Source organism: Dermacentor albipictus, chromosome 8 (genome assembly GCF_038994185.2).
Source record: "Dermacentor albipictus isolate Rhodes 1998 colony chromosome 8, USDA_Dalb.pri_finalv2, whole genome shotgun sequence".
In the NCBI taxonomy this organism is placed as follows: Eukaryota; Metazoa; Arthropoda; class Arachnida; order Ixodida; family Ixodidae; genus Dermacentor; species Dermacentor albipictus.
Window position 1 is genome coordinate 118,192,032 of NC_091828.1, and position 72,089 is coordinate 118,264,120.

The window sequence follows — 72,089 nt, forward strand, 5'->3', positions numbered from 1 at the left end:
ATTCCTGAGCTTGCGCAGACGAGTTTTGTGTCTTCTTCCTTTTTTCGCATTAGTGCTCCCTTCAGTTGATAGTTGGCGTTCGGGTTGTCCGCTTCTCTACTCTTGTGTCCTTTCTGCACGCCTCGCGTGTTTTTCTGCATTCATTTTTTATATTGCTGTTTGTCAGATATGTAAAGTTCCCACCAAGATTCTGGGGTAAGTGAATAACAAAGAGTAGATGGGGGGAGTAAAACGTCTTCGAATAGGAATCGAATACGAATTCTTAGTATCGGACATTAAATGGAATTCTTTATAGTCAATGAAGGAGCATTAAACTTCAGTAAAAAACTTAATTCTGTATAATTAGGTTCCACTTCGGGAATTGAATTGAGTGAAAAATCGGCTAACTATTAGGAAGAAAGGCACAATATAAACACCAATCCAGTGGTAGGGAATAAATAAGTCAACTACCTCCACAGTCACGCAGCATCAGAGCCTGACATCAAACGAAATTTTGAAAAATGAATGGCTGCTGTAACAATTGCTCTGGGAATACCTCTCTAGAAACGCTAACTAAAGTGTTACAAAGTAACGCCAGAAGTTGTAGAAGAAAAAAGAAAACTGCTGAAGATCTATTCTGGGGCAGGTACATGTGAAATCGCCCGTTGCCAGGAAATCACCACAGGTTGTGGCGTTAAGGATAAAACTGGTACACTAATATACTGCCGAAAACGCTAAATGGCACAGAAGCAAAAATTACGGGCTTAAATGCAGGCTTCCACCGCAAAAGGTAAACAAATCTTGTACTGCCCATTTTGTTTTCACATAGCTTCCAAAACTGGTGTCGTGTCACCTCTAATATTTGCGACACATTGTTGAACAGCCGCAGATCGGTATCAACAGCTTGCCTTAGTTTGCTGTAACATGTATGATTAGTTTTATGAATTTGAAAAAAAAACGAATAGTTCCAGTATTGTATTCGCTTCAAATTCTAAACTTCGAATATCCAACAACCCATAGTAACATTGTATTATTTAGATAGCGGTTATGTGGACACTTCAGAGGCAATTTTGTTTGTCGGCGTCGCCGTCATGTTCCTTATAAACTCATGGGTGATAGCACCGTCGACGCGCGCCGAATACTGTATGTGCGTGTGACGACGTGAGTGGAGCCGCGATCGCCGCTCTACCTGGTGCGTGCGAGGGAGGTAAACGGAGAGCAAACACGCCGTCTTCGGTCGCGCGAAAGGCCGTGGAGGGATCGGAGGGCGGGAGGGAGGAAGGGAAGGGACGGTTTTGTGTTTGGGACGCAACTGTGTATTTCAATAGCGGGCACAAGGGCAACTGACGATCGTGGGTCGGTTTCGCTTGCGATACGGAAGAAAGCCACGAGGCTGTTTAGGAGAGGAAAAGTCCGGCTTCTGCTCCGCCAGCAAATGGGTACTTTGCGCGGCCACACAAATGCGCGCCTCGTATTTTGAGAGCGATGTGCAGATGCTCATACCATTTTGGCGTACTATGTTCTCGCTACTGAATTTGCGTTGAAGCGATAGACAGCCCGAAGGTAGCTTGGCTCGCTACTGCTGCCGCGCGTGCTCCTGCCAGCGCCATCACAAGCAGTGTCCGTGATCATCAAGTGTGGTTTGCTCACGTTCGTCTATTGTCGCGAAGAGAGTTTAGCGTGGGCCCCCCTTTTCTTTCTTTCCACGAATGTTTTGGGCTCCTCGATGCGGGGCAAGTGTTTGTGCAGAAATGACAGCGGCGGCGCATGGGGCACGTACTCCCGCTTGGCCGACGCCGCCCAACCTGAAAGTCACTGCGTGCACGTGTCGCGCCCTCTTACCACGCTCGGCTGTATCGGGCGTCAAAAATTGATTAGTTATGGGCGAATTTATACTGTATACGGAGTGTTATTGCGACCATTTCTGGCCTCCTAAACATTGGCCCTTATTGGATCCTGTGGGCCTGCCTGATTGGTAGAAATAGGCCATTGGTGGAGAAGCGTGTGCCTCCCGCCGGTCCTTTGAATGCTGCAGAAACTCATTTATGTAATGGACTGAGTAATTTTCAAGAGAGGAAGGAGACAGCAGCACATGGTGCCATTTCACCAAGGGAGACCAGGCTGGTCAGGAAGGCCTTCCACAACGGGTATGACATTGTTTTGTATGTAAATATGTGTAGAGTGAACTGAATGTAAATACCAAGGTAATAAATCTTATTACTCAAATGATACCTCTCATCGTCTTCGTACATCGGGATCTGGACATGCCCCTGTCGGAGCTCATCCCGCCTCGTTGTTGTCTCCCTGGTGATCTGATGCATCAAAGCTCTAACAGCTGCGTCATTTCGCTACACTATGCTCGCTTGCGCCATATTTGTTCATTCCCTTAGCAAGCGAATGCTTCCAAGTTTATATGGCTGCTTATTGTTGTATTCATATAGGAGGTTGAGGCAAAGTGCTGCACGAGGGTGACCAATGCTGCTCTGGTGTGGGAGTGCGTTGCCGGTTCTGTCCACCGGGATCAGACCTCACTCCAGGCCTGTTTATGCAATTTTATCAACACGAGAATTTTTTTTCCTTTCTTTAATCTGGTGGAAAAATGTGTGGCACCGGGATTCAAACCACGGTCCTCTTGCACGCGAGGCAGATGCTCTACCTCTACGCCACCGCGGTGCCCTATCGAACGAGCTATGGAAATAAGAACGATGGGTGTAACGTTAAGGGATCACAAAAGAACAGATTGGGTGAGGGAACAAACGCGAGTTAATGACATCTTAGTTGAAATCAAGAAAAAGAAATGGGCATGGGTAGGACATGTAATCAGGAGGGCACATTACTGATGGTTATGAAGGGTTACGGCCTGGATCCCAAGGGAAGCGAAACGCAGCAGGGGGCGGCAGATAGTTAGGTGGACGGATGAGATAAAGAAGTTTGCAGTGGCAATGTTGCCACAATTAGTCGATCACCGGGATAGTTGGAGAAGTATGGGAGAGGCCTTTGCACTGCAGTGGGCGTAACCAGGCTGCTGATGATGATGGTGACGATGACGGCTGCATAGAGTCCCATCATTACCTTGTGTAGGTGTATACTAATTTGATATCTTACTGAATGCTTGGGCTTTCGGGCGAAACCGGTACTTTTTGTAAATATAACAGAAGTTCTCAACGACAATTCCAGAAAACCTTACTTTCCATCAAAATTTATAGTCGCTGGGATCGAGTGGTATTGATGACAATATTCGCAAATTTTATGCGCTCTTGTCTCTGGCATTATTGGCAGGTCAGCGGCCTCTAGGTCCTGTAATAGAAACAGAATCAGTTATTAGCCACTATTTCAGGACCGATCGTTTCTTACGAACACGCTGCTAATACTAAAATGTGCGCCTAATATTTCGGCGTTAGAAAATACAAAACTGTTTAACAGAATATGCCGTGCGGAATCTACCTTGGTCCTCGATAATTTTTCGGGCAGTGTCTTCGTTTCTATCTTCTTAGCGAAGTGTTGAACGCTAAGGTGCGGTAGTTCATATTTGCGCAAAACAAAATTAAATAATAATGACTTTGTTCTTGAAAACATAGCCAACATATGGACAAAAATAGACATTCAGAGACACAAACATTGTAGGCGAAATGATAGGCGCCAAATTTAGCCTTTATTAACAATGACTTTGCTTAGTAAGGTCAAAATTCGGTATACTGCAGTGAAGAAGCTGTCAGAAAACTTAAACCAACAAGTGTGCCTTCATAATGAAGTTCCAGGCACGCGAGTATTTGATTATTACTTTCGCCAAGAGTTATTGACCATGACGTGTAATACAATCATTTGCTTACTATCCGATTACGTTTTTTTAGAGGTAGGAATGTATCGACTTATAGCCCTTATCTCGGCCCGTCGTGAGGCACGCTGAATTTGTGAACAAAATTACACCAGTCCCTCATACAATATATTATTGCGTTCATTACGAAGATTTCCAGAAGCGGAGAGAAACTCCATTAGGTTGTTTCAAGCGGAAATAGATTTTTTTGATAATTGGTTGCCACGCTAAGCTGATGTGCATTCTTGTTTGCTGCGATCTGCGCATGTTCTTTTTGCCTATATATGCCCACTGGCTGCTATGAATAAAACAGTTGAAAGTTACCGCCCGTGCTGTTTATGTGTTTTCTTCCTCTGTTCCCGTCTTTTTTGCGGTCAATATGATTTGCAGAAACTTCTAGCTTTATTAAAACATATTTAAAAATTTTATGCAAATATAAGCCTTCTTTGATTGGTATAAGTTCAAAAGATGAAGGTAAAGTGCTTCATATAACATCAGAAGATAACAGGAAGGCGTATGGTGTGTAGGCTACGCAGAGAAATGATGCCTTCTCATTAGAGCGTCCTGATAAAGAGTAATAAGCAAACTACATTCGATACTGTTTGTATATATCATTTTAAGTGTGGTGTACCTGATAAAAAAATTTGACTATACAATATGACAGCACTAAAGGGCGTTTATCAGCTTGTTCAGTTATTATTCAGTGTTAGAAAACAGGCATTATTAATCATTTTTGGGCTTGTGAACCTTATCATTTCATATGATTTTTGCTGAAGTAGGAAAGACTCCGGATATGACGGTAATAAATAGCTGAAACAGTTTTAAATCATTAAAAGAGGTGGAATGTAAAAGCATCTGTTCACATAGATTTAATTGGATGTCAAACAACCCTAGGTGGTCGAAATTGTTCGAGCCCCTCACTGCAGCGTGCCACTTAATCAGATTGTGGTTTTGGTACGTAAAACCTCATAAATATTTTTTACATTGAAAGAGCAACTGACTACGTTATGTGTCTGCGTGTGCAAGTTCTTGGTGTTATGCAAAAGCGTGACATACTTTTGTTCAGTTCTCTCTCCGTTTAAGCGTATTTAGAGACGAGAACAGTACTACACACTGAGGTGAACTGAATTATACGTATAATCTTACATCTCGATAACTGCAGTAGTAAAACAATTAGGCATTAATAAATAAAACGCCAATGCGTTATGCACCAATGGGAAAATATGTGTAATTTTCTTATGAAACGGTAAATAAAGAAAGCTTTCACCTACCTCCTGGCCTTCGGTGTGGTCTTCCTGGACCGCCTCCTCTACCGGGTCCTCTGTGTGGTCCTCCTGTAGGAGATAAATTAGTGCTAGCGTGGGGCTTATTCAAAGAAGGTAAAGATTCATTTTCTACCTGATTTTAGGCGATTCATCAAAGGCGTACAACGTTTCTGCGCTGTACTTTGAGAACCATATGGAGTACCTACTTCAATAATTCTAAAGGACGGTGGCATGAGGTTGGAGATAGTACTAGAGATTGCTGTACTTATCTACACAGCTGCGCGGAAGTGACAGACTACCTGCGTTGGCAGCAGAGCCAACTTTTCTTGACGCCTGCGGCATTGTACCATTTACTAAGCGTTCCGAGCGCAGATTCCTAGTAGGCACAAATAGGCCTAATAGGCACTAATAGGCCCAAAATCGCCCCGTCGATTTATTTTCTTCAAGGAAGCGTTTCTGCCGGCGTGTCGGGTGGCAAGAAGCCACGTTTACCTGCCGATTTTACACAAAACCGCACCGCCACCGAAGGTTCAGGACCATATTTTTCAAAAACAACCATGGCCGTGAAAATGGTACCGATGGCTAGCGCTGCTCTCTGACTTTTCCAACGTGCAGCACAGGGCATAATTATCTGCTGCGTGCTTAATTATCTGTGCGTAGTGCACATCAGTATGTGCGCTCGCTCAGAAGTCATAACTAAAGTGCCATATATTAGAAACACGTTTCTGCAGCTTGCAACCTCAAAAACACCTCACTGGTTACCCCCATGCATGTTATTTTATATTTTTCTAGCCATACAACGCGGTGAACTCACCACAGTGACGGTAAACAAACGCGGACACTAGGCTTCACAAAGCATCAGCTCCCGAATCACTTGCGTCTCACTTACAGCAGGGCTACAACACCGACCATCAAATTTCCCACCGAAAAGGAAACCGGAAATGATGTCCTTAGGATGCCTTTTTTACCGCCAGCACACTGAGGATCGTCTTCTGACAAGAAATTTGTTCTTGAAAACTTTAGAAATGCTTACTTACCCATTGCTCCACAGACCGGTTCCGGCATCGTGGAAAAAAGTAAGGCCAATATGGTCAACACCCCTAAAATGTTTAGGCTCCAAATGCCCGCCATGATTATTCGCTTAGTAGTGTGAAAGTTCTTCCAGAAGTGGGCGCTTAAATATAATTTTGACGATGCTTTACGTGACGTCACACTTTTTGTTTTTGTTCGGGTACAACGTGCGGTGGGGAGGCTATGCTTTATTGCAGTATTTTGTTATGCAGTATATATCTTTTTGTTTGCGAATTCAACCTTCATTTCTTTGGCGGAGTCTTCAGAAACAAGTGTCAACACGGCGTGCGTAGAGAGGGAAGGAACAAAGATCTCAGGCACAAACGCTACAGTGTACCTGTAGTTCTCGATTGTATGTCGATGCGATGCCACTAAAACGAATATCATTATTCTGTTTGCCTAGGGAGAAAACCCCTGCTTCAAAAGTATTTTTTCCTTAGATGCTTCACGGTCACACCGAGCTAAAAAAACATGCCAGAGAACAATGCGTTGTCGCTTTTTTTCATTTCGCGAAGGTTAAATGTCGTACATCAGGATCGCCTGTTAGAGGAAAGTAGGTGCAATGAAAAAGATCCAAAGAGCACTCGCATGAAAACAACAATATTTCATTTAGTATACACTGTTTAGTAGTCATTCAAGTAATGTCGCAGTTACGATTCCTGATTTATACCTCAAGATATTTCGACGGCGATTGTAGTGTACAAAATCATTTGAATGCATCATGAATATGTTGTCTTTTCACCCTAACCTTTGTGAAGCATACATTCGACCTTGAATATATACAATATGCGAAGGCTTGCAAATCAAGAGGGGCCAAATTCATTTTTTCAGTAATGACCTTCAAGGAACCTTCCTGTTTCGCTATATAACGTTTATTACATACAAAACTGCTAAAGAAGCTGGAAGCAATGGACCATGCGCAATCGCTCGCCCCATCACTTCGAAGGATAATACAAAAGCATGTTTCCGAGGAGCTGCATGCCACCCGCCAGCATCAGCCGGATTCCACGCGTTTGATGTACACTGAATTCGCAGCGGAACCACGAAATTCGCTGATCATGGATCCCGGCCGAGCACTAAGCACCTCCAAGGATTATGTGTTCTAAAATAAATGGTTCAACGTCACATCTCATGCAAGATGGGAACTCTCAGCAACCCTCAAATGCCGGTAACACAAAGTTATCATGCCCACCACCACCGCAAGTGGCAGCCCGTGTGCCTGTTAGCCCGTGCAATGCTACGAGGAAACAATACGTGTAGTGCACTCCTGACCACTGCACGCTCTACTGTCACTGTGGAAAAACCAGCCATGTCTACCTCCAATGCCCATACTGCCACTTGTGACAACGATGGTTTGCTGTGAACGCGCCACGCCCCCAGCAAGGCGAACGGCCAAGCGATATCACCGACTTCCTCGTCGCCTCTCATTGGAGCCGTCGAAGACCGAAGACCGTTTGCCGTCACCAGGCTGCGACCTTCCGCCACACACAGGTAGTACCTGTGGAAGGTCCCTTAGCTATTACCGGAAAATTAAAAGCAGCAACCGAGGACATTTTGCTTGCTTTACGAGTAAATTTCGTATATCCTCGGCAGGCAATGATGCTTCGATATCTACGTCGATGACTTAGCAATGACACACCGCCATCCCGACGAAGCCTACAATCCAAGAATGCGCCGACAAAAGAAGACGCCGCCATGTAAATAAGTGAAACAACGCGAAGCAGCCATCATCCGACGCCACGGCCCAACTACAAAGCGAGGCCAAGAACCACCGACGTTGAGTTTCGTAGGGATGGCCAAAAGTCACCGTCCTAATAGACACAGGAGTCGACCACTTTGTCATCCGTAGACAGCCCGCCGCAAATTTAAATAAAGGAGACACTACTTGGGAAGGACCTCAAATCCGGGTGACTTGAGGACAGCTGATAACGCCGATGGTAATGTGCAAGGCTAGAATTAAGGCTTATGACCGCACCTGCCCTGCGAACTTCGTTATCCTCAAACAGTGCTCGCTAGACTAATTGTGCGCGTGCACTTCCTCAGCCAACATGTCGCGATCATCGATCTGAAGTGCAAGTCGATAACGATATCTGAAGACCAAGCTAGTCTACAGGAGAGTTGCCTGACTCATCATGTCTTGAGTATGACCGAAGATGAAGTCTGCGTCCCGGCTCATTCCAGTATCATTATTTGCGCCGGCTCCGCTACATGACCAGACATAGGAGCGCCATCATGGGCGAAGAACAAGAGCTGCTGGACTCTAACATTGCATTGCAAGAAGAATTGTGCAATTGCGCGGAGGTAACGCACAGGTACTGCTCCAAATTGGAGTCATGAATTTAAGTGACTGAAAAACGACATGAAGATTGTATACATAGAAGAAACTACAGCAGTGGGCGATACGTTGGTGCTCTCGGATTCTACTGTACCTACAACTATGGTTGATGCTGCGGAACCAGCCATCGAAAATAATCTGATTATTCCAAAACATGAAAAAAACACAGCTCAAATGTCTCCTAGAGCAACAGAGGGACTCCTTCTCGTCGTCCTGAATGATTCGACAAACAACAGTTTCCAAGCATCACATAATAACCGGAGAATGGGCTGGAATATGCCGCCAGTGCCGTTACCATGTTTTTAATCGACGACGTGAACATATATGACAACGAACCAAAAACTCTGCGCGATGACATCATCCACCCGTCTAAAACCCGGTTGGCATCACCTGCAATCTTGGTAAATAAAAGCGATAGAACTCTGCACTACACCGTGGATTACCGCCGCTTGAAGAACACTAAGGACATATAGCCCCTCCCACGAATATACAACACCATGGACTAGAGCGATTCTCACAACCGATCGAGCGTCCTTACTGCCCACTTCAGCTAATCGGGATGGATTTGTTGAGGCCCTTTACGGTGACAATATCAGAAAACAAGTAGATTGTCGTGGTTACTGAAAACGCATTCGCTATGCACATCAAAGTCCTGCACAAAGTTGTTGCGGCGAATAGAAAAAATTATTTGTTAGAACATCCTGCGGCGACATGGTGTGCTAGCAGCCATCGTTACTGAGAGACGAACGCCTTAGCTAGGATTACTCAGGCCATTCTGTAACACAGCCAGACTTGTCACCATGGGAGGACCACCCAGCACCCTCAGACGAATAGTCCAACAGAACCAGTGAGCAAGACGCTTGCCGACATGTTAGCGATGTACGTTGGTGTCGAACATACGACATGTGATGCCGTTCATGCGTATGTAACGCTCGCTTACGACACGGCCGTGCAAGAAACCACACACATGATAGCGTTCAGGCTGGTTCCCGGAGCTATCGCGAGAACGCCCGACGCCATGCTACCACAAGTCACCGCAATGCACTGAAGAAGACCGACATTTCGCCCACCTGGTAATCAAATACCAGCTAAGGAACGACATCTAGCACTACAATATCTGACGACACTACGTGCATTACGACACCGACGACCCAGTTTTTGTTACGACTGTGACGTCGACACCAATACGCCGATGAGGACTTAGTGAGGATGTTTTTGCAACGCTACTTCGGATCTTGCAATATAGCCCGACGTTTTGGCGCATGGCACAATGACGTTTTGCCAGACTGCTCTTCGGAATCACAGCGGCACCGTGTGCCACCTGAAGTTGTCCGCGTGGAACTTCTTATGCCTATATGCGCCCAGTGACGAACTTCTAGACTTCGCTTTTTTGGTGCTTTGTTGTTGGAGTTTCTTTACTACACATGCTTTTATTTTTCGGTCTCGTGCTTGCAGCATCGGGACGATGCCATTTATGAGGGAGGCACTGAGGCCTGCACTTTTTACCTTTCTCTGGTTACCGCTTCTCACGGGCTAAAGAATGGTAAAAGTTATGGCTCGGCGCAACACACGCCGGCGTGTATCTCACGTTTCTCGAATGTTATCGGTGGTTGTATCCGTCGTATGGTACCTCCATAACTTGTGTAATGTGAGTTCATGCATGACGTAAAGTGTGTACTGCTTTTTGGATGGCACGCAGGCACCAACGATTACACTCGAAACTTCGTCCACTCATGCATAAAAGCTGACGCGCTTGACCCTCTGAGCAGATTTGTACGATCGCTGACAGTGATCTGCGCTATGCTTTTGCTTCATATATCACTTGCTTTTGTACTAGTTGACCCCAAAAAAGTTGCGTGGTTCACAGTACTGCTACTGCGGCATTGAAAGTCACTACAACATGAAAATTGTCATTCGAAAATCTCGATGCTATAAGGCAATACACACCACATACAAACTGCGGGAGACAACACCGCGAGAAATTTCATCAAACCACGAGGTTCTCTAAAATACGCACAAGGTTGAACTGCAGCTAGGCTCCATGTATACAGTGATAGCTATAATAAAGCTGAAATATCCAGGTGCTGTTTTCCTTACATTCAAAAGCACTAGGCGCAGTCGACAAAAATCAACCAGCAACGTGGCCTCGATTCATAACTTCCTACCTGGAAGACCATGTGCCTTGAAACAACAGTACAGAAACACTGACGTTAAAAAATATACTCTCTTTAGCCCATTTTCTAATCATCGGACCTTCTTCTAAGAACGTGTTATCAATTTCAACCTAACCAAAATTAATAGGTAGCAAAGACTGAGAGTAGATTCCACAAACTGAAATCAGTTCATTTTAACAGAGTGTGCTACTGGCTCCTTATACGCAATATTTCATCTAGCAAAGATATTTTTATCACGTCCATTGTGAATCAAAACTGATGTCAAAACATTGTTACAATACTTATGAGGAAGAAAAGGCACAATGCTCTCGAAAAAAGAAAGTATTACAGATTTTTCAAATCCTGTATGTGGCACAGTATATATATTTCCAACATTTTGTTTGTTGCTCGCGCAAAATTTGCGAACACATCCCCACGAAAATACTTGTTTCTTTAAAGGCGTGACGCACTGTTTCATTGGGGATGAAACTTTGTGCGAAATGCCGCACGCTCATTGCACGATGGCGCAGGAAATATTAGGCGTTGGATACCGTCAAACAGCGCATAAATTTGTTCTGCGTTCCTACTGATACAACCTGTCCAGAGAAACGGTTCTTTCTTTCTAGGTGCAGCATAGAGTATCGATGCCAAGAAAACACGAAGAAAAATACATAACGCAAAAGCCGTGTAATTTCGCTGCAAATTCGAAAGCTACTATCATGTTTTAGAGTATATCGCGCGTTCCTATTTTACAAACAGCTCCACAAACAATCTCTCGCTTAACACAACATTTATATGCGCAGCGTAACTATGCGAGCACAACACAACTTCACAGAAAGTGCAACGCGCTCCTTACATAATCTTCGCCGCAAAGCCTGAAACCTCCCCATCGCCACTGTTCGGTCGGATGTGCCGAAGCGGAGGTCTTAAAGATATGGTAACACAAGTTTAGCGCTGTCAGAGTTTTGAAGTTTCAAAGCTCATTAAGAAGAGTCGTGTTTCAAATTTACACTCTGAGATAAAAAAATTAATTCCGATTCTAGTGCAACCACTGTTTCTAGTGCAGCTGCAACATTGTGTATCGCTACACTAATTTCGACTACAGAGGGCGTTAAATTTCTGTCATCCTTTCCCAAGCTGCATTGAAGCTAGAGCTCAATCATAAACACAAAAATGCATTCCAGACCTTGTGGAAGCAAAATGAATCTCGACTGAAGTGGGATTCCTGAACAGGCCTTGTCGTTGAATGAATACACATAACCTAAAAGAGGAATGCAAGTCCAGCAGCGAAGCACACCATAAAATGCAGTGAAAATAAGCACAGGTGCCTCCATGGAAACGAAATTGACACCCCTAAACGCCTGAAACTCACAGGATATCAAACGTACAAAGCAAAGTATTTCTCACCTTGATTCGCATACATTACTTGAAACCAGAGTGATACGTGGCTGTGCTTGACGCGTATATAAGAAAACATACCGAAGAAGAGGAGCTCTATATCATCTTTAGACCCTAGCGTTGTCATAACCAGTGCTTTAAAATATAAAATCTTGCCTCTCACCAGAACTCGTGGTTGGAAGAGTGTGCAGAAATGTCTAACATCAGGCATGTCACCAATATTCTAACTCTGCGACGAAAATGCAGTAGTAGTAGTGAAGGAGACTCTTCGCGCAGTGGTAGCACTGAAGGAGACTCACTTTTACCGTGACATGAGTTCGTGTTCTTTGAGTTGCATCAAAGGACACGTCAAGGTTCTGGCATTTTGCTACTTAAAATGATAGAACCCAATCGCTATGAAGAATGCATATCGGCCACATCATCTTCTCTCGCCGTTCGAGCGATAATAGTCCAGCATTTCTGGCCGCGATATTGCGAAGACTGATCGTGCAAGATGAAGTATTGTATGGCCTGTGTCGCATCAACATTAAACAACCTCGCTTTCCTGGCATCTCGCCCGGCCTTCTTTGTGACCTCGTGCTCGAAGTGTTCGGCATCCTCTCGACAACATACATCGCATATTCGTACGACGCAAGTGAGGCCATCGTAGCCGAACATTTCATAGTGTCTGAACGTAAAAGCCTGCTGCAGCCGATGTGACGGGAGAAACTCGGTTACTGACTTCTCTGTCATGTGCAAGCATTGCTAGGAGATCGAGCAGTAACATTTAACTGGCTGCTCCCGCGGCAGATTTTCCTACAGCGACTACGATATCAGGCAGAATATCACGACCGACGCAATAAACCTCCCCTAAGAGCCCTAATTGTAAAGATACAGAGAAAATTAGCATAGCCCCTGCGCAAGGATTACACACAAAATTGGGAAGCATTCACCCTCATGCTAATATTCTGTGTTTCATCTATACTGGTGATTTATCGTGAACTGCTTAGTTTCAGTTTTCCAGCCTTATCACTGGAGGATGAAGTCATGCCAGTGCATGGACACATTAAACTTGACCTGGCATACTGACGCACTTGCCTGGGATCTATTTTTTTGGACACAATACTGAGACGCAACATGCCATGCCAATATTCAGATCTCCAGTCATCATTTATCAACTAGGAAGTTAAACTTGCTACATTTAATTCTCTATATCGGATATACCTCGTTTCTTTGTAAGTGGCTTCTTAATAATTTGCACTTCCTGCTTTCTACCCCTATTCATTCTCTTTTTTTTTTACCTGCGATATGTTGGTGGCGGTCGTTTCCCTTAGTTCCTTAAGGTTGTTTAACACATTCATGGACTCAAGAAGAAGCCGTGTACCTTGCAGAAAAAGAATGACAAGGAGCACTAATGTCCATGAGTGGTCGTTTTGGCACTCAAACTCATCTCTATTACGTCACCGACAGCAACAGTAAAGTGTTTTTTTCTTTTGATATGGGTGCCGATGTGAGTGTTAAGTCTGAAATTCCGTCAACCGCACCACTCCCCCCTCTGTCCTCGCAAAGCCGTAAGAGCTACCAGCATGCTGCTGAAGCAACGCAGATCACTGCTTGTCAGCCCTAGCATGCGCCAATTCTTTAGTTGTATTTTTGTCTTACCAACATCGGCGCAGCTGCAGTCGGCGTAGAGTTGCTTTTTCATTTCTTTTCCGGGTGATCAGATATACGTATCAGTATCCGTTCATTTATCTGCACTTCAAATAAAAACTGCAGTGAAGAACTTTGCTCATGATGTCTTTGGCCTAATCTGTCAGCTTCACATCCGTGTCTCGCGATCTTTCGCGTAAGAGCGGCAACAAGTTCCGAAATGTTTTTGCCCTCTGGTGGTTTTAATGGTTCTTCTAGGTCGTCGAAACGCCTTGTATTCCTAGCCGCTCTCATAGTCGCATGCGTACCTTCGATTCCGTGCCTACGCGGTTACAACCAATTATAAATAATTCTATATTGTGCTACCTATCACAATCAGTAAAACCTTTCTATCGGAGATAAATCAAGGGAGCTTTTACGCATGTAAGATCCTCTGCGCTGAAATTCTCGGCCATAAGCTGGCCCCACAGCCTGCAATGTTATCTGACTGAGCGAAATTCGATGCTCCGCTGCCGTGGTCAGAAGTTCAAATCCTTGATTTTTTTTAAATCTAAAGGTGGTAAGCTCGGCTTCACCTCCTCCAACACACTACACATCTGAGCATGGAGTGATGCCTGACACTGGCTAAAATGTCGAGAGCCATTAGAGCTATACTAATACAATTAGGAAGACCCAATAAGCTTCAGCAAAAGATTGGCCTCACTCTTTCGGTATTTTAGAATTCCTTCCAAAATGAATCATCCGATCAACCAACAGCCCTCAGTGCTTAGTTGCTGTAGAGCTCCTGACGAAGGTGGTGGTCAGGCCTGTAGCATAGTACAGGGTGCTAAGAATCCATGGACACGGACAGGCCGCCAATGGAAACTGACGCTGGCAACAGTTAACACTGGAACTTTCCCGAGTAAAGCTAGCTGAGAGTAGTTCTTTGAGGAATTATAAGGGCTTGTTTGGGATATCATTTGCCGTAGTTGAGAAAAAAACTGGTGAGCCTTATACAGTGCTGACTGATGGCAACGTCCTCTGGTATAGAGGACTTCCAAATAAGAAGCAGTACAAAGTATGATTCCTAATTTATAAGGACATAGCGGGCAACATTGAAAAATTCTAAAGCAATTATGACAGGGTAACAGTATTAGGAATAAATGCTTATAAGAGGTATATATTAAAGGCCGTGGAAGCCTAGGCTCCAACCTCCAGTGCTGATGATGTTGAAAGTGATTATTTTGCATGAAGGCGTTGAATTAGCGATTAGAAAAGTGCAAAGTCAGTATACAGTAATAATGCGCGACTTCAATGCAAAAGTGGGGAAAAGGCATGCCTGAGCAGAAGAAATTATCAACTATTGCGGTGATTGTAGAAACGCTAGACGAGAGATGTTGGTAGAATTCGCATAAAGGAATAAGCTGCTAGAGGTGGAGGGTTGAAACCCAGGTGTCACCAGAAACTCACAGGTTTCTTCTATTAGTGAATGTGTCTCCCGGTCCGCTCCTTGCCTAGATTCTCGTGTTTGAACAAGGAAATGGGGACTATAGGAATAAAAGGGCTGTCTGCAGGCCCCCCTTTCCCAACCTCACATGGTATAATTAAACAGCATGCGCTGCGGCCATGAGATTCAGACTACTACTGATGGTAGATACCTGCCAGTGAAATTATCTCAAGCACCCTCCTGCCTAAGAGTTTGGCGATTATGTGACCTCAACTCTTGGAAAAGCTTGTTTCGCACCAACCCGTGGGTGCCCCAGCCTAATAGGAGCACTAGGATAGCACGTGAGAAATGGCCACCATAGGCGTGGCCCAAACGTCTTCTGTGCACCGCGCCATGAGAAACGACCGAGCGCTTTTCATTATCGTCGACAACTCGCACCTCTCATATGCCCGATGCGGGGCAGTTCCCACTTGTCCTATTGAGCGCTGGTTGGCTGGGCTCGCATTTGCCGCTCTGCTTCAAGCAGTACGCCTGCGCGTCCTTTGCTCAGCAGCCGTGGTATAGTACAGTGTAGCTGTCTCACCACATGATCTCATCGGGGGCAAAAACTTTTGCTTCAGGCAGGTTAGGAAGGAGTATTTGTTGCATTTCGACATTCAATAACTAACAGAATTATCTTTTTCCAGATGACGATTTGCCTTGCTAGGCACACTGTCTGTACGACCTCTATGCGCTTCGTTATTATAGATCACGTTCCCTTAGTAGGCATAATACATCGGCGTAATATATATTAGGCATAATTCACAATAGGCTTGCCATCGTCATCCCACCTCGACCTTCTCACAGAACCGGCCCTACCTCATCCTCATTCATTTTCCGAGATTGATCCTCACCTACCTATTTGAGATTGAAGGAATATATGAAAGTCAGGAAACACCCATTTGTGCTCGTCCTTCTGAGAGTTTTCTTGTCATCTTAAACCCCAGATTTCTTTTGAAAACAGATTAAGCTCTTGGTGTCCAAGAAATACGCTTCTTTCTTTTTCATAGTAGCGTTACCAAAAGATGTCAGCGTGAAGGTTGACATAAATAGACACTTGTGTGAAGTTAAGAAAGTCTCATGTAGGGTTCACCAAAGTAGTATGTTGTGTTCAATGCGTAAAGATTTTCATGCCTATACGATGGGGAAGCCCGTTGCGGCGGCCATTTTGCCGAGGCATACAGAACAATCGCTCAACCAAAATAATGATGGACATTGTGGAAACAGTGTCGCTTTTTTGTAAGTAGCCTAAATTTACGGCCGGGGATCATACACCTTTGTGATACGTTCCCGAGAAGAAACGCCGGGCTCCTAGAATTTTTCATGATATATAATACAGCCGACAGCTAATTTCCTGTAGCGGGTTTATTGGCAATGTCCTCTTTTTTTTTCTCAGCATATGGCGATTTGGCTAGTACTGCATCCAGCACATAACAGATTTAAGACATTGACCACTGACAGCAGAAATCCACAAGAGGTGCCCCATGCAGCTTTCAGGTCACACGTTTTCACAGTGCAGGAATAGATTTCACATGAAGTTAAGTATTTATGTAAGACACGCTTTACATGACGCCAAGTCAACTGTTTTGTTCGTTGTTATGAAATAAAACGTGTTTCTCACTCGAAGCATGTGATACCTAATGTATTTTCAGTTTATTGTGAAGTTCGTATCAAGAATTCCATGAAATAGATTTGTTACAGCTTGAACATGAAAATGCCCCCAAAACAAGAACTTCTATGCCCTTCAACGAACCTTCTGTCTTCCTACGCGATTGTTCTTCCCGCAATATTTTAGCCTGCACGAAAATTCAGAAAAACACTTTTCTAGAACAACCGTTCCTTGCTCTGTAGTCGCATCTACAGTCTACAAAACAGTAATAACAATACTTTGATATTGCTGCAATATTTTGAAAATATTTGACAGGACAATTGTTCCGTCGGCGCGCATATTTATTCAAACGTTTTTAAAATATCACCTTTGCGCTACACGGTTCTTTGAAATCACACAGTGCCTCTGCAATAACAAGAAAATTTTTCCAGAAGCCCGATGTAGTTGCTGAACTGCTTTTGCTGTAAACCCTAAGTGTTTTGCTATGTCTATATCTCCGCATAACATATATTTTTATGCTATTATGCTATATATTACTTCATATACCTATCTCGGCATACCGAATTACGATACCTCTCTTTCGCAACGCTTCGTTTTGAAGATACACGATGATCGCGGTGAACAATTGTGGCACTGAGCTATTTTCCTCACCTTTTTAATGGAAGCGTTATGAACTCGTTGACATCGACATTCTAGGCTTGAGCGAAATAACTCTATGAACTCGTAGGGAGGGGGCCACATATGTCCATTACAATCATGGTTGCCCGGTGTGTAACTCGGCCTGTTCGGACTTTGAAAAAAAAAACTTTTATATCTTGGTTTTAGAGTTATGAGTCGTTATATTGAACTTTGAATAACTAACGTGGCTGTATTTAGCTTATTTTTGTTTTAGCCTATTTTTTAGTATTGTTCTACCAGGATTTTTCATAAAAACAAGCAAATCGATGCAAGGGCGTTTGAACTTGCTATGTTCTGTAATGTCCTCTAATAGAATGTAGTTGTCCCACATATTTTTTGTTCTCTTGTAAATTAGGTAAAGCATTTGTTACTAACACCTGTTCTTTGGCGCTACAGCTTAATGCCTAAGTGTCTGAAAATTTGAAAGGAAGATATTTGATTTCACGATTACTTTGCTGCAAACACCACATGCTTTATTACTTGTAGTCAGCCTGCTTTATTTAGGTTGCGGGCAAAATGACAAAATATTCTCTTCTAAGCTCATTGCTTTTTGAAGGCATAGAAATATTCTGCAATGACTGCTGGACATGTCCAATTATCGCGATGCTATTTTTGATGCAAAGGTTAAGGGTTTTATTATATAAACATAGCTATGAATATTGCAACGTGCTATTCGCAGAAGATGACGTCTAGCCACTGGTTCAGTGGGACGTACTCGTAAGCGGCCATTTCCTGATAAGACAAAGACGACTTACTTTGCATGATGTTGCCTGGCTTCCATGCTTGCCGTTCCTTGCTGCCCTTGTAAACACATCCTGTAAATACATCGCCTACTGTCCTTCCACGCAACATTTATTTGGTGGAGGTGGTGGATACTCCTTCAGAGTGCGGCGCTTCGCAGAGAACCAACATCGAATCTACATCGATGCATTCAAGCGGAGACACGTCACCACCATCTGCGCTTGCGACCACTATCCAGTTTAGCGTCCTCTGACGGCCCTGTGATCACAGGACCTTTTTCAGGGCAAACAGCATTGACGTGGATGATTATATAAGCCTGTGCGAATGTACCAGCAAATAAAATGGCTAGGATCCAACTGAAATGCTGGCAAACGTCAATTTTTTTTCTTCGGTGGAGCACCTCAAGTCCGGTTTTTGACCCATGAGGACAATCTCACAAGCTGCGCGAAGTTCAAGCAGCAGCTTTTCGGCAACCCGTTTGGTCGACAACTTACCACCAGGAATCTACTGGCGGTACGTAACGAGACTTCAATGGAGCCTTACTTGCCGTACACACAGGGAGTGCTGAGCTGGTGTCTACAAGCTGACCGGAAGATGTCCGAGGCCCACAAGATCGCCTACATTCAGAAGGGCATCGTGGCCGTCGCGTTCCCTTTGTTGTTCATCAACGTGAACACCATTGACAGCGTGATTAAAGAGGGCCGTCGTCGAAAGCAAGCGTAATGCGGGCCCATATCGCCTTTGTTCGAGCGTCTGCCGAATATCGCAGCAGCATAGTCTTACAACGCAACTCCTTGTCAACCATCCACATAAGACGACAGGACGACAGGACGACAGGACGATCTTGTGGGCCTCGGACATCTTCCGGTCAGCTTGTAGACACCAGCTCAGCACTCCCTGTGTGTACGGCAAGTAAGGCTCCATTGAAGTCTCGTTACGTACCGCCAGTAGATTCCTGGTGGTAAGTTGTCGACCAAACGGGTTGCCGAAAAGCTGCTGCTTGAACTTCGCGCAGCTTGTGAGATTGTCCTCGTGGGTCAAAAACCGGACTTGAGGTGCTCCACCGAAGAAAAAAAATTGACGTTTGCCAGCATTTCAGTTGGATCCTAGCCATTTTATTTGCTGGTACATTCGCACAGGCTTATATAATCATCCACGTCAATGCTGTTTGCGCTGAAAAAGGTCCTGTGATCACAGGGCCGTCAGAGGACGCTAAACTGGATAGTGGTCGCAAGCGCAGATGGTGGTGACGTGTCTCCGCTTGAATGCATCGATGTAGATTCGATGTTGGTTCTCTGCGAAGCGCCGCACTCTGAAGGAGTATCCACCACCTCCACCAAATAAATGTTGCGTGGAAGGACAGTAGGCGATGTAAACATGGCGCCCCTTTTACAGGGGGCCCTGCGGAAGATGCGGTTTTCTCAGAGTTCGTTAAACTTATCAGAAGGCTTTCCATTTTGACCCACCTCGCCCCGTCAAAGGAAACAGAATACCGCTCTGACGCGTGTGGTAGCGGAATAGGCGCTCTCTCTGGTCAATATCAACATACAGCAATCGGGGTCTTTGCTTGTGCATTCAGCCTGCTGTCCGTATCGGAACAAAATTACTCAATTGCAAAACGTGAGTCCTCTCTCTTGCATCGGTGGTAGCAAAATTTTCGCGCGCCCCACTTCAGTTGAATTCATCGAAGTGCCGTTTTGGCCGTGGCTAAAATTACTATCCTGGACCATATGTCTAACGTTGTTGTTTTACAACCATACCATGAGAAAATTTGAGTCACGAAAGACTTCTCTGTGCCCAAGTGCGCCAAGGATTGTCATAGCTTTGTTCTACGATTTCGCCTACATTCAGAAGGGCATCGTGGCCGTCGCGTTCCCTTTGTTGTTCATCAACGTGAACACCATTGACAGCGTGATTAAAGAGGGCCGTCGTCGAAAGCAAGCGTAATGCGGGCCCATATCGCCTTTGTTCGAGCGTCTGCCGAATATCGCAGCAGCATAGTCCTACAACGCAACTCCTTGTCAACCATCCACATAAGACGACAGGACGCGCATAGCCTACCGAGAACTTGGCGGTGCATACCGGGCTTCTTATATACCCAGAGTATCCGGTACCTCGACGCCGGCTGTTTCATTGACCCAGGCCATTGTTCGCCAGGAATTTGCGAACCTCATCCTTCTCTACCATCTGCTCCATAAACACTCGTGACTCCGGCTTAGTCTGCGTAAAAAAGGTTTGCCGCGAGCCGTACACCCTTGATTATTTAAGAAACCCGTCGTGATGGAGAACAAGCGATGATAAACCTACCTGTTTCCGCTGCAACCTAGCTAGACACATCGCTCTCTATTGCCGCAGCCAGTGGACCTCTCAGTCCCTTAGCCTATTACCCACGTGTCCTGGTCTCTTTGGTACCGAATCTTCTGCAGCAATTGTCCCTAAGGAACACACCCGCTACGCCCCGTCGCCTATGCCATGTCGCCATCCAGCTCGTTCGTCGAATCGAAGCCACTGTCCTTCGCAGTCTTTTAGCCGTCCACGTTTCCTCGAGAGCTAGACTGCAAAGGTTCTAGAGGTTAGGCTGCGCGGCCCACCTTGACCCTAAACCCTCTGTTCCCTTTACATGCCCACCGGAACACTCTTCAAGCCCACGTCGAAGGCATCGCTGTCACAGTTTTTTAAAACTAGAACGCATCTATCGCGCATGAGTGCCAGTTTTCTCGTCGTAAGAAGAAAATCCTTACAGCTCCCACGACCCAAGTTGGACGTTTCGCTGATGATGCAACGGTTACCGTTGTTGGGATGTTCACAGCTCTCGTTACCGCTGGTGGCCACCGCGTGGTAGTTATTTTTAGCGTCCTTGCGCATTGATCTCAGGACCGCGTACTTGGACTTGATCTTTTTTCTGAAAATTCCGCTCTGATTAATTGCCCGGCCAGTGCACTCCGCGCAGAACTTCCCCGCCTCTTAGAATGCAGTGAGCAACCTGCTTCTTCTCACATACATTGTTGCGACTTTTTCCTGTTGCAATTGATAACCGTGGCGTATTTCTAATTGTCACGGGCGCCAGCTGTTCCAGATCGCGAATTACACATGACGCCTCTTACTGACGTCTTGATCATCCACAGTGTCTCTTCGCACTACGCGGTTTCGGACATTACAGCTAGCAGAATCAGCATTCCACTTGTGAGTTTGGCTTAATCATGAAAGTATTTGCCCAGGGGCTTTCAGTAGCCTACCTTTGCCTTCTCTAAGGGCACATTCACACCGGCGACTTGAAGAGGTCGCGCGACCGTTTGCGACTCGCAATCAAAAAGCGACCGAAGGCGACTGATGTTCGCACCGGCAAGCCCGGCTGAGCGCGACCCGCAGTCGCAATCCCGGAGATTATCGTTCTCAGCGAGAACTCTCGGAATCTACTCGGAATTTGAATGCGGCGCCGGAGGAGGCCGGATGTAGACACACGAAAGATCACTTCTGGTGCACCGCTGATTGGTTTATCAGTTTTGCGACCACGGTCGCGCGACTGAAAAATCGCGCAGAGAGCGACTCGCCCAAAATGGTCACTTTTCGAGAAAGGCGACCGTTTGCAACCATTTGCGACTGGTCGCAAAGCGACCAATTTGGTCGCGCGACCTCCTCAAGTCGTCGGTGTGAATGTGCCCTAAGGCTTCTAGCCACAAGCTTTTCCAGTGCATTATACATGTGCTCTGAAGGGCACTCCGATGCCGATAACTTGTGGCAGCCTACGAATTTGCAGCGTGATCGCCAACGACCTTACGTCTAAACATCATCACGTGCTTAGTTGTATTATCGAGTCGTAAAGAAACACTTTCGGCTTTTCTTGCGCATCGCATACACACAGGCGATTTCAGCCCTGTGTACCGATGCTCCTATGGAATGTCTGCGTCTTAGCCAAGCATCATTCACCATGAAGTTAATAAGAGGCATGGAAAAGAACTATCGAGCTATCCTCCAGTCTCTGTGCCTCTTCTGTTTCTATAGTAGCTGAAAAGCATTGATGGTGGTGCTTTTGTATGGACTATTGCCACCTGAACAACATTACAAAAAAAGACGCTTGCCTACTACAGCGAACTGGTGATGCGCTTGATTGTCTATATGGTGCCTCTCACTTCTCTAATATCGACCTTCGATCTGTATATTGTGAGATCGTGGTGAACCCCATAAACCCTGAGAAAACGGCTATTGTAGCCCCTGGTGTGCTTCACTAGTTTAAGGTCACGCCTTTCAATTTCTCTAATGCCCCAGTGACTCTCGAGCGAGTCGTGGACTTTCTGCTTCATGAGTTCAAAACGTGTTGATGAGCTTGTGTAATTTACACGACCTAAGAGTGCGTTCCTTCGTTTGATATGCAACTACAACGTCCCTCAGCATTTGTTAACGTATTTTCGCGCGCCCCACTTCAGTTGAATTCATCGAAGTGCCGTTTTGGCCGTGGCTAAAATTACTATCCTGGACCATATGTCTAACGTTGTTGTTTTACAACCATACCATGAGAAAATTTGAGTCGCGAAAGACTTCTCTGTGCCCAAGTGCGCCAAGGATTGTCATAGCTTTGTTCTCCGATTTTCACCACCTTGGAAAGAATTTGGGCTGTGATTGCGAAGCCGCTGACAGATATTAAACAATAAACATGGCGCCCCTTTTACAGGGGGCCCTGCGGAAGATGCGGTTTTCTCAGAGTTCGTTAAACTTATCAGAAGGCTTTCCATTTTGACCCACCTCGCCCCGTCAAAGGAAACAGAATACCGCTCTGACGCGTGTGGTAGCGGAATAGGCGCTCTCTGGTCAATATCAACATGCAGCAATCGGGGTCTTTGCTTGTGCATTCAGCCTGCTGTCCGTATCGGAACAAAATTACTCAATTGCAAAACGTGAGTCCTCTCTCTTGCATGGGTGGTAGCAAAATTTAACGCTTATTTATTCAGTAGATCACAACAGCCGCCCTCGATGCTCGTGACCCAACTTTTCGGACATACAACAACACGGCACTGTCTTTTGCTCATAGCATCAGCGTTTGAGGCTGTCAGAGAGTGACATGCTCGTTTACTTCCAAAGAACGTATAAAAAAAGAAATTGGAAAGATACAGAGCAAACTAGCATGGCCCCAGCGCAAAGATGACAAGCGAAATTGCGAACCCTTCGCTCTGATGCTAATATTTTGTCTGCCATCTATACTGGTAATATATGACGAACTGCTTAGTTTCAGTTTCCCAGCCTTATCACTGGAGGGTGAAGTAATGTCTGTGCATGGACATGTTACACTTGACCTGTCAACCTGACACACCTGCCTCAGATCTGTTTGTTTCGAAAAACACCTGAAGCTAAAGGAATTATTTTCTCTCTTTCTCTTCTGTCTCTTTTCTTCTTTCTCGTCTCATAATCAACTGGACGTGATACTGACATGCAACATGCTGTGCCAATTCAGAACTTCAGTCATGAGATATTAACTAAGAAGTTGCACTTGATACATCTAATTCTCTATATCGGCTATACCTCGTTTTTTGTAATTGGCGATGAGTAAATTGCACTTTCGGTTTTCTACCGCTATTCATCTTATTTTTTAATTGGCTTGAGCCTGCGATATCTTGGTGCTGTGGATTTCCCTCACTTTTATTAAAGTGTTTTTTCAGTGTGAGGATTGTCATAATCATCCTCATTTATTTTCCCTTAAGGGCCCCGTTGGCGCTATACATAAGGGGGGGGGGGGGGTTACAGTAGGTAAAAATAGAAACAAATGTATGGTTAGAATTCATACAAAACTTTATTTCATACAAAACTCAGCCTGCGGATTCGTATGAAAACAGAAAAAAAGAAGGCAAGGAAAAAGTGTAAGAGGCACACTGAATACAATGCAAAAGCAAATCAGCAGAGCAATCACAATATGAAACGGCAATCGCAAAACAACGTAGACACAGCAAAGTCAGTATAAGGTGTAGTTTCAGGTGATCTGTGCGCAGAAGTTTGAAGATAATGGGGTTTCGTTCATTGGCAACTCTATCTACTATATTGTTCCATTCTGCGATGGCGCTAGGCAAAACCGATTTAATAAAGGAAAATGTGAAGCCATGCTAGCGCTGGTTGCTGCAAGAATTAAAAAGGCGACGACACGTACGGGCTCGTGGCATTCGAAGCTTTTCATATAGTTAAGGGAACTTATATTGTGTGGAAAGGGCACAGCTTTGGAAATGTTGAAACGGAACAGCAATGGTTCGAGTCCTAGGGATCATTTATTCGCAAGGACACTTTCTCCGCGGCTGTGCCTGAAAGGGATGAATATAGCGGCACAATTTCATATTCATTCTAATATATTTAACTAAGCTTGGTGCAGGCTCCAAATAGTTGAGGCGGATTCAAGTTTACTTCAAATAAAAGTTTAATGAGCTGGTTGTGGATCAGGGGCATATCGCAAGGGTACGTCTGACGTAACCAAGGGAGTTAGTAGTGTCATTAGCCAATTTAGTTATATGGTCGCACCAGGTAAACTTGCTGTCAACAGTGATACCGAGATAACAATATGACTCAACTTTGGATAGGGCTGTCGATTAAAAAAAAACATGAGTGATCCTTGCTAGAGTCTTTACGGGATACCTGCATAATTTTACATGTGAAGATTTATGTTTCAATAAAGAATTGGAACACCAGGTTTCTAATAATTGTAAGCCTTTTTGGAGCATTGCGTAGTCGGTTGAGTCTGTAATCCGACCATAGGTTACACAGTCATTTGCAAAAAGTCAGACAGAGGATGAGATGCCGGTAGGAATGTTGATTATGAAGATGAGAAAGAGAAGGGGACCGAGGACGGGGCCCTGTGGTGCTTCGGAGATGACGCTAGCAGTGTTTAAGCAATGATTTCCGGCAGCAATGTACTGGAATACATTAGTGGGAAAGCAATGTATCCATGCCATACCCAGAGGGTCGAGAGCGAGAGGTATGAAAGTTTGGCCAAAAGCCAAAAAAGGGAACGCAGTCAAATGCTTCGGCAAAGCCTAGGCATATGAAGTCAGTTTAAAGTGATGAGTCTAAGTGCAGCTGTAGTTCATTAATAAATTCAAAAATCTGCGTATCGCATGACCAACCATGCCGGAAACTGTGCTGACTGTGAAAAAAGAATTAATGATCAGCGAGTTGATATGCTATTTGCGAATATAATGTATGTTGTAGGAGTTTACAGGGAATACTTGTTAGAGAAGTGGGGCGATAGTTGGAAAGATTGAAGTGGCTGCCTGAATTATATAGCGGTACCACTATACTAACCTTCCCGTCATTTGGAAGTGAACTATCAGTAATGAACTGGGTAAAGTTAATTTGTAATATAAGACTGGAAGTCTCATCTGCATCTTTTAGTCTCTTTGCAGGGATTGTTATCTGGCCCGGGGGCTCTAGAAATTTTTAGCTTTTCGATCAGTTTTAGAATGCCTTGAGAATCACTTGTAATGGGAAACACGAGGGGAAAACTGTAGCTGGGCAAATCAAAGTCCTTCAGTGCAGGCTCACGAGTGAGAGACGAAGAAAAATACGAGTTGATTACGTCTGACCACTGATCAAGTGGAGCGTCGAAACCATCAGGGTAAGTCAAAGGAAAGTTGTTGGAGCTATTGTTTGGTCTCTGAATATTTCAAAATTTTTATGGGGTTAGCACGTATGATGTTAGGCATGTCGTGGTGAAAGAACATCTTTTTTTATTGTCTCAAAGTGCTAGTGTATTCGCGCAGGAATTTAAAGAACTTGTCCCACTTTGAACAACATTTATAGCGTTTCGCATAATGCAAAAGATTTTTTTTCCTTCCCGATAGCCTCCTAAGTATGTTAGAAAGCTAGGGTTTGCCTAGACCACCACGAATGCGAACAAGAGGCACATGTCGTTCAAGAAGCGATAATAATTTATTTCTAAATTGCAACCAGTTTTAATCTACTGTAGAAAAAGAGCAGTCTCACGAAAGCAATTTAAAGAAGTGTATAGTTCAGTATTAATTTTGATAATATCTACTTTGTTGTAGTCCTTACTGTACTTGGTCGAGGGCTGTCGGATACGAACTGCGATGCAGAGATTAAAAAGCAGCTATTTGTGGTCGCTTATACCGGCAACGGATGATAACAATATTATAATTGCGGGGTTATAAACAAGGACATGGTCTAGAATGTTCTCCTCACTGGTTTCCATAACCTTCTGAGTAAAGTTGGATGTGCGGATCGTGTCAAGAAAATTTTTAGATTGCGGGTTATGTGCCTCAAATTTTCCCAGGTAATGTGCAGCAAATTAAAATCGACAAAGAGCATAAAATTTTCAGAGGGCAAGGGTGAGTAAGGATTCACTAGTACAGCATTCAGTGCAGGGTTGAAAGAAACAGCACCGTCAGGAGCGCGATAACAAGCACTAATCAGACTCGTACTGACGGAAGTGATATATTTACACACAAAATTTCCTGTTGACAGTTCAATTTAGTGACACATGAAGGAACACCTTCTTTCACAAAAATCAAAATGCCGCCTTCTCTGCCCGCCGACCTGTCAAGACTGTGAACAGCGTAGGTTAGGTTATCATGTAGTAGCTCGTGGTCAGCAATATTCGGATCCAGCCAATATTCTGTAAGTGCAGCGAGGTCAGTATTATTACCTTTCAAAACAGATTCTATGGCGTCAATGTTAGACAGATAACTACGTACCTTTGCCACCAAGGCTGACAAATCTTTGTAAACAGGAACAGTAACCGAGGCGAGGCATATCTGGGAGGAAAAAAGGATGCGCATGCCTGCAAAAACGCAGTAGCGGCTATGCTATCAGTTGAACTACACAATAAGATTCAGAACTGTACGTGAATTGCTTGCCATTGAGCAGCAACCTATCAAAGCGAAGTTTAAATGTTCTGCCGCTCTGTTGTCCTTGAAGATAAAGTTTCCTTCGCGCCAGCCGAGTTGTGGCTGAGTACTCCTCGCCAATCTAAAAAAAAAGGTTTCCTTGAATTTAGAAGTCACTGCGAGAATTCATGATTCATCTTTAAATGTTGCATATATTATAAAAATAGGCTTAGCTTTGTCTTGCTGGTAGCGACCATGTCTGTGTGCATGCTCCTAATCGTTTGTACTAAGGGATAAACCGAGTTTCTCGGAGCATAATGATACTACTTTTGTGTGGGACTCAAGCCAATCTCGCATTTTGTGTCTTAAATTCCACAAAAGAAGTGTTTGAACGAAACAGGAGATTTTTTGTGTCTTCGCATTTTTCGGTAAAACTTTAAATTCAGCGTAACTTTTTGCAAGGCTTCCGTTCCCGTTCTCACTCCCGGCTTTAAAACTATTTTATTTGACTGAGTCGACTGGACAATCTTCTCCAGGGCGTCAATGAGAGTCGGAAGGCTGGTCACGAGGGTCTCGATGATATTCTGTGATGCTCGGAGAAAAGTTCGGAGAGAACAGAGTTTTGTGATGTTTCTATGCAAGATATGGCCTTTGCAATATTTTCGATGGACGGAGGTGAATTGATATTTGGTCCTGGGTTTTATTGTACATCTCCCGACAGCAATAGGGCCGGAATAATTGTTTTAGCATTGATAAATAGAGATAACATACCACACAACTATCCACAATAAGTTCCAACACGCAATGGCGCACGACACCACAAGTCAACAGCGATTTCCAGAGCGGCCACCAGTCGCGTTCGGAGATTTTTGCGACCACTGTCGTTACGTTGGCGTGCCCCATCTCGCCCCACTCCAGCGGCGCAATATACAGTCGATGCGGCTGTCCTTCGCACATAGTGTCTGGATGTTGCAAGACGGGAAACCGGAATGCGGCAAGGAACGCTTTTTTGAGGGAGCTTGTGAAGAATCGTTAAGGAGTATGGGTAGCATCTGGGTGGGGGCGCTTTGGTAATCAGCCAGAAACGTGTGGTGGCCGTAAAATCTCAGGCGAAGCGACAACACGAACTAAAGGCTGAAAACATGCTTTAAGCGGGTTTTCTCGACCACAGTCGTTGTGGTGGCGGGGCTCAAAAACATGTCGTGTACCTCGCCGAAAAAGAAAGACAAGGAGCACTAATGTCGCTGTGTGGTCCTCTTGGCACTCAAGGTAATCTCTTTTATGTCACTTACAGCTACAGCGCAGTGATGTCACTGTCGATAAAAGTGCCAATGTGAGTGTTCTGCCTGAAATTCTGTCAACCGCACCATTTCCCTCCTCTGTCCTCGCAAAGCTGTAAGAGCTACCAGCATGCTGCTGTACCGACACAGATCACTCCTTGTGGGCCTCCGCATGCGCTGATTGTGGAGGTGAATTTCTTTACTAGTCAACGTCGGAACCAAACTGGAAATATCTCTTTGACTTTAATGTTGGCCTTCGAAAAAGCTTACATGACACTTATTCATGATGCGTGGCCGTGTGCATCAATTTTTGTATGAGTTGAAAATTTAGGTTGAAATACCACGAAGAATAAACACCGATTTCGCTCGCGGCGGCCATTTTGTCGAAGCATACAGAACAATCGCTCGTTCAAAATAATGGTGCGCATTGTAGAAACAGTGTCCTTTTATTGTAGGCAGCCTAAAAGTTACAGTCGGCAATCGTGCACCTTTGTGATATGTTGCCGAGAAAAAAACGCCGGGCTCCCAGAATTGTTTACGTGATACAGCCGACACCTAATTTCAGATTTATTAATAGGAGGTTTATTGGCGATGTCCTCTCCTTTTTCTCTCAGAACACGGTGGTTTGGCTAGTGGTGCATTCAGCACACAGCGAAGCACACTGGCACCTAAAATTCGCTAGCTGGTCCCATGCAGCTTTCAGGTCACATGTTTCACAGCCCAGCAATAGCGTCTGCGTGAGGTTAAACATTTATTTAATACACGCTTTACAAAAAACCAAGCCACCTGTTTTCTTCGTTGTTACGACATAAAACATGTTTCTCATTTGCACATTTTGTTAAATGATGTATTTTCATTTTATTGTGAAGTACGTTTCAAAACTTTCATGAAATAGATTTGTTATTCCAGTTAACACATGAAAGTACAACTGTAGCAAGAACTTCTATGCTTGTCAGGAAACCTACTGACATCTGACGCCATTGTTCTACCCGCGTTATGTTATTCGGCTGGAAAATTAAGAAAAACACTTTTCCAGAACAACTGTTCCTGCCTCTGCAGCTGTGTCTACCCTCTTCAAAACAGCAACAACAATGCCTCGACATTGCTGGAATATTTTCTGAAAGCGCTGTGAGCATTTTCACATGACAATTGCCGCGACTGCATAGATATTTCATGTAGGCTTTTAAAAATATCTCCTTTGCACTTCACGGTTCCTGGAAATCACACAGTGCCTCTGCAATAACAAGAAAGCTTTTTCACAAGTGCGACGCAGTTGCTGAACTCTTTTTGGTGCAAACCCTAAAAGTTTTGCCGTGTCCATATTTCCACATATTATGCTGTTTTTTTACAATATTACACTACAGATCACTATATATTTATCTCCGCATACAAATCATGTTACCTCTCTTACGCAACGTTTCGTTCTGAATTTGCATGATGATCATGGTGCATGTATAAGGTGCAGACTTATTTTCCCCACATTTTCGGTGGAAGCGCTATGAATTCGTTAACATCGAAATTCTTTGCTTGACCAAAAAATTCTATGAAATCTTAGAGAGGTGGCGATATTTTTTCGTTACAATCGTGGTTATCCGTTGGGTCACTCTGCCTATTCAGACTTTGAAAAAGAACATTTTAAATCTTGCTTTTGGAGTTATGAATCCTCATATTGAACATTTTTACTTTATTTTTACCTTATTTTAGGAAGCAGTATTGTTCTCCCATGATTATCCATAAAAACAATAAAATCGAGGCAAGGATGTTTTAACTTGTTGTGTACTGTAATGGCCTCTAACAGAATGAACTTAAATAATTTATTTATTGATTTATTTATTTATTTACTTGTTTGTTTACTTATTCAGTTACCTTACAGGCTCCCGAAGGTGTATTGCGTGAGGGCAGGCTACAGGGAATTAGCAAAAAGAAAGGAGTACAAATTAATTATACATTGTTAGAAAGTAGACATTAAATAACAAATACCTAACAATATAAATAACGCGATCAATGAAGCGAAATGACTGTCAAGCAGGAAAAAATGGGTACCAAGGAATCATACAAATGGTAACTGCTGAAGATGAGAGAACAAGTCGCTAACAGTATTACCGCAATACAATACGAACAAACACACAAAACAAAAAAGCGATACCACTTCGCAAAAAGTATTTACTTAGGTGCGCAGTAAGGTTTAGTTGTGAAACATTATGAAACATTGAAGGATACAGGGTAAAGAATGTTAACTATGTCGTTTGGTAGTTTATTTCAATGCTGAATGGCACGTGGAAACGCGGAAGAATTGAAGCAATGGTAGGGCCAAAGATACGCTGGAAACTGAGATGATTATGCAGACGCCGAGGTGTAGGAGATGGACGAGTGAGCGGTGAGGTAGACAGGCACGCGCCATGGACTATTTTGTAAAACAAACAAAGCAATGCTATGGTTCTCCGTGAATCAAAAGATGAGAGGGGTAAAGATGATTTAATGCTAGTCACGCTAGTGTCACGGTGATCATCTCTGACAATGAAGCAGGCGGCGCGTATTTGGTCTGACTCGATAGTGGCGATTAGGTAAGCTTGATGAGGTGACCTAATAGGGGCCACGACTTCCAGTTGTGGCCTTACGAATGTCTGATAGGCAATGGCCTGGTGAGGACAGGAGCATCCTGCAGGTTGCGTTTAAAATAACCGAGCGTACGTGAGGATTTATCAGTTATGTTTTCGAAGTTCGCAGACTATGACAGGTTAGGTGTAAGGAGCAGACTGAGGCACTTCTAAAGGCTGGTGTGCGTGACGGGGTTCCTATCCTGTGAGTGATCGAAAGTGGAAAATGTATTTTATCGGGTGAATGTTATTAGTTTGCATTATCAGTGTTTAGGGCCATTTGCCAAGAAGAGCACCAGTAAGTAATACGGCCAAGATCTCGTTGAAGAGCGACTTGATCGTAACGTGAGGAGATTTGACAATAGATCACACTGTCATCTGCGAATAAGTGAATGGATGCCGTTATTTTAAATGGCAGGTCTTTAAGATTGATCAGAAAAAGAAAAAAAAATTACCGACGATTACGTTACTTCCTAATGCGAAATTTGAGCGCAGCAAATAAGCTGTTTCACCTTTTCGATAGATTGAGGCAAAGAAATCGAGCAACACATGTATGCGCTATCACAGAATTTTTTTTTATTTTTCACACGTATTCCTTTAACAAAGACTCCACTAACAGTTCTTGACAGTCATGAAGGAAGCTTTTTGGTCGGAGAAATAGACTGATATATGTTCGACTTGGTACACCAATGCTTGATTCTCAAAGACGAGATCTATACAAGCGCCTCGCGAGGTTGTCACAGCCGTGGGACGCGTTACGAGCGAGAGGAACGGGATGTTCTCCCGCATAAGTGTTAGGAAATTGCTGTTTGTCTTTATGTCAACATTAAAGTCCCCCACTACTAACATCGGTGTGGATCGATGGACGGTTAATGCGAGTTGCAGGAAGTGCACGACGTCTTTCGTGAGTGCGGTAGCGGACTCACGAAAGCGGTATCAGTCGGTCGCTGCTAGCGCTGGGGGGATGAAAGGGGGGCGGAGCTGGTTACGAGGCCGACGACAACGCCGACGACGACGCGAAACCCAGGAACGGACGCCAAAGAGCCATTTGTGTAGCCAGCCCTCCTCCACAGTCTCTCCTCCTCCCTTCCATCATCCTCCCTCGCCCGGAGAGCCGACAGCGCGCATGCGCGGCGGCGGCGGTGCAGATTCGTCGGCGAGCTGGTTACGAGGCCGACGACAACGCCGACAACGCCGACGCGAAACCCAGGAACGGACGCCAAAGAGCTGCGCTCTAAAAGTAATGGTCCGAGTATGCTTCTTAGTGGCACACCAGATCTTTCATCGCCGATACTGGAAATAAAGTTATCGACGACGTTGAATTACTTGCAGAATGACATGAAATTTCTTATCGAAGATACTTTTAGGGAATCGACGTTTAAGCATGAAAGCTTAGCTGGCGACGGCAATGAGAAAGGCGATCGAAACCCTTAGCAAAGTCTATGAAAATGGAACGTGTCTGTGGGCCGTATCCATGTTTAGGAGAGTACCTGTAGTCAATTCAAATAGTTTCGTCTCCCATGACAGTCCTTTTCTAAGACCATGCTCATGTTGAAAGGAGACCTTGTTAGTTTCGAAGTAATTTGCTACGCTTGAAAAGATTACGTTTTCTAGTAGCTTACCATGAACGCTTGTCAGTGATATTGGGCGAAAATTGTTAGCAGCGCTGTCATTGCCAGACTTCAAAAAAGGTATAACTGTACCGACCTTCCAGTCATACGGAACTTTCCCTGATGAGAGGGACTGTTGAAACAAGTGAGAAAGGCGAAAGGCACCAATTCTTCTTCACTGTCCGCTCAGGAAAAGTTGCTAAGAATGACGACCTGAAGCTTTGCAAACCATTCGCAAATGCGCCGACGTTTGCTCTTTGTAATCAAATACTTGTGTAATTTTCAGCTGACGTCAACATGAAGGAGTACGAACTGTGAATTGTAAGAATCGGAGGTCACTGAACGCGTCCGCCAAAGGGATGGCGTTAACCCTTTCGGGCGCGGAGGATAGAACAAGATCCAAAATGTTATTGATACGAGTTGGTTGGTCAGTTAATTGCTCAAGTGAAAAATCAAGTGTTAGTTGAAGGAACTCACAAGATGCACGTGATTGTTCTAGCTAGTTTTTCCAATCAATGTCTCGAATTTAAAGTCACCAAGAAGAAAAATGTCATCTTTGGTATATTTGGATTGAATAGAGGTAATCTTATCTTTCAATCCGGAAATGATTTTGCAGGAGTTATCAGATGGTCTGTAGCATAAACGATCAATTGCATTCGATGGGGGAAATGATAGGCAGAACCAGAAGAATTTCGAGGCTTGAAGGCATCAGCACAAGAAATGACGTGATATGTTTTTCATGGCGAGCAATACCCCGCCACCTCTTCTGTCGTCCCTACCTCTGCGATAGGTAAGGTAAACATTAGAATCCGGTATAAGTTCGCGATCCGTAATTTCAGAACGGAGCAAAGTTTTCGTAAGTGCGAATATGTCTCATTCACAGTCATCTAAGTATGACAAAATTTCATCGCGTTTAGAAAGAATGCTATGAACTTTTATTTTGAAGTGATGATATGGACAGGTGCGAGGGCACGATGGGGTCATGCGGTGAATTTGATTTTTCTTAGATGCACATGTTTCCTGTCTAGGTCTCTGCTATCGCGGTGATAGAACAACAGAGGCGGATGCTGAATTGTATGTGTACACATTGGTATCGATTCTTAGTTCATCGAGGGCTAGTTTGAATTGCGCGTTTTCGGTTTTTCCGAAGTCAATGAGTCAATGAGTTTGCCTCGTGCGACACGGGTTTGCATAGAATAATCCTCACGAACAGCCAAATTAGTGCTCTCAAACTTGTAGCCTTTATCTATTAAGCGGTCTTTATCCTTAAAATGTGGGAACTTGATAATGACCGGTATATACTTCTCACCACTGTATTGGCCGAGGCGATACGCGTGGTTTAGTTGAGCAGGGTCATCATCATTCATCATCATCATTTATTATTCCCTTAAGGGCCCCCATGTGGGGCATTACATAAGGGGGAGGCAAAACAATAATACAAACATTGAATGAATAGTCATGTACAAAGCTAAAAAAGGCAACAACTGAAAAGACACTAAAAAGAACAGGTTTTTGCATAATTAGTTGCAAATATGGGTGGTTAGTAACTCTCGAAATTTCGAAGGGTTTCGCTCTACAACTATGGATTCCGGGAGCGAGTTCCATTGTTCTGTTGCAGAGGGAAGAAAGCATTTATTAAAAGCGTTTGTAGAACCATGATGGCGTTTGATACATAAAGAATTGAATAGACGATGTGATGAGCGAATGGGTGGAAATAAAAGTGAGGAACGAAGGTCAGGAAAGTTATAGTACAGTTTATGGAATAGGCAGAGTTGCTAAATTATGCGTCTTGATGCTTAACACCATAGTGATACCGAGGTGTTAGTTACATAAGTCAGTGATTTCTTGTTCTGATGATGGCCATCATTCGCTTCTTTCATCTGTAATTCCATTGAATAGCAAGTTGAACTGGTGAAGTCTATTTTTTTTCTCTTCACAGCGCGATTGTATTAAGATGTGTGCAAACGCCATTCGCTATGTTCAGTGATTCGGGTGATGTATTGTTGACGCAACTTTTCATTGACACAATATCGATTTCTACAGCCAGGAGCCTAGTCGATAACCGATTTATCTTGACGTGAACTGACGCCTGCGAATTCTTTAGTTCTCGCAGGTGATTACGAATCTCCACCTGGCCGGATCGAATACGTTGAAAAGTTGCGAGAACTTTATCCAGTACATCTGGGTCATATCCGACCAAATATCAGTGTCGTACATATTTTTTAGTTCTGGAAATTGGGTAAGATAGTTTTCGGAAGCACCTGTTGATTGCCGCTGCAGCTGAATAGCGAAGTGTCTAAAAATTTCACTGGAAAATTTTTGATTGCTCGTTTACTTCGCTGCAAACACCACGGGCTTTAATTTTCGCGGTCGCCCTTTTTGCCTTCTTGTATTTGGGTTTCGTGCAAAATGACAAAATATTCTCTTCAAATCGCACGGTGTTTTTTGAAGGCATAGAATAATTTTGCAGCGGGAAGCATCATTGCCGGACATGTTCCATTATTGCGATGCCATCTTTACTGCAAAGCCTAGGGGCTGTACCTTTCAACACACCTATGCATATTTCTACGGGCTACCCGCAGAAAATGATGTCTACCCTTAGGTTTAGTGGAACGCACTCATAAGCGGCCCCTTCCTGATATGATAAAGAAGACTAACTTTGCGTAATGTTAGCTGGCTTCCATGTTTGTCAGTGTTTGATGCCCTTGTAAACACACCCTGTCAATGGTTTCGTTACTTTGATTCCGCTTAATATTTATATGGTGGAGGTAGTAGATACTCCTTCAGAGTACCGAGCTTCGCAGCGAACAAACCTCCAATCTACCTCGCATGCATCCATTTTATGACACGTCTCCACCAGCTGCACTTGCGACCAATACCCAGTTTATCGTCCTTTCATGGCCCTGTGATCCCGGGACCTTTCCCGGGGAAACAGCGTTCACGTGAATGCGTGGCTAAGCATGGCGAATGTGTCAGAATATAAAATGGCAGGGATCCTACTACAATTGTGGTAAACGTCCTATTCTTATCCCGCGGGGGAGCACCTCCCGTCTGGTTCTTAACCCATTAGGACAATCTCAGCAGCTGGGACAAGTTCAAGCAGCAGCTCCGCTTCCTTTTCGGCAACCCATTTGGTCGACAGCTTGCCGCCAAGAAAAAAATGGTGGTACGAGACGTCAACTAAGCCTTACTTGTCGTACATACACGGTGTGCTCGCCTTGTGTCTACAAGCTGACCGGAAGATGTCCAGGGCTCACAAGATCGCCCACATTCTGAAGGGTAGCGCGGGCGTCGCGTTGAATTTGTTCCTCTTCATCAACATGACCACCTTCGGCAGTGTCATTAGAGTGCCGTCGTTTAGTGCAGGCGAAATGCCCGCGCATCTCGGTTTTTGCGAACGTCTGCTGAATATCCCAGCAGCGTCGTCCTGCAAGGCAAGTTCTTGTCAACAATCCACATCAGACGACAGGACGCACATAGTCTACCGCGAGCTTGACGTTGAATACCCGGCTTCTTGTAAACCGACAGTATCCGATACCTCGACGCCGGCTGTTTCATTAATCCAGGCCATGTTGAGCCACGACTAGCGAAACTCATCCTTCTCTACTGTCTACTCTTTGAACAATCCTGACACCGGCCTAGTCTCCGCGGACAGGCCTGATAGCGAGTAGCACGCCCTTGATTATTCTAGAAACTCGTCAGAATGGAGAACAAGCGATGATAAAGCTACCTGTTTTCGCTGCAGCGGAGCTAGACACATAGCTCTGGATTGCCGCAGCCAGTGGACCATTCAGTCCCCTAGCCCATTCCCCCGCATGTTCTGGTTCCCTTGCGTACCAAATCTTCTGCACCCATTGTTACTGATTGTTACCCATTGTTACTGTGAAAGCTACCTGCTGCGCCCAGTCGCCTCCACTCTGTTGCCGTCCATCTCGTTCACCAACTCGAAGCAGCTTTCCTTCGCGCTCCTTCAGCCACCTTTTTTTGCTGGGAAAATAGAGTGCGAAGGTTCTGGAGTTGAAGCTGTGCTGTCTACTTCAAAGACTTCAAAGATTCAAAGATTTACTTCACGGGTTTCTACATAAAGTAGCGTTGATCAAGCTGGACATTTTAATTCAGGTTAACGTTTTGCAATATTTCGTCTAATTGTTGGTTAATCTCCTACGGTGGCGATGAGCCGCATATGTCGAAGATATAAGCAAAGATAACTTGTAGTGAAATGGAAGCGAATTCTCTACACAAGTGACTGTGGACCAATTTCCTCTTCAACACTTATCACACTTGCTTATGCGTGAGCACATTACTAAAAGCACAGATACTTTTAACGCCTTCTTTGCGTATTGTAGCTCTCGCTCGCCTGATTTATGCTATCTGTGCCTTGTATGACAGCATATATTGTCTCACCCTTGGGGTATTCACCATCTTAAATATTTCGAAGTACACTTTTGCTACATTTGTTCCGTTGATCGCGCTTCTTTTTTATAATTGTTGACAATACTAAATATTTTCAACAATTTATCATTCATTCTTTATATTACTGTTTGTCAGATATGTAAAGTCCAACCGAGATTTTGGGGTAACAGAATAAAACGAAGTAGAGTTGTGTGAATAGAACCTTTTCGAATACGAGTAGAATACGAGATATTAGTGTTAAACATTGACTGGAATTCGTAATAGTCGATCAAGAACGCATGAACTTAAGTACGAAAACCTATTTCAGTATAATTAGGTCCCACGTGTGTAATGAGTAGAGTGATAAATCTGCTAACTATTAGGAAGAAATGGACAATTGTAAACACCAATTCCGTGATTGGCAATAAATTGTCTGCATCAACAGTCACACAACTTCAGAGCGCTATAGCCAACGAAATTTTGAAGAAGGAGTGCCTGCTGTACTACTTGCTCTCCGAATACCTTTCTAGAAACATGAACTAAGGGGTTGAGAAGTACGATCAGAAGTATTGGAAGAAAAGTAAATTGCGAAGGACTCTTCTGGCACAGATACATGTGAAATCACCCGTTGCCTGGAAAGCACCACATTGTGTGGCATTAAGCATAAAATTGGCACACGAATATTCTGCCATGAACTTGAAATCGCCGACTAGCATAAATTACAGTTTGATATGCAGGCTTCCACCGCAAAACCAAAAACAAATCTTCAACTGGCCATTTTCTTTTCACATAGCTTCCAAAACTAGCTTCGTGTCGGCTCTAATCATTTGCGCCACATCGTTAAACAGCCGCAGATCGGTAGGAAGAGCTTGCCTTAGTTTGCTGCAACATGTTTGGTTAGTTTTATGTATTCGCAAAAAAACGAATAGTTTCTTTCCGAATAGTAACACGAATAGCTCATGTGTAGCATTCGATTCATATTCTTAACTTCGCAATGCTACCAGCCATAGTAACACTGTATTTAATTGCCACCTGTTTTAAGGCGGTGCGTGAGCTTGTGAATATAGAGCAGTGCGACACATCTAGCCCGCTCATGAGCTTGTCGGACAATCGTCAAAGCCTGATCACCAACTTTACCTACTTTTGTGTGGCCTTCAGCCATGGACGCCACAAGTTCCCTAGGGAAGGCTGCCTTTCTCGCGCGCACTGCCTGTATATGGACTCGTTCATACACCGGCAGTTCGCCTTACAAAGGCAGGGTTCCCTAGGAAACTTGTGGCGTCCGTGGCTGAAGGCCACACAAAATGACAAAAATGGTGAAAGGAGGCGATCAGGCGTTCACGATTGAGCGACAAGCTCATCAGCAGGCTAGATGCGTGGCACTGCCCTATATTCACCAGCTGACACACCACTTTCAAAAGGTGGCGCAGAAAGGCAAATATCCGAGTTGTGCTCATGGTACCGAATAAACTAGAGACACTTTGCAATGTTTTCTGTGGCGCCACTTGCAGAACACCACCCTTCCCAATTAAATATGAAGTGCCTTATGTTGAGCGCACAACAAATGTGGGTTACAGAATTCCGATGTCATGCGGAAGTTGCTACATCGGTCAAACTGGCTGCTACATCAACGTTCGTCTAACCGGCCATGGTTGCTCATTGGCTATGGTATTGGGCTGCGGAGCACGAGGTCGCAGAATCGGATTGTGGCCATGGTGGCAGCATTTCCATGGGGCCAAATGCGATAACACCTATGTACTTAGATTTAGGTGTCGGTTAAAGATTCGCCGCTGGTCAGAATTTCCGGAGTCCTCCACTACGGCGTGCCTCATAATCAGAAAGTGGTTTTGGCACGTAAAAGCCCATAATTCAATTTATTTAAACGTTCGTGTAATGGAGCGCAAACTGCTTGTCGAGACAACATCGGGATCTGGGCACATGGCGTAACATTGCAAGCGCTGTGAAAATGACTGCATGCCGCTCTTTGATAAGACTAAAGTGATTACTTCTAGCACAGATCAGAGAGAGTGAAATACTGATACTCGAGGCCTTCCTTATTCATCGAGAAACACAAGCCTGCGTCAGCAAACCTAACGTGCCTTTGACGGCAAAATAAATGAAATTCTTGCACAATAAAGTGTCATTGCGCATGCACTTCGGGGGTTGATCATGAAGCACGCGTCTACTTGCGTATATATTTGTGTCCTCCGTAGAATAGGACCAGTTGATGTCCAGCGTTCGGTGTGTCTTTTTTCATGTTGCTCTCCGTGTCCTTTTTTACATGCTAATGCAATGTCCCCTTATACGAATAACCTCCGGCTAGCCAAGCTTTGTGCCTTAAACGGAAAAAAGACGCGAGGCGGCTTAAGAGGGGAGGGGCAACTTTTGCTCCAACAGTCAATGAATACTTCACGCGGCCGCACAAATGCGCGCCTTGTGTTTTGAAAGCGATGTGCAGACGGCCCATACCTTTTTGCGCACTATGTTCTTGCTACTTAGTTTGTGTTTAAGCGACAGGCAGATCGAAGGTAACTTTGCTCGCTGCTGCTGCCGCACTTGCTCTCGATAATGTTGTGACAGCGAGTGTCGGCGATCACCAAGTGTGATTTGCTCATGTTCGCCTATTCTAGCTGACACCATGCTTGTTCATTCACTCAGTAAGCCAATGTTTACAAGTGTATACGGCTGATAAGACTCCTATTCTAAATTCGCATAGCTGTATACTAATTCCATATCGCAATCAATGCTTCGGCTTTCGGGCGAAGCAGATGCTTCTTTTTTAATATAAAGGGAGATACCAGTTTTCAGCGACAATTCCATAAAACTTTATTTTCCATCAAAACTTGTGTAGTCGGTGGGATCCTCTTGCGTTCATGACAATATTGGTAAATTTCATTCCCTCTTTTCTTTGGCGTTAAAGACAGGTCAGTGGCCTCTAGGTGCTGTAATAGAAACAGAATCAGTAGGTTAGACACCATTTCCTGACTGGTCGTTTCTTATGAATGCTCTGCGAATCCTAAAATGTGCGATTAATATTTCGGCACCCGAAATATAAATCTGGTTGACAGAATATGCTGTGCAGAATCTAGCTTTGTCCTCCATAATAACTCAAGAAGTGTCTTCTTTCCTGTTATGCTAGCGAATTGTTCAAGGCTAAGCTTCGGTAGTTCATGGTTGCGCAAAAACGATTAAACATTTATAACTTTGTTATTCAAAACTAAGCCTACATATAGTCAAAACTACGCATGCAGAGGCCCTAACATGGTATGTGGAACAACAGGCGCCAAATAGAGCATAGCCTTTACTAGAAACGACTTTGCTTAGTAATGCCAAATTCGTTCAACTGCGGTGAATAAGCTGTCAGCCAATCTAAACCAACAAAATGTGTGCTTTCATGATCAGGCACAAACCATGCGGGTAGTTTATGATTACTTTCGCCACACGTTATTGACCATCACCTGTAAATGAAGCATTTGCCCTATATCCAGTTTTTCTTAGAGGTAGGCGTGTGTCGTCTGATAGCCTTTTTCTAGGCGCGTCCTGAGGCACGTTGAATTTATGAACAAATTTACATCATCCACTCATTTTACTGCCTGCGTTAAGAAACTTTCCACAGTTGGTGGGCATTTCTAGCTTTATTTAAATACACCTTGAAACTTTATGCAAAAATAAGTCCTGTTTCAATGGCTGTAGTTCAAAAAATTAAGCTAAAGTTCTTCATATAGCTCTCAAGATAACACAAATCATTATTGCGCATATAGGCTACGCAGAAAAATGTTACCTTCTCATTTGAGCATCCTGGTGAAGAGTAAAAAGCCAAGTACATTTGATACTGCTTATACACATCGCTTGTAAATGTTGTCTACTTGATGAAAGAAATTTGGCTATACAATATGGCAGCACTAAAGGGTGGCCCGTGGCTTGTTTACTTATAATTCCGTGTTAGAAAAAAACACTATAATAATCAGTTTTGGGTTTGTAAACCATGCGATGTGATATAATTATTGCAGAAGTGGAAAAGACTCCTGCTGAAACAATAATAAACGGCTGAAGTAGGTTACAATCATTCAAAGAGGTGAAAAAGGAAACACCCATTCACTTAGATTTAGGTGCATGTTAAAAAACCATAGAAAGTCTCAATATCTGCAGTCCCGCACTACGACATGCCTCGTAATCAGATCGTGGTTTTTGTAGGTAAAACTTCATACTGAATTTATACACTCAAAGAGCAACTAACTACGTTAAATATCTGCGCGTAAAAGTTCTTTGTGCTATACAAAAGTATCACATAATTTTGTTTAGTTCTCTGTCTGTTTGAGGGTATTTACAGACGAGAATAGGCCTATATACTGAGGTTAACTGACATATGCATATCACCTTCCATCTTGATAACTGCAGAAATAAAACCATTAGGCATTAAAAAATAAAACGCCAATGCGTTACACACCATTTGGAAAATATATGCAATTTTCTGTTGAAATGTTAAATAAAAAAGCTTTCACATACGTTTTCAGCCTGGTCTTCCTGGACCGCCTCTGGGTGGTTTTCCTGGCCCTCTCCCTTTGCCTTGTGTTGGAGATAAATTAGCGTTATTGTGGAGTTCATTTAAACAGGCTAATTATTAATTTTGTACCTGATTTTAGGTGATTTATCAAACTCGTATAAAGTTTCTGCGCTGTACATTGAGGGCCATATGGGGCACCAACTTCAATAATTCTAAGGGAGGGGGCATGCCGTTGGAGGTAGTACTAGAGATTGCTATACTAATTTACCCAGCTGTGCGGAAACGACACATTACCTGCGTCGGAAGCAGATCGAACCTTTCATAACGCGCCAACATCAAAACTTCTTCAAAAAAGGCACAGGCGGAATTGTTCCGTTGATTAAGTGGTCCGAGTGCCGCTTCCTAATAGGCACTAACGGGCCTAATAGGCACTAAGAGGCACAACATCGCCCTGTCGAGCTATTTGCTTTTAGGAAGCCGATCTACCGGCGTGTCGGGTTGCAAGGAGTCACGTTTACCTTCTGATATTACACAACACCGCGCCGCCGAAGAAGGTTTAGGACCATTTTTTTTCCCCACACAGGTGCGGTCGTAAGAATGATACTGGCGGACTTCGCTGACGTGTAGAACAGGCCAAAATTGACAGCTGCGTGCTTAATTATCAGTGCGTAGTGCACAGCAGTGTGCACACTCGGCCATAAGTCATCGCTAAAGTGCCGTAGGCTAGAAACATGTTTGTGCAGCGAGTAAGCTGTTAAATAAACGCGGACAAAGGTTAAGCTAATGCGGAAATCAGGCTTCACAAGCAATCAGGTCTCTAATAATTTGCGCCTGACTTACAGCAGACTTACAACGCCGATCGTCGAGTTTACTTCAGCAAACAAAACGGGAAATGATGTCCTTTGTAGGCCTTGTTTCCCAGCAGCCCACTGAACATCGTCTTCCAAAATGAAATTTGTTCTGGACAGCTATAAAAATTCTGACTTACCCCTTGGTTTTGGCCCGTTGCCACCTGGATAACCCGCAATGACTGATTCGGGCATCGTGGAGAAAAGTAAGGCAAATATGGTAAAAACCACGAAAATGCTTAAGCTCCAAACGCGCACCATGATTACTGGCTTAGTAGTGTGTAACGTCTAGGAGAAGTGGGCGCTTAAATGTAATTTTGACGATGTTTTACGTGACGTCACACTTTTTTTTTGGTGTTCAGGTACAACGTGCGTTGAACAGACTTTGTTTTGTTGCAGTACTTTATTATGCAGTATCTTTTTCTTTGCAAGTTCAACCTTTATACTTTGGTAGATACTTCGGAAACAAGTGTCAATGCGGCCTGCATGGATATGGAAGAAACAAAGATCTCGGAGACAAACACTACAGTATATCTGCAGTTCTCGACTGTCTGTCAAGGCTGTACCGCAACCACGCACATCTTTGTTCTGTTTGCAAGTTGAGAAGACTCTTGTTTCAAAAATATTTTCTCAGCCAGATGCGGCACAGTCACACCGAGGTAAAAAGAAAGACACGCCAGAAAACAATGCGTTTTCGCTCTTTGTTTACTTTGCGAATGCTAAAAGTGGACTACATGTGTGTCGCGTGTTCGAAGAAAGTAGGCGCAATAAAAAGGTCCAGAGGGCGGTGGCATACAAAATACAATAGTCCGCTGAGAATACACTGTTTCGTAGCTATTCAAGTTATGTCGCAGTTGTGATTCCTGATTTCTACATGAAGATAGTTCGATTGCGATTGCAGTGTACAAATCCTTTGAATGCATCATGAATATGTTGTCTTTTCGCCCTACCCTTTATGAAACATACATTCTACTGTGAATACATAAAATATGCGTAGGGTGGGGGACTTGCAAATCAAGAGGCGTCAAATTCATTTTTCAGTATTGTCCTTCAAGCAACCAACCTGTTTCGCTATTTAATCTTTATTAGTTAATAATAGTTACAGCGCTGCTGTAACTATACACACATAATACAAGAGCATGTTTAGGAGCTGCTGGCCGCCGCCCGCCAGCATCTGCCGGATCCGGACCGTTGCCCTACACTGAATTCGCAGCAAAGGCACGAGATTCGCCGATCATGGATCAGCCGGTCTTCTACGGCACGTGGTACTATGTGCAAGCGCCAGCTGCCTTTTCTTGAGTACAACATCACCACCTCCAAATCCTGCCTACACTCCGCACAAAAAAACCAGCCTACCTTTAAAGCGAATCCTTCTTTGCCTACTTTCATGAGTATGGCGTGGCTCCCTTGCTGTTGAGTCGGTTGTTATGTAAACTGGAATCTACTTCTCTATATGTGCGAAATTTAAATCAAAGTACCCGTGATGTGGCTAATACAACCCTTCCCAAGGGACGAAGTATGTCCACCATTGCTTTACCTAAAAAAAATCAGTGCCTTTCCACTCTATGAAGAATGATCACAAGCGAGGCTGTGTATGTGGGTCCCTAATGACGAACTCCACCTCAGCCTTTAGCCGGCGCGGCATTGCACTATCTTCGATATCGGCCCACGTATGGTAAGGGCTTAATGCCTGATTCACCTTCGCCGCTTGTCGGCCCGCCATTGCACTGGTTTTCGGACCGGCCCACGTATGGGGAGTGCTTAACGCCTGCTTCATCTTTGCTGCGGGTCGGGTCGGTATTACACTATCTTCGGGATTGGCCCACGTATGGGAAGTTTCTTGCTTAGGACAAGAAAATTTCCTTGGGGGGTAATGTATACAGCTTCGCTGTAAAATTTCTTCCTATTTAGTACCTGAACTTATGCTTGTACGGTTAGCTGACGGAAATATGTAAGGCAGACCGATCAGTTATTAGATCGGGTATTTATAGCTAGCACATTCCTTGATTTACTTTATTGTCTCTGAATTAGTTCTTCAGCATGTGTCACTGCGTGTGTGCCCACTCTTGGACAATCCACCGCAAAGCGCATGTCCCATTAGGACACAAGAAGCACAGAATACCTGAATGTTCTTTTATAGACGTCATACAGTTTCCGTACTATAATGAGGCGTTTGCGATCAGCACTCTGTTTGAAGCAGACACAGTTCCAGTAAGCGAACCGACAATGGCAGAAAACCACGCACACCTTGAACTTTGTAATGGTCATCGTTTTCCTGAATGAGCTGCCCTACCACCGGCGCCTCATGAAGGCTTGCGGCACATGCGCTATCAAAGCGACTTCTGAAAAAGGCGGCAGATTGTCTTTTATGGTTAGTCACCTGCCAAGACTTCATGAAGCGCGGAAGGTAGCACTCTGGGAAGTATTGTGACGAGCTCCCGTGTTCCCGCTATCATTGACCGCGCCTGTACATTTCCAGCATTTAGTCCAATGCTCGAATAAGTTTTTCTATCAAACCATTTCCTTGAGTTTGGTAGCCAGTGGTGGTTCGGTGAACAACGTGCCATTGCTTTAGAACCGCTTCCGCAACCTCCGACAGAACAATACGTCCGCACTAGCTAAGCAGCTCAACTTGTGTAACATGGTCCAGAATCGTGTTCAAAATTGGAAGATTGAACGTCATTTGCCGATGCATGATGGGAACTGTGAAAACTCTGCCTATCACGTGAGGGGGTAGATAGCAGCAATTATCCATCAATGAATGGAAACAACTTCCGGCAACTTCCGGCAACAATCCGGCTTTGTTTAAAGACCCGCCCACAGGTCTCTCATGAGGCACTTCGATGCAACAGCCTCCGGAGGTACCGCCATTTTAGCTGATATAACACGACACCCCCACAACGTGTATGGGAGCGTTGTTCTAGTGGCTGCGGTTGCTAGCAGGAGTGATGGGAAGACGTCTGCACAAGTCAATGACAATGCGGTCAAAGGGGCGTGTAGGAGAAGGCAATGGCTTAAGAGGAAGCTATAGCTCGGGTCCATCTACGACGCGGCCTAATCAAATACATGTAAAACGCAAAAACGCTTTTCGGAAATACTTCAGGACTAATTTCAGTGAACTTTGTTGCATTTATGAGAGAAAGTTAAATTCTAAAGACATTTGGAAGCGTAATTTTTAGTTAGGGCCTGAATTTCGCTAAAAAGATCTTCAAAAAAGTGAAAGATTGAAGAAAAATAGAACTACGAAGTTTACGAATTAATAGCACTGAATCAAGAGCAGATATCGCCGTTCTGTAAATGGCATCCGCTAGACCACTGAAAGCGGACAAATTTGACATGTCGATTTATATGTTACTTGAATTTGTTACGTTGTGTACAACGCTTCTGCAAAAGTTGTATTTCCATATTACTAACTTTTTGGACATTCATGTGTGACATACAAAATTTGTCCGCTTTACGTCTACTATTAGATGCAGCTCACATAATTGTGATATAATTTTCCATTGCTGAGTTACATAGTTGTAAACGAGGTAGTTTCGTTTTCTCAAATATTTCGATTTTGCCACCTTTTAAGAAAAAATTGCACTACCTAAATCAAAAATTTGAAAACAACAGTCACTATAGATCTTAAGTTTTTCTTTAATATGCAACAAACCTCGCTAAATTTGGTGTAGTGGTTGCCCAGAAAAATGAATTATTCTGTTACATGTATTTGTATAGGAGCACCCGTGCAAAAGCTTCCTCTTAAAGTGGAGCGGTTAAAAGGCAGGAATGCACCTTACGGCGCTGGCAAGTGAGAGAGAAAAAGGAGTAGGGGCGAATGAAGCGCTAAATTTCGCACCAATAGTAGTGGAAGCGAAGGTGGCTGTAAGTCTTCAATACTCCGGCACGTTCACGCAGTGGGTCAGCATTGAAGGACACACATACGTCAGAGGGTTTGTGGCTAGGAGTAACCGAGAACCATTTGAGGTCTTCAGAATATATCTGCGACAGTATAGTCAACCGTGACTAAAAATTAAATGGGGCGCTTGACGGCGAATTTTTCCCACGAGAGGATGTGACTTGGTGTGAATAACAAGTCGATGAATAAAGCAAGGCTGGGGTCCTTTCATTTCTCCAGGATGACACGTTGTAGGTCCACACGTCGTTGCTCGACGCAGACGATGTCTCAACACCAGGTGGACGAGGGGACTGGGACAGAGCGTCTGCATAAGAATCTTTGCTTCCAGATCGATTAATTACGCGAATGTCATTAAACTCGCACAGACTGCAAGTAGCACGTAATCCTACTTCCATGTGATGTGGCAGGAGGCCCGAACAGTCTACGCCACTTGACGAAAGAGTAGCTGCAGTGGCGAATCTGCCACTCTGTCTAGGCTAGGTACCGTCGTCTGTTGGGCACCGCTTTACTAACCGACCGTAGCAATGGCTGGTGATGGCGTATGCAACGTCACCACTACCCCCAGTTGAATGGCGGGAAATTTGAATTGCGATAAGGGTATCCGTATCCTTCAGATGCAATTTGCTCGTAAACTATTCATTTTCTTCTCGAGAAACAAGTGTTGCGAGGTTTCTCGAATGGTATTAAAACAGTCCACGTCGACTTAGTATTTACCTTTAGTGTCCCTTTAAGCTTCTGTGCGCCCACTCACTAACTTCTGGACTTCCCTTCTTTCTTGCTTTGTTGTCGGTTTTTCTTTACAACGGGTACTCCTGCTTTTTTGGTCTCGTGCTTGCAGCATCGGGACGATGCTATTGATACATGCACATTGCGTGTTTCTTGTGGCCGATGCGCACGGGCGCCCCGGTGACCAAGACGAACGCTCTATGGCTAGTCCTTTGTTCACGTAACATTTTGGTGGAGGGTGCCGTTCCCCGTCCTCAACACAGAGCTCCGCAGCGGCAGCACCGTCCTGCTTTCGGCCATGGCTCCCGGTGACAACACCTCGTCTCCTTCTACTCCTGCAAACCCGACAACAACGTACGTTATGGCTACCAATCCCCCCGATCCTGGCATATTCTCCGGCCAAGATAATGTCGACGTTGACGACTGGCTGAACCTGTATGAGCGTGTTAGATAAAACAGCCGCTGGGACGTTACCATTATGCTAGGCAATGTCCTTTTCTACTTGGTCGGAACTCCTCATGTTTGTTTCCGGACATACGAGGACGAGAGCTCTAGCTGGGATGCTTTGAAGGAAAAGCTCGTCGACCTCTTTAAAAATTCCACCGGTTGGCAGATGGCTGCTTGATGGCTAGGCTTGCTACCCGTGTTCAGTCTTCTACTGCATCATATGTCTCGTACATACAAGACGTGCTCGCTCTTTGCCGGAAAGTCGACGAGAAAATGGGCGAGGTTGACAAAGTCGGCCACGAACTCAAATCGATCGCGGACGACGCATTCAGCTTGTTGGTCTTCAACAATGTGTGCACCATCGACGTCATTGTCAATGAATGCCGCCGCTTTGAGCTCGCCAAAAGCCGCCGCGGCATTCCAGTTCTCCCGGTTCCCTAACGCGGCTGCGACGTCGTCTTGCGTTCACCTTACCGCTTCATCATCCTTAAATGGGCACGTCACACGTATTGTTCGCCGCCAACTCCAGGCTACAAGTCCTCAGCCGTTCTATTCACGATCACTTGAACCCATCATTGACCAACCAGCCCCAGCGATCTCTCTCATTCAGGCAGTTGTACAGCGAGAATTCGCGAACCTACGCTTTCCTGCTGCCTGCTCTGTCTCACGACCTGACGTCCGACCGGTGGTTGGAACTAACTAACAATAACTAATACTAACAATACCTAACAACTAACAATTAGGTTGTTAGTTGTTGTCACCACCCAGATATATATATTCATTTATTTCGACATGAGAATAATTATAAAGGCTATAAGGAACCGCCCATCTAAGTCTTTCCTAGGTTATCTGCATGTATACTGTTGTTTTAATTCACTCACCTTCATGTGCCATTCTTTACATAAAGAAAAAAAAGGTTATGAAGATGAGTATTCTAAGGCTCCTGATCCACTCGGCAAGCTATCTCATGGAACAAACTGTCGCCGTCCGAAAGTAAACGTTTTCACACTGGTTCCATTGTAGCGCCAACAATATCATAAATAAAAGTCTAAGATAAGATGGATCTCAGTATGCTACCTTGTCGTAGCCCGGAAATAACAGGTTAACAATGCGAGTGGTGATCAATTATAGAAACCGACTGTGTGTGGTTTGCTAAGTAGGCGGAAGTCCAGTTTATTATGAAAAAGGGAGGCCGATATATTATATCTTTAATATTTACTTTTGATGTGAAACAAGGTGGAATGCTGTCCGTCAGTAAAAAAGAAGGCGTCAGCATGACCAGGCTTGCAAAATTGGCAATGTTAGCTTTGTGATTGCAGAAAAGCCGTTCCTAAAACCATGTTGAAAAGAACAGAGAAGGGTGTTATCTGTTAAAAACTTGATTATGTAGTTAGTGACAGTATCTTCGAGCATGTTACAGCTTGAAGAAGTCAGAGATATAGGACGATAATTGGATATCAGCGATATGTCACCCTTCATGTGTATGGGCGCAACACGCTTCCATTCGCAGTCGGCCGGTAGATTCGAAGATAATATGGACGTGCGAAAAATGCACGCAAGGAATGTGGCGAGCATTTCCGCGCAGTGACGAAGGAACGCACTTGTAAGAGCATCAGGACCAGGTGATGCTTTAGTCTTTAAATTAAGACGCACAGCCGCAATTCCTTGTAGGGATCCAATATCTTCGAGATCAGAGCACAATACAAATGTGAGACTGACTGTTTCAAAAGAAACGGGAAATACGCTCTGAATATATATAAGTTGAAATATTCCTGAATCGCCTCGCTGCAACAGTTAGAACACCATCGAGTTGTATCTCAGAAGACTCTTTACAGGGAAGCTGTATACCTCTACCGTCGCAGGAATTTTTCATGTCGTTGGCGTGGTAAGCAGAAAACTCCCCATACCTGGGCCGATCCCGGAGATAGTGCAATGCTGGCCCTACCCACGGCAGCGGTGAAGCAGGCCTTAATAACTTCCCACATGTGGGCCCATCCCGTAGATAGTGCAATACCGGCTCGACTCACCGCGGAGGTAAAGCAGGCGTTAAGCACCCCCCACACGTGGACCGATACCAAAAATACTGCCATGCCTAGCCGAACTGCGGTGGAGGTGAAGCAGGCGTTAAGCACTCTCCCTAAGTGGGCCGATCCTAAAGATAGTTTACATACTGTGTCTAGTTCCGATGGCGTTCACGCCTACGCGCCAACAGCGTTTGTAATCCCGTTTTCAATCCTTCGACAACCTCGTCCAATTCTCTAAATGATTCAAGCTGCAGACTCATAGCTTGCATTGTGGTCGCGTTAACTATGAACGATATTGTAAGGGTTCTTTATGATGAAATGTTAGTGGCATACAGACCGAATGCGGCTTTTGTGGAAAAAAATTAGGAAAGTAAAGCTACAATTGGGGGGGGGGGGGGTGAAAAGCACTATCATTATACTTCCATGCTGAGCGGAGAGAATAGTTGACGCAGATTTGAGAGTACTTCTAGGTGCAGTAAACTAAGAGGACATTACGAATCTGTGTCGAGGATGTGACAGAGTGATCCATTAGACATATCTTTGTAGCGGTCCTAGAAAATTGTTGCTCTCCCTGTACCAAATCGGAAGCGAAAATACCAGCCAGGTTATGATGAAAATAAGTTTCGTACGCCACACTGAAATCTGTGAAGGGAGACAGTAATTGCAGGCGGAAATTATATTTAGGATGCATTATATTATATCATTATATATATGTATATGCATAAGCGACGGGGTTCCGTCTAGCAGCGCTACCTTAAATAGAAAGTTGCGGCTCCTGGCAACATTTACTTATGAAAGACAATACCACACGCACTCAGTACACGACGAGGTGCACCATTGCGCCATCTGTTAAGTTGCTACCGCAATACTTATGCGCCCTTCATTCTCACTTGGTTTTATAGGCGGCTGCCAGATGGCGCCAGCAGCATCAGCGTTTGTGTGATTTACATTGTAGTAGGGAAAACACCTGCTGCCGCGCATTCCAAGCCTACGTAGCGCCGGCGCGCGGCCCTAAAGCAAGAAATGCTGTTCGAATTATTTGCAGCCAAACCTTCTCTACTGCACATGAGTTTACAAATGAAAAGAAACTGGCGCGTGGTTCACGTTGGTGGACGTAATCTTTTTGCAACTTTACGTTCATCAGCCGAGGGTCATATCCACACATACACACGGAAAAGAAATCTAGAACGTTCTTTTTTTTCTCAATCACTAGCCCAATCATGTGCAGGTAAACAAAAACATTCACGAAGCAATACTAGCGTGCTTAGCCATGCCGAATTAAACCTTTCACGCACCCCGTACTTACCATTGCAGCTTAAGCTACAATATTTCGTTCCCTGTAAACGGAGTCGTGAATAACTGCTCCGTCATTCATACTGCGCTTACGCCCGTTGGACCGATGTATCAGTTTCCGCAATAGCAAAGACTGTTGGCCGTTTCTCATGTAACACTCTTAACCGACTGTCCTCGGACTGGTATTGTTGTCTGCCTTCTGCTCGTCATTTCTTTATATCTATTCTTTATTGCCGTGCTACGACCAGAGACCATATGCGCATGGTTGACTGATACATGCTACGACGCGCTCTCATAATATTGACAACAAAAATTTAAGTTTTTCACCTTAAGAACTCACATGCGTAATTGATCTGTGCTTCTTTTCTTTATTTATTTATTTGTTTATTCATTTATTTACAGTACCCTAAGGGCTAAGAAGGGCGTTACAGAGGGGATGGGTACAATGATAGAAAAAAAATACAACACGGTCAAACAATTATTAGTATTTAGGTGATAACCTCAAAACATAATCATATTGCAATCTTCAATAACGATGCCTCCTAGATGCAGGTGATGGAGGGGGAAAGGCGGTTCCACTCGGCACTGGTTTTTGGCAAAAATGAATCAGACAAAACATTTGTGCGACCGAAAGGAATGAACAATTTAAATCAATGATCAAGACGCGTCAGAGATTTGGTCAGAATGTCAGAGATTTGGTCATGCATCCCAGAGCTGCCGAGGGCAGCTTATGTGCGCAAAGTGCGGCACAACCGGTCACTCTGCTGACGACTGCAATAAAGATGAGATAGGTTGTGCGAACTGCGGCGGCAGCAACCCTGCATACGTACTCCAGAGCTTGTGCAGCCTGGAAGAAAAAAAGGAAATAATTACTGTAAAATTAAAGTAGAATATAACGTTCCGTGAAGCGCGACAACGGATCTCTTCGCTATTCACAATGAAAACTTCTTTCGCTGAAGTGGTACAAAGGGGGGCGGCACCACAACGGCCTCTGGCGGCAGCCCGGACCACGCCTAGCGTGCCGAGGCTAACGCCATCCGCCCCTACAGTGGGAGCATCTAACGCTGCCCTGCCATCTCTCAAAGTGTCCACACCAGTGGCCTCTTCAAGCTCCGGCAGCAGCCAGGGCAGCGCAGAGGCCACAGGGGCCCTGTTGACGTCCGGCCCCGTGGGGATGAATACTCCGTCCGTTAAGACGAAGTCTACGCGACGAACACATCGCTCTCAGGAGCGGGTGTCCAGTGCCTCGCAAGAGGCTATGGACACCAGTCCAAGCCAAACAGCGCAAGTAGCGTCGAAGGAACGGCGAGGTTCTCTCGACCGCGCCGAAAAAGACAAAACACCAATTACAAGGCCTAACAAAGTCCCTGTACAATAATGTCACTCTCCTTACTCTTGAGACACACAGCACAACTTTTTTTTCAACAATGGATGACATCATACAGTGGAATATTATAGGATTATTAGGAAACCTACAAGACGTCCAAGAAATTCGCTGTAAGTTTAAACCTAAAGTGCTGTGTGTGCAATAAACCCACCCAACTTCCAAGCACACTAACTTCCTCCGACAATAGATGACTTTCCGGAAAGACCGCGAGGATGCTGTCGCATCATCTGGCGCTGTAGCCATCATTGCTGATAGAAGTGTAGCGTGTGAGCATTTGAGGCTCAAAACGACCCTTGAGGCCGTGGCCGTTCGAGCCGTACTTTTAAATAAACTCATTACCATCTGCTCTTTGTTCATACCACCACATTATCAGCTTCACAGACGCGACTTAGATCATTAATCGATGAGCTCCCGGAGCCCTATTTGATTCTTGGGGATTTTCGTGCACACAGTAGTTTGTGGGGGGATTCACGCTGTGATGCGCGAGGTCGCGTCATTGAACAGGTGCTTTTTTCCTCCGGAACATGTCTCTTGAATACGAACGAGCCCACATATTTTAACCTAGCCAACAAGTCATACTCTGCCATAGATCTTAGCATTTTATCGCCGATGCTTTTATCCTATTTTAAATAGAATGTGCTTAACAACCCGTGTGGGAGTGACCACTTCCCAGTAATCCTAACTATGCCGAAACAAGGTCAACTTCCCCCGCAGGTCCCTCGGTGGAAGATTGACTCAGCCGATTGGGAACGGTACCGAACTCTTACACACATGATTTGGACTGAGATGTCTGGTATAACCATAGATGATGTTTTTTGTTGCATATTTTACAGCTTTTATACTGGATGCCGCTTGTAAATGTATTACTCAAGCGAGTGGCATGGGTTGCAAGCGGTGGGTTCCTTGGTGGAACGATGCATGTAGGCAAGCACGGAGGAAACAGAACACAGCGTGGGCGCTGTTTCGCGATTCGCCAACAGCAGAAAACTTGGAAAACTTTAAGCATGTGAAATCCCAGGCAAGGAGAACGCGCCGACAAGCAAGACGAGAGAGTTGGGCAAACTTTATATCAAGTATCAACTCATACACAGATGAGGGAGAAGTCAGGAATAAAGTGAAGAAAGTTTATAGGCAACAAACGTATTCCTTACCTCTAGCAAATAGCCACGGAGAAAGCCTTGAAGATCAAGCCAACTTTCTTGGTGCACATTAGCAGGTAATCAGCATCGTAATAATCACAAATATATTGCGAATCGGTCACAACGTAAAACGTTTGTTTTGGGATCGTTTCCTTCCATTTTCTATTAATTGATACCGAGTGGCAATGCTCTGAATGTCTCTTTGCATGCACTGCTGCCAGTACATTACCCTGTCCAGTGGACATTTTATGGTTATTTCTGCGCGGGCGAAACGACCATGCGTGAGTTCAGCTTTTATAGTAAATATGTCGCCCCAACCTGTGACGTGAAAAGCTCTTTCCTGTTTCACACCCGAAGGTTAACATAACAATTACAAACTCGAACCAAAGGCAACATTCTTAAAAACACACTCTGTTCCCTTCACGAAAATAGAGCATAGAGTCACTTTTGAGCGACATTTATTGGAAGTGCAACACATTCCCTAGCTTTCTTTCTAGTTTGTCTTCACTTCAGTTTTTGTCAAATCACTGACTTTCATGTTTGCCTTCGAATTTGTGACCAGGACATAAAGCAAATGCTTCATTTTTTTATACGATCCTCATGTCTAGGATTTAGTTCCTGACATCTCTGCTTCCCGCTCTAGGAATGGTTCATAAGTCTAACCTATTTCTGCGTTAAATTTTTATCTCTGTCTCATTGCATTTTTTACTTTACTGATGGTTGCTTCATGTTTCTTCACATTGCGCTTCTTTTAACATTAAAATATTTATTTCACATTTCTACATCAACTGGTGTTGATCAAATCTGACGATTTAATTCTCGTTATTGTTTTGGAATATTTCGTCTAATTCTTGGCTAACCTCCTACAGTGGCAATGAGCCACATGTGTATACGATATAAATAATGGTAACTTGGAGGGAAAATGGAAGCGAATTCACTACGCCAGTGCCTGTGAACTATATTCCTCCTCAAAACTTGTCGCGCATGCTTCTGCACTAGAACGTTACTTGAAACACAGACGCTTTTAACATTTTCTTTGGTTAATGTACCTTTCGGTCACCTGTTTCACGCTATATGTTCCTTGTATGCCAGCATATATTGCTATGTCTCACCCTTCGTGTATCCATGGTCTTTTATATATTGAACCACAGTGCTAGCTACCTTTATTTCTTTGGTCGATTTTTTTTTCTCTTCGTGTTGCCATTACTAAATTTTTTCCACAATTTATCATTCATTCTTTATGTTACCGTTTGTCAGGTATGTAAGGTCCAGCTAAAATTTCGGGATAAGAGAGTAAAAAAATTAGATGGGGGAATAAAGCGTTTTCGAATACGAATCAAATACGAATTCTTAGTATTGGACATTGAATGGAATTCTTAGTAGTCAATGAAGGACGCATACACTTGAGTGCAAAAACTTATTTTGGTATAATTTGGTTGCACGCCGGAAATGAGTGGGGTGAAAATGGGCTAACACTTAGGAACAAAGGGACAATTGTAAAGACAAATTAAGTGGTTGGGAATAAATCGACTACATCAACAGTCACGCAAGTTCAGAGCCTGATTGCAAACAAAATTTTGAAGAAATATTGGCTGCTGTACTAATTGCTCTAGGAATATATCTCTACAAACGCTAACTAAAGGGTTACATAGTAAGATCACATGTTGTGGAAGAAAAAGAATACTACTGAAGATCTGTTCTGGGGGAGGTATATGTCAAATCGCCCGTTGCCAGGAACGCACCACAGCTTGTGGCGTTAAGGATAAAACTGACCCTCAAATATACTGCCAAAACACAAAATCGTCTACTAGCAAAAAATACAGGTACACATGCAGGCTTCCACCGCTAACGGGTGAAAAAATCTTGTACTGCCCAGTTTTTCCCATAGCTTCCATACCTGGCACCATGTCCCTTCTCATCATTCGCGACACATTGCTGAGCAGCCGCAGATCGGTAGGAAGAGCTTGCCTGAGTTTGCTGTAACAGGTTTGGTTAAGTTTATGTATTCAAAAACAACGAATAATTCATTTCCGAATACTAATACGAATAGTTCGTGTATTGTATTCGCTTCATATTCTTAACTTCGAATATGCAACCACCCATGGGGTCACTGTATTATTGAGAGAGCAATTATATGAACACTTCAGGGGCATTTTTGTTTGTCGGCTTCGCCGTCATTTTCCGTACAAAGTCCATGGGTGATAAGACCGTCGACGCGCGCCGTGTACTGTATGTGCGAGTGACTGCACTCGAGTGGGACCCTATCGGGGCTCAACCTGGCGCGTGCGAGGGAGATAAGCGAAGAGCAAACGCACCGTCTTCAGTCGCTCGAAAGGCCGTGGGAGCATGGGAGGGAGGGAGGGAGGGAGGGGACGGTTTTGTGATTCGGAAGCAACTGCGCATTTCGATACGGGGCACAAGGGCAACTGACGATCGTGTGTCAATCTCGCGCGCGAAAGGGAAGAAAGCCGCGAGGCTGCTAAGGAGAGGGGAGGGGCGGCTTCTGCTCTGCAGCGAATGCGTACTTTGCACGGCCGCAAAAATGCGCGCTTCGTATTTGAAACGTGATGTGCAGGTGGCTCATATCTTCTTGCGTAATATGTTCTCGCTACTCAATTTTCGTAGGAGCGAAAGACAGCACGAAGATAACTTTGCTCGCTGCTGCAGCTACGCTACTTCCCGCTAGCGTTGTGACAGCGTGTCGGCGATCATCAAGTGTTATTTGCTCATGTTCGCCTGTGCTCACTGACGGCATGCTTGTTCATTCACTTAGCAAGCGAATGTTTCCAAGTTTATACGGTTGGTAAGACTCGCATCCTTACGTTGCATAGCTGTATACTAATTTGATATCGCACTCAATGCTTCGTGCTAAACGCATACTTTCTTAAAATATAGAAGGAGATACAGTTCTCAATGACAATTCCAGAAAACTTTACTTTCCAAAAAATTTGTGTAGTCGATGGGATCCAGAGGTATTCGTTGCCATATTCCGAAATATTATGCTCTCTTGTATTTGCCATTAAAGGAAGCTCAGCGGCCTCTACGTCCTGTAATAGAAAGATAATCAGCTGGTTAACCACTATTTCCTGACCTTTCGTCTCTCATGAACGCGCTGCAATTTCCAAAATGTGTACCTAATATTTTGTCGTTAGAAAAAAGAAAACTGTTCGACAGAATATGCTGTGCGATATCTAGCTTGGTCCTCGAAAATATTCCCGGTAGTGTCATCTTTTCTATCATGTTAGTGAATTGTGATCCCTCGCTGCGGTAGTTCATGCTTGCGGAAACAAAATCAAATATTTACGACTTTGTTATTGTAAACGTATCCAATACATAGTGAAAACTACGCATACAGAGACCCCAACACTGCATGCGAAATGATTAGCGCCACGTTCATAATAACTTTTATTAGAAACGACTTTGCTTAATAAGGACACAAATTAGTTCAACTGCGGTGAATAAGCTGTCAGAAAATTTTGATTAACAAGAAGTGTCTCTTCATAAGGAAGTTCAAACCATTCGCGTATTTTATGATTATTTTCGTCATGTGTTATCGACCATCACCTGTAAATGAAGCATTGGCTCACTATCCAAATAGATTTTCTTAGGGGTCGGCAAGCCTCGTTTCAACCTCGGTGCGTCGTGAGGGACGTTGCATTTATGAACAAATTTACACCATTTACTCATACATTCTTGTACTGCCTCCGTTACGGCAATTTCCACACGTGGTGCGAAATTTCCAACTTTAATAAAGTCTATTTTGAAATTTTATGCAAAATAGGCCTCGTTTCATTGGTTTTAGTTCAAAAGATGAAGCTAAAACTCTTTATATAAGCTAAGACGATAATGCAAAGTGTTATGGTATGTAGGCTACACAGAGAAATGTTACCTTCTCATTGTAGCGTCCTGATAAAGAGTAATGAGCCTAGTAAATTCGGTACTGTTTGTATACATCGCTTGTAAGTGTTGTCTACTTGATGAAAAAAACTTGACTATACAAGATGACAGCACCAAGGGTGTTCTTCGCCTCCTTCACTTATAATTAATTCTTAGAAAAAAAACGCTATATTAATCATTTTTCAGTTTGTAAACCATATGATTTTATATTTGTTGTGGAAGTGGAAAGGACTGCTGATGTGACAATAATAAACTGCTGAAGCAGGTTGCAATCACTGAACGAGGCGACATGCGAACAGACCCGCTTACTTATATTTAAGTGTATGTTAGAGAACCATAGATGGTCTCAATTTCTAGAGTCCCGCACTACGGCGTACCTCGTAATCAGATCGTTGTTTTGGTACGTAAAACTTCATAGTTATTTATCTACATTCAAAGGGCAACTAACTACGTTATGTGTCTGCGCGTGCATGTTTAATGTGCTATACGAAAGTGTGGCGTACTTTTGTTCAGTTCTGTCTATGTTTGAGCGTATATACAAACGAGAGTCGGCCTATACACTGAGGTTAACTGACCTATATATATCATCTAACACCTTGATAACTGCAGTAGTAAAACAATACGACATTAATAAATAAAATGCCAATTCGGTATGCACCATTGGAAAAATATGTGTAATTTTCTGACGAAAAGGCAAATAAAAAAAAGCTTTCACCTACCAGGTGGGATTTGGAATAGTTTTCCTTCACCACCGCCTCTGCCACCTCTTCCACTTGGTCCTTTTGTTGGAGATAAATAAGCGTTAACGTGGGGCTCATTCAAAGTAGCCAAACATTCATTTTCTACCTGATTGTAGGCGATTCATCAAAGGAATATAAAATTTCTGCGCTGTAGTTGGACTAACATATGGGGTACCTACTTCAATCATTCTAAAGGAGGGTCCCCGACGTTGTATATAGTGCTGGAGATTATGATATTGATCTACATAGCTGTGCGGAAACGACACACTACCTGCGTCGGCAGCAGAGCCAACCATTCACAACGCACCCCATCAAAATATCTCCAAAAAAGACGCACGCGGCATTATGCTGTTTATTAAGCGTTCCGAGCGCAGCATCGTAATAGGCACTAATAGGCCCACAATCGAACCGTCGAGCTATTTTCCTTTAGGAAGCCGATCTAACGGCATGTCGGGTAGCAAGAAGCCACGTTCTCCTGCCCACCTGAAACAACACCGCGCCCCCGACGAAGGTTCAGCACCGTCGTTTTCAAAGACACCTGTAGTCGTAAAAATGGTGCCGATGGCTAGCGCTGCTCTTCCACTTCCCCAACATGCACGCACAGGGCAAACTTGCCAGCTGTGTGCTTAATTGTCCATTCGTAGAGCACAGCGGTATGTGCACTCGGTCAGAAGTCATCCGTAAAGTACCATATATTAGAAACACGTTTCTGGAGCTGGCGACCTCAACAACTCATCACTGGTCACGCCCATGCATGTTATTTTATATTTTCCTACCCATGTAACGTGGTGCACTCACCAAAGTGACGGTAAACAAACGCGGACACTAGGCTTCACAAAACATCAGCTCCCGAAGCACTTGCGCCTCTCTTACAGCAGGCCTACAGCCTCGACCATCGAATTTACTTCAGAAAATAAATCTGGAAATGGTGTCCTGAGGATGCCTTCTTTACCGCAAGCGCACTGAGGATCGTCTTCTGCAAAGAAATTTGTTCTTGAAAACTTTGGAAATGCTGACTTACCCCTTGCTGCAAAGGCCAATCCCGGCATCGTGGACAAAAGTAAGGCAAATATGGTCAAAACCACGAAAATGCTGAAGCTCAAAACGCGCACCATGGTCACTCGCTCAGTAGTGTGAAAGTTCTTCCAGCAGCGAGCGCTTAAATACAATTTTGACGATGCTGTACATGACGTCACACTCTTCGTTTTTGTTTTTCATGAATAATGTGCGTTGGAGAGGTTATGCGATCATCTGACTTGTAATGGAATATATCTTTTTGCGAGTTTAATCTTTATTTCTTAGTCAGTGGCCTCAGAAACAACTGTCAATGCAGCACTGGCTGAGATGGGAGAAACAAAGATCTCAGCCGCAAACACTAGTATATATGTAGTTCTCGATTGTCTGCCGATGTGACACCGCTACCACGCATATCTTTTCTCTGTTTGCAAATAGAGAAGAACCCTGCTTCGAAACTATTTTTTACCAGGTGCCGCACAGTCACACAGAGCTAAAAAACACGCCAATGAACAATGCGTTATCTCTCTCTCTCTCTCTCTCTCTTATTCCTTATTTTGCCGACCTTGAATCTGTACTACACAAGCATCGCTAGTTAGAGAAAAGTAAGATCAATGGAAAGGATCCAAAGGGTAACCACATTCGAAAAAACAATGTTCCGTTTACAATACACTGTCTTGTAGCCGTTCAACTAGTGTCGCAGTTGAGAATTCTGATTTCTACCTCAAGATATTTGACTGTGATCGTAATACACAAAATCACTGGAATGCATCATGAATATGTTGTCTTTTCTTCCTAAGCTTTATTAAACATGTTCTACTTTTAATATGTACAAAATGCGTGGGCTGGCAAAGCAAGCGAGGGAAAATTCATTCTTCAGTACTGTCCTTCAAGGACATTACTGAAACAGTATCTATTTACTGAAACAGTACCTACTAGGTACTGCTACATTACTAGACACTGAAACAGTACCTTTTACTGCACAGTACCTATTTCAATATTAAACGCTTATTATTCAGAAGTACTTCTAAAAAGCTGGAAGCGATGGAGCATGCACATTCGCTTGCCCGTCGTTTCGCAGGATAATACGAGAGCAAGCTTCTGAGGAGCTGCTTGCCCCCCGCCAGCAGCTGCCGGACTCCGCGCCTTCGACCTACACTGAAGTCGCAGCAAAACAACGATATTCGCTGATCATGGATCAGCGCCTCCTCTTCAGCACGTTGGTCTATGAGCAAGGGCCAGCTGCCTTTTCTTGAGTACTCCACTGCCATCTCTAAACCCTTGGTACACGCCGTACAACACACCAGTCTACTTTTAAAGCGAATCTTTCTTTGCCTACTTTCGCGAGTATGCCGTGTCTCCCTTGCTGTTGAGCTGGTCGTTATCTAAACTGGATTATAGTTGTGTATATATTCTAACATTACATAAAAGCACCCGTGAAGTGGCTAATAGAACCCTTGCAGGGGTACAAACTATGTCCGCCATTGCTTTGCTTTACAAAAATATCTTCCTACTTAGGACATGAACGTATGCATATACTGTTGCCTCACCACTGGTCTAATCACCGATCAGTTATTAGAGCGGTGATTCTTAGCTAACAAATTCCCTGATGTACTTTATTTTCGGTGAATTTGATCCACAGGGGGTGTCCCTGCGTGTATGCCAGCTGATGGCCATTCCAAAGCAATCGGCATGTCCCATTGGGGCACAAAGGACTGAGTCCTTACTTGTCCTTTGGTGCACGTCCCCGCAGGAACGTCTGCGTGAGCAGGCGTTTGTTGTGTTGCGACACCACGTACCCCAGCACATGAGCGTCGGACCCACCCGCGTTTAACCGTGCGTGCCTTAGCCGTGTCTGGGGAAAAGGGGATCCTCGGAGTTGAGCCGAGGCTGAGTGACAGGACCTTTAAGGCTCCTCGGCGTAGGCAATACACTCCTTTGGCCTCGGCTTCACGTAGACGGCACCCCCGGACTGACCCAGCCGGGGGGAAATTGGTAGTTGCCATTTTCTGTCTCTCTCTGCGTCCACCCTTCGTCTTTCTGTCACTTTCCATGTTTACTGTCTTCTCCTGGCTTACTTTTACTTCCATTTTTTCCAGGCAGAAAGGGTTACGCTTGTGTGAATAGCCAACTTAGCTCATTCCATAACTGGTGATAGCGATAATGCACAGCTGGCGTTTGCCGGACCTGTTTTTACAGTCCCGGCAGCATCCCCTTGTAGGGCTCCACGGAAGATTGCTGGTGTTATTGGCGAAAGCTACACGTTCCTCTATGGCTAGTTCATTCCCCCTTCCATGATCGCCCTCACAAAAAAGGGCACGCCGATAAAGTATTCCAGTTTTTTGGTTAGCAAAAAGAATTGTCCCCGTTCCATATTATTCATTTTGAAAAGCCAGATAAACAATTTCACAAGCCTCTGTTTCCAAGTCTCTTACCGAAGTTATCAGCACAGATTATAAGGCCTCGGGGATGGCAAGCGCAGATCTCTTAGAGCTCCGCGACCCGAAGTAGTACGAAAAACTGCCCAATCTAGTCTCGTTTGGGGATGCCCAAGTAACAATAACCCCACACCGTGCTACGAATAGGGGCAGTGGCGTTGTCTCAGATGATGATCTGTTGGAGCTTCCTGAAGCTCAACTCCTGAAGGGCTTCAATGGGCAGGACGTCATCAGCGTTAATGTGTGTTTGGATTGTAGTAGTTGGCGATGGATAGGGATTTAGATGGGACCATGCTTTCGGCGTACGTGAGCGGAGGCCGACGTTTGACCACGGATCCCGCGTGGGTGAGCAATACAGTCTTCGGTAGGGCAGTGGCAGCGGGTAGCATGTCGAAAGCTTGCTTTTGAACGACGCGCTGTATTGAAGGAGACGACGTGGGTGGAGCAGCATCAAGCTACAAGGTACAAGGGACCCCTGGCGCTTAACCTCCCCGTGTAAAAGTGCTTATTCTCATTAAAGCAAGTAATAGTGGCACCCGGCAAAAGCAGGAGTTACGGCCAAAGTCTTTTCTTCCGGCTTACAGGCACGACGAGCGGAGGCACGTTGTTTGCACAGCTCGTCAGTACTCTGACACAATTGAAAAATGTCGGCTACCGTTTGCGAGTTCTTGGCGACAAAGATCTGAAAGAAATCGTCATGACACCTTTAAATATCTGTTTGACCATGTCGGCCTCTATAACAGATCGAATGAAGCGCTTGCAAAACCCCACTACATCTTCGATGCAGCTAGTGTACTTCTCGCCACGTTGCTTAGCTCGTACTTGCAAGGGCTGTTCAGCACTCAATTGTGAATGGCTAGACGATCGAACAACTCCACCTGTTTCGCTCTGAAAGCTCTCCAGCTGGTAAGGTCAGTCGTCCACTCGCGAAACTAATAATCGGTGACGTCAGTAAAATACAATATGACATAGACGAGCTTACGTCCTGGTCGTCAGCCCCGCTAAAGAAAAGCGGATCGCGTTGCTGAATGGTGCCAGAACAGACCAGACTCGGAGGCTGTGGTTTCTTCGTCCCTATCCATGAGAGACACTGGAGAAAAGGTACGGCTACGGAGCTCCCTGGTTGTAGCGAACCAGCCACTTGCATCAAATATACTGGGGAGGTTGCGATCAGCCCTCTATATAGAACAGACACAGTCTTAGTAAGTAAACCAACGATGGCAGAAAACAGCGCTAACGTCAAGCTTATGAATCGCCGTATTCTTCCTCCATGAGCAGCGGCCTCTGCGTCTTCAAATAGCGATAATATAGTTCCGGGGATGTTGCGGGTATAGGAAATATATATTTACCAAATATGTACAGGATGAGTCACAGCAGTTAAAATGGCTGACCACCAACAACGCGCAGCAGCCAGCGTCTCCGATCTTCTTCTTCCTCCTTCTTTCTTCATCCTTCCGTAACAGGACCCCCGGGGTGGCGAAGTGCCATCTCTGCGCATGGCAGGCGATGAGTTGCGAGCGAAGTGTGGCTTCATCTGCGAAACGTGCACGGCGTGAACAGGCGTCTGACTTGAGCATGCATCAAAGTGAAGCGGCAAAATCTCGTAGTTTACGTCGCTACCTTGGTGGAGGGCTTCATAATACCTCGTGTAGCGAGAGGGAAGCTTCTGGGAGAGGCCAACCCGACGACATGGTGACCAGAGCAGCAACTAACACCTGGTGCAAAGTTAACATCGCGATGGCAGCAGTCGTAACGCTCTTTTTGTATACGCTGCGAGACTAATAAACGAGATTGGGGGACTTGGCGGGCCATGTGAGCGAAATCGATTACTTCACGAGCGTACTCAGTTGCAACACGTTGCGCAGAAGGGAGGATGGTGTCAAACGGCAGTGTGGGGTCGCGACCATACAAGATATAAAAAGGTGAATATTCTAAGCTGTCCTGTCTGGACGAGTTATATGCGAACGTCAAGTAAGCCAGCGTGGCATCCCAGTCGCTGTAATCGCTGGAGACGTACATCGACAGCATCTCTATGATTGTTCGATTGAGACGTTCCGTGAGACCTTTCGTTTGTGGATGGTAGGCGGTGCAGAGCTTGTGCTCAGTGGCACAAGAGCGGAGGAGGTCGTCCAGAACTCGAGATAAGAACGAACGGCCGCGCTATGTAACTAACTGTCGAGGTGCACCGTGGTGGAGAATGATGTCGTGGAGGAGAAAATCAGCCACATCAGTTGCGCAACTACTCAGCAACGCCTTCGTTACCGCGTAGCGTGTAGCGTAATCATTGGCGACGGCGATCTACTTGTTCCCTCTAGTCGTTGTGGGAAAAGGACCAAGCAGATCAAGGCCTACGCGAAAGAACGGTTCAGAGGGAACTTCAATGCGATGGAGTCGTCCGACAGGTGCCAGGGAGGTTTCTTCCGGCGCTGACACAATTCGCAACTTGCGACATAACGATGTACAGAGCGGTAGAGAACCGGCAAGAAGAACGGGCGTCGTACGCGGTCGTATGTACGCAAAACTCTAAGGTGTCCCGCCGTCGGTGCATCGTGAAGTTGTTCGAGAACGACGGGTCGCAGATGACGAGGGAGGAGAAGGAGCAACTCAGGGCCGTCAGGGTCGAGATTGCGGCGGTAGAGGATGCCGTCATGCAGCACCAACATGTGGCGTGTGCCGTCGGCGCTGCCAGATTGCACTCCGGCGACGATGTACTGTAAGGATGCGTCGTGTTGTTGTTCAGCGCGCATGTCTGTCATGTCAGTCAAACCCATCACGCGGGTCACCGGATCGTGCACAAGAGTATCGGGAGAATCTACGGGGTGACGCGAAAGGTAGTCAGCGTCCATGTGGAGGCGTCCAGTCTTGTAATGGACGCGAAATGAAAATTCCTGGAGCCGCAAAGCCCAGCGACCAAGCTTTCCAGTCGGGTGCCGTAGGGAAGACAGCCAGCAGAGTGCGTGGTGGTCTGTGACGATCGAAAACGTGCGGCTGTACAAATATGGCCGGAACTTGGCGACAGCCCTAACTAAAGCGAAGCACTCGCTTTCGGTGATGGAGTAATTTCTCTCGGCTGGTGCCAGCAGGCGGCTGGCGTAAGCGATCACGCACTCGGTACCATTGTGGTGTTGGGCGAGAACAGCGCTGATGCCGTAGCCGCTTGGGTCAGTGTGCACTTCGGTCGCTGCAGACGGATCAAAGTGGGCAAGTACAGGAGGGGTGGTGAGAAACCAGATGAGAGCGGCGAATGCGTGAGCGTACTCCGGGCCCTATGAGAATGACGTTTTGTTATTTAGATCTTTCAAAGGCCGAGCTACGTCGGAGAAATTTTCGACGAAAAGGCGAAAGTAAGAACACAGGCCGACGAAGCAGTGCACGTCAGAAGGAGAACGTGGCACAAGAAACTGTGTACGGCGCGAACTTTTCCGGATCTGGTTGGACACCGGATGCGTCAACGAGGTGGCCCAACACGGTAATCTGACGGGCCGAACTGACACTTCGTGGAGTTCAGTTGAAGGCCGGCTTTTCGGGAGACGGAGCACATTCGGGACACATTCGGTACACGGAAGTATTTGTGTGCCATGGGTATGTACAACTATTTATTGACTCTCTTTCACGCTGACATTGAGCAGTGCTAAAATATCCCTTCATGTGTGTTGCTCTTCAATGAACCTCTTTGATATCAACTTCAGTCGCTGGGCATGTGACAGTAGTCTTCTGTTGCTCTTCAATGAATACCCATGATGTTAACTTGGTTACCTACTGATCTAACACAATGTATCTGCAGCTCTACAGTGACAGAAGTTAAAGGGCCCCTGAAACGGTTCGGACAAATTTTGTAGGCGCGTAGGGTACAGCTTAAGTAGAACATTCGCACCACAATTTAAGTGAAGCGTTACGTATTAATGGAGCTGCAAGCGATTAGAAGTTACCCTCCTCCATAGCTATGCTTTTCCTCCTCAACTCGCTCGCCGAGCGAGCGGCGCTAAGCTCCGCCTTCACTGGTTCAGCGTCACGATGCGACGTCACATCGCTCACTTCCGGTTGTTTAGGAGCACGCCCCCTCCCGCGCGAGACCTCTCCGCTAGCCGCTTGGCCGTCGACCGAGAGCTATCGAAGCAGCGTGCGTTGCGAGCATTCTGTCGTAGCGCCGAACGTGTCCGGTACTCCGCTAAAAACAGGCAAGCTGGTCATTTCGGCAAATGACTGGAGGCATAAACTCAAGCTCAAACGTGAGCAGCCTGATCGGTCTGTACGTTCCAGACACTTGCTGGCGCAGCGCTTAACCAGTCAAACAAAGCGCTAATATTGCTCTAACCAAGTGTAAAGCATTTTAAACATTTATAAATCAACGTGTTGATGATTACACTCCTGCGAAAAATACACACCAGCAGCAAAGAATACACTTCGTTGCTGCTACTGTGTATGGTTGAGCTCTGTGCCACCAGGTGGCTGCACCGTGCAGACCGTTCGCATTTGCCCTTCTGCTCATCTCGTGGCTTGCGTTTGCCCTAATACTGGACTCGCGGTTTGCAGGTCGCTAGGTTTGCAGTCCACAAGGCAACAAAGTCGAATCATAGTGCTCGCGAAAAGACTGAGACCGACTCTGACCGCGGAGCGCTCGTCAAAATGGAGTACGTTGTAACACAAGCAGACGACACTTGCTGTGTGCCGGAAGTACTGAAGTGTACTAAAAAACTATTCTTGTGTATTCTCTTTAAGTTATTTTCTTTTTACAAAAACAAAGTAACTAACATTCCAACTATTACGAGCATCATTTGTTCACCATAAAGTTGGAAAAATTATCGACCATGCGCCCTGGTCAGCCAATCAGATAGCTCGCCCATGTGACGTAATATGGGTTATTTGCATCATATGGGTAGGGGCGGCTTAAAATTCCGCCGAGCAGTGCGCTGCGATCGGCAGCGATGTGTATTTTTAAAACCTTATAATAAATTACACGCATTACGCAGAGCACTTAGATGCATCAATTAATGATCAGAAGAACCTACTCTAACGACTCAGTACGTTTGTAGAAAATCGCCAAAATCGTTTCAGGGTCCCTTTAATGCTTAGATTTCTGAAATGGTCAGTGCACTCAAACCCGTGCAGCGTGCGCAATTTAAGGCAGAGTTGCTTAAAGGCGGAGCGTGCAAGGTAAAAAAGCACGAGGGAGGAGCCCAGCTGCCTGCAGGTTTTATCATTGACAATACCGGTATACCCATATCACTTTCGCTCTAGCCAAACTAATTTGCTTCATTTTGGGTTCGAGAGGTTGTCTTTCGTGGTCTTCATACACTCACGCCGTAGGCCATGTCTCTCGCTCAACTTGCCGATGAGGTATTGACAGGCTGTCGGCTGGATGCTATAGTTTCCTTTATGCCTTTTACATTTCTTCTGCAGATGGTGTGGCTTATAAAACGTTTATGTTCCCAGATATTTATCATTAAATATACAGCCCACTTTGCTAATTTTACGATCAGAGGAGGGACTCTTACGAAAAGTTGAACATCCTATGTGACACAGCCAATAACGGGTAAAAAGGAAGCCAGTCTTGTTTTCGCAAGAAGACCACCGGAGCGCAGCTGCTTTGCGCTTAGCCGGGCTTCGTAAATATAGCCTGCCGTATACGGCACGAGGTACACCACCTGAGGCGCTCATCTTTGCGTCAGGAGCCCGGCATCTCCATGCTAGTGAAACAAGTTTGCCCCATTAGGGTACATCTTCTTCCGATGGAATATTTGCCAGCTATCTTTCATGCTTTCATTTTATTTTTTTCGACGTTGCGCACTTGGTACTTCCATTTCACGAAGCGACTGCGCATTTTCAGTGCGCAGTCATTTTCAATTATTCCAGGTAGATAAGTACAGAACACGAAGTTATCGTCAAGGAAACCCATGTAATACGTACAGTCATCGTTTCTTGCGTCATGAATTCTGCCTAACTGGCATTAACATTTTTTATGTTGCAGAAGTTCGTTACCGAGAGGCCACATTAATGAAGGATGTCTAGAAACACAAATGCTTTAAAGGTGTCATATAAGATAGAATTTCCTTTGAATGCAATTCTCTGTTTGTTCATTTCATTTACCGTATATGTGACGTTGTCAAGAAAAAGCCAGTAAATATTTTTTTATCGTCTGCTTCGCGGCTCTACATGTTAGAAAAAACTGTGCTAACCACATCTGATATTATGGCTTCGGGGATCCTAAATATTCTCCGAATAGTGCTGGCAAAACAGGCTTCTGCAGCTGCGCACGGTTCAATGAAGGACAAAGAATAGAAGGAAAAACATGCAAAATGCTTTGTGGTATTCTGAACAAAAACTAGAAATCGTATCCATTTTTCCTGGAGCATTTTAATCCCTACCTGCAGTTCACGCGGACGCATAAAATATCGTCTCTTTGAAATATAATTCTTGCACTTCTTTAAATATTTGGTGCGTTTTTGCAAGACAACTACTCGCTTGATAATAGTTAAGCATTCGTAGCCTATTGTACATTTTACTTCCAACAACCTGAACTGTATGCAATCATACCTTTTTCATATGGAATAAAATTGAAATCTTGAATTTCTCCTGTTATAAGTATTGACCAGTGTGAACAGTTGTTTTATTATATGTACCTGCACAAACAATTTTTTAATGGTTAGTTTGAAGCGGGCAATGTGTGGCATATACATTGCAATTTTACATCACCATCTTCTCAAAACGTTAAAAAACTCGGGAGTGAAATCTCAAACTTGATCTTGAATTTGATAGATATTCAGAAACTAAGAAGTACTGAATAAAAAGCTGCAAAATGTCGCCCTGTAAAGGACGTCGCAAGGCAATGACATATGTCGTGCAAGAAAATTTCAGGCATTGCAGGGCCTTTTCTTGTTGTGTTTGAATACAATATTAGTATTCATACCGCACTGAACATGTCTGATTGTGCTACTGGCCGTATATTGGCAGCTATGTGCAGTTTTTTTACATCTGTTAGTGGGGCAGGCTACAAAGCATGCAACAGTTTTGTAACATGTCCTCATATGTATAGCATTGCCGTAGTTTCACCACATTATTTATTATTTCTTGGAAACAGATCATATCTGGCTGGGTAACGATGTCTTCCTTGTAGGAGTTCATCATGCCAAAAAATCCTTGATGGCGTTGAGCTCAACAAAGTTTCGCCCTGACAAGATGCGACCAAGTGAAGCGCGGATCCCTTTTGCTGAGGTGAGGAAGGGTGCACCAAGTGTGCACACCCTAGCATTGATGTTTAGGCCGTGGTCAGCGAAGGGCTCGAAAAGTATGCCGAGATACTGTTGGAGGGCCTCAGCTACTCGAGGTAAGGGCAATATGTCGTCAACATAGACGAAGCAGAAGTCGATGCCACATAGAACTACAACGACGAAGTGTTCACTGGTTCATGTCACACTTCTAAGATCGGAGCTCGCGAAAGGGGAACCCAAACAAACCGAACAGCCCGATAAGAACAGTCTGTGAAACGTTGTCGCCGTTGGCATGAATTCGCGCCTAGGCATTCAAGGCATGATATCCGTGTATGGCATGCGCGAAGTTTGCATGTTACGGATTGGGTATCTTTCGAGCATTGTTTACACGCTGAGAGCATGATAATCGCTGCAGCGCTGCCGTACAGCGGTGTTCTTTAGTACCAAGTTAAAAGGTGATGGCCATGGAACCTCAAAGCCACGGGAGATTCATTTGTGTAGCATGTATGCAAAACACTACTTTCGTGATGCTCAGGCGGCCCAGAGCTATACCGCGGGCACGGAAGGACACCGTAAGGCCCGGTGTATGGATGTAGTGGGCAATGTAGCGTAGCACCACATCCGGAAGCCCGCTGGGTCGAGTTAGGTCGACAAATTTGCCGAGAAGATATCGGTGCTATGATGCATTTTCCATGACGAGTACCACAGCACTGCACTGATAGATGGTTGCACGCTGGCAGAGTGAAGATGAGCTTGTATGACGTCGATCAGGCACCCATTGCGACAATATTGTGTGAGGTTGTAGTAGGACAGGAATCGGAATTAACTGATAATGACTCCGAGGCATCGGCAATCACAATATTAAAAGAAAACCCAAAGTTTTGTATGTTTAGTTTGATGTGAAGATGACGCCAGCCATATGTCTTCATGTTGCACCAGTTCGCTGCGCTGACCCCCTAGTACACAGACATACATCTATCCCGAAGGCGGGCTTATGGATAGCATGAATTCTGGGATCTGCAATCGAGGCGGAACCAGTGTCTTAATATTTATACGCTGACAAAACGTGATCTGCAAGACGGCAGCTCGCGGTCCCCTTTACGAACTATCGGTGGCTTTCCTAACGTATAGAAGAAAATGACGGCTTCCATTTGTTCCATTTGGTTCGGCCGGCAGAAAACAGCCAACTCAGAACTGGCACGGACCGGGGGAATCCGACTGTCTAATTAAAACAAAGCATTGCGAGGGCCGTTGACGGTGCTGACGCAATGTGATTTCTGCCCAGTGCTCTGAATGTCAACGTGAAGAAATTCAAAAAAGCGCCGGTAAACGGCGGAAGTAACTATGACGCTCTTGCATGCCGGGGGGCTGCAAGGACCGCCGTCCGGTGGGGCTCCCCCTCCCGCGCTGGTCCTCTCCAACCGTCCTGAACACTAAATCTTGCTGTGGCCAGCAACACCACAAGAACTGTGGTAATTTATGTTATTAGCCAAATGCCTCGTCATCTAATTAGTGACGAGCATGAATGGATTAACGAGATCCCACTGTCCCTATCTACTATCTAGCGAAACCACAGCCAAGGGAACGGGCTTGGCAAAGTCAGCGGGGAAAGAAGACCCTGTTGAGCTTGACTCTAGTCTGACTCTAGTCTGATTCCCATCCATTTGCAGACTGTTTAACTGAAGCGTACATGCTCGATGGTGTGATGGAGCTGCGATGAGTCGAGGTTGCAGCCACGAATTTGAGGGTGGTCTTGGGGCCATGAAGGTTGGTGTTGATACAAGCGCTTTTGAATGGTGCAGAGCTGCTGCATGATGACGTCGATGCCACAAACTTGCTTAGATGGGCACGGCAGCTGCTTAGTGCTTTCAGCGGCTAAGATAGTCATGATATGCGGAGATCGATTATGGCATCGCATATGTCGGCAAGTTCGTTTAGACATAGGACGCAATGAAAGTGGAGAATTACCTGGAAGTTCTGGGCTAGCAATTCAAGCCACACAGTTTGAATAAAGGAGGGGGTGTGAATACGCGTCTTGGTGGCCTCAAAGCGCAAGTGGCGAAAGAAGCGCGATGGTTCGCGTTCGCCAAGCTCTTCCCATTGCAAAAGTTCCCACACGCACTGGTCGTCTTATTCTGACAGCCGAAAAACAAGCTCACGCTGGAGGTGTTGGTGAGGGGCGGTTGTTGGCAACCGTTGGCAGTGGCGCAGCAGGAGTCCAGACTACGTGGTAGTGGCACCTGCTATCCTCATTGACGCGTTGGGGGCAGAAATAGGGCTCAATATGCGCAAACCACGCTTAAGGGACTAGGTGAAAATGAAGGAGCCTCCAAGGTGACATGACAGATGTCCGGTTTGGCTATGGGCAGAGCAGTGCTCAGAGGGCTAATGTCGTCGGGCTTGAGGTGTTGGTCATTCTTCATCCGTTCTTGGCAGGCCTGTAGCATTATTTATGCACTTGCTGTTGAAAGGTGACCAGGGGTTACTTGTCGGCCTTCGTTGTACGATGAGTCCATACTCTGCGCCACCAATGTTCTGCGGCGAAATAATAGAACCTGATTCTGAATTCCTTCAAAAAATACCGAACATACGATGCATTACCGCAAAGTCTTAAGAGAGCAGCAGCCGCAGCTGCAGCCCTCCGATGCCTAAATCGCAACGAAATTCAGGTCTGGTGGTGCGTATGTTGAGAAGAGGTATTTACATGCCAAGTAGCCTAATTCTAGCCGTTGTTCTTATCGAGGGCTGTGATGGGTGGATGCGTGGAAGGTATGCCTCACCCCACGAAGCGATGACGCAGCAAAGGCTTCGGCCGGGTTGTGCATGGAGTTGTGGTGATAGTGTGTCACCAAACTAGAGGCTGCCCAGCTGTCATGTGTAATTTACAAGCTTTATAAGTGAGTCATTTACTGGCTTTGCAGGTCATGGTTTACTGCCCATTTCTCTTGTTATTTCGTTACATATACTCGTACAAAGCACACATAAACCTTTATGTGCTCTTTGTGAAACAAAAAGTAGCACCGAGTTCATATTTCCTTGTCCTGGAAGAACATTTACGGCAGACAGGCAAAACGCTTATATTGTTTGTGTTGCATTATGAACTCCACAGTAAATTACCTATTTGGCTACACCTGAAAAAAATTATAAAAGCGCTATATAGACATATTTCGAAGTTTTCAGGGAAATTGAAGTACCACAGCACATTCAGGGAGTAATGCAGAACATATCTGTCCTTGGGAGGCAAAGCCTAAAAGCGACTGTTTTAATTACTGCGATTAAAGATTATTACAAGTATTCCAAATGAAAGGTGTCACTGAAAACAGAACAATGATTTCACTTGAAGTACAAAACGGTCATGAATATTTTCAGGAGTAGATATTGTTGTTCGGGTTTCAAGGTCTTTGATGTGACCTTCGGCTGTGTCATAGCTGACTCCAACAATAGTAATGTTTCCCACGAGAAGCACTACAATAGCTGAAGGTATAGCAGAACGGAGTGCAAAGTATACGTTTCTCGGAAAGCTGAATGTTTTTAACCCCAACTAACCATGACTCAATTGTTCCAAATAGAATGCGATTGTTATCCATCATAGTTGTTTTTCCCTACCCAAGGGATAAAGGTACCATATCATGCTCACTTTGGTATGTTTTCGCTCCAATGACGCTTATGCGCATTACTTGTTTTCACCTAC

At 44.8% G+C, this 72,089-nt stretch overlaps 1 long non-coding RNA gene and 2 pseudogenes across 2 annotated transcripts; 2 read left to right on the forward strand and 1 right to left on the reverse strand.

Annotated features, from left to right (window-relative positions):
- Window positions 1-3,162: 3,162 nt before the first annotated feature.
- LOC135910330 (uncharacterized) lies at window positions 3,163-58,901 on the reverse strand. 2 transcript variants are annotated; one of them, XR_010567017.1, is made up of 3 exons: window positions 58,760-58,893; window positions 5,065-5,127; window positions 3,163-3,276 (listed from the first exon to the last, which is right to left on the reverse strand). It is a non-coding gene; the product is annotated as an uncharacterized lncRNA (long non-coding RNA). The 2 variants fall into 2 exon arrangements; XR_010567016.1 differs by lacking the exons at window positions 3,163-3,276; window positions 5,065-5,127 and adding exons at window positions 56,016-56,148; window positions 57,718-57,777 and having other exon boundaries at window positions 58,760-58,901.
- Window positions 12,860-12,954, forward strand: LOC135910378 (U6 spliceosomal RNA; annotated as a pseudogene).
- Window positions 23,202-23,317, forward strand: LOC135910379 (U6 spliceosomal RNA; annotated as a pseudogene).
- Window positions 58,902-72,089: the final 13,188 nt, after the last annotated feature.